General features: G+C 33.2%; 5 protein-coding genes and 1 long non-coding RNA gene across 11 annotated transcripts; 3 read left to right on the top strand and 3 right to left on the bottom strand.

The window, feature by feature from the left end:
- Positions 2192-8043, top strand: LOC18589943 (KRR1 small subunit processome component homolog). Its single transcript, XM_018127755.1, has 13 exons — positions 2192-2489; positions 2715-2927; positions 3031-3107; positions 3932-4042; positions 4254-4322; positions 5375-5431; positions 5608-5646; positions 5758-5862; positions 6026-6108; positions 6204-6285; positions 7315-7458; positions 7561-7635; positions 7722-8043. The coding sequence occupies exons 1-13, from the start codon at positions 2207-2209 to the stop codon at positions 7839-7841; spliced, it is 1458 nt and encodes a 485-aa protein (XP_017983244.1). The 5' UTR covers positions 2192-2206; the 3' UTR covers positions 7842-8043.
- On the bottom strand, positions 9463-10810 carry LOC18589942 (F-box protein At1g30200). The gene has a single exon (XM_007015145.2). The coding sequence runs from the start codon at positions 10652-10654 to the stop codon at positions 9590-9592; it is 1065 nt and encodes a 354-aa protein (XP_007015207.2). The 5' UTR covers positions 10655-10810; the 3' UTR covers positions 9463-9589.
- Positions 12931-14710, top strand: LOC108663437. Its single transcript, XR_001929417.1, has 2 exons — positions 12931-13291; positions 13943-14710. It is a non-coding gene; the product is annotated as an uncharacterized LOC108663437 (long non-coding RNA).
- LOC18589941 (serine--glyoxylate aminotransferase) lies at positions 14669-18867 on the bottom strand. 3 transcript variants are annotated; one of them, XM_018127180.1, is made up of 7 exons: positions 18753-18844; positions 17760-17856; positions 17396-17676; positions 16856-17140; positions 16159-16525; positions 15730-15940; positions 14669-14966 (listed from the first exon to the last, which is right to left on the bottom strand). In XM_018127180.1, exons 3-7 carry the CDS (start codon positions 17598-17600, stop codon positions 14829-14831), a joined length of 1206 nt encoding a protein of 401 aa, XP_017982669.1. In that variant the 5' UTR covers positions 17601-17676; positions 17760-17856; positions 18753-18844; the 3' UTR covers positions 14669-14828. The 3 variants fall into 3 exon arrangements, with proteins under 3 accessions (XP_017982669.1, XP_017982670.1, XP_017982668.1); XM_018127181.1 differs by having other exon boundaries at positions 17760-17877; positions 18753-18843; XM_018127179.1 differs by lacking the exon at positions 17760-17856 and having other exon boundaries at positions 18753-18867.
- On the bottom strand, positions 20020-39107 carry LOC18589939 (protein CHROMATIN REMODELING 5). Of its 3 annotated transcripts, none has more exons than XM_018127176.1 (31): positions 38801-39107; positions 37080-37911; positions 36858-36925; positions 34193-34618; positions 32898-33122; positions 32662-32745; positions 31757-31816; positions 31557-31660; positions 31332-31383; positions 30303-30366; positions 30030-30123; positions 29826-29913; positions 29606-29740; positions 29096-29287; positions 28899-28966; positions 27913-28006; positions 27687-27811; positions 27543-27606; positions 27090-27302; positions 25976-26218; positions 25762-25872; positions 25527-25613; positions 25156-25335; positions 24969-25049; positions 24590-24835; positions 22760-22915; positions 22468-22654; positions 22192-22373; positions 21369-21722; positions 21173-21266; positions 20020-21024 (listed from the first exon to the last, which is right to left on the bottom strand). In XM_018127176.1, the coding sequence occupies exons 2-31, from the start codon at positions 37810-37812 to the stop codon at positions 20519-20521; spliced, it is 5316 nt and encodes a 1771-aa protein (XP_017982665.1). In that variant the 5' UTR covers positions 37813-37911; positions 38801-39107; the 3' UTR covers positions 20020-20518. The 3 variants fall into 3 exon arrangements, with proteins under 3 accessions (XP_017982665.1, XP_017982667.1, XP_017982666.1); XM_018127178.1 differs by having other exon boundaries at positions 22468-22645; XM_018127177.1 differs by having other exon boundaries at positions 38709-39066.
- On the top strand, positions 45199-58084 carry LOC18589938 (phytochromobilin:ferredoxin oxidoreductase, chloroplastic). 2 transcript variants are annotated; one of them, XM_007015136.2, is made up of 8 exons: positions 45199-45506; positions 46653-46769; positions 50844-50938; positions 55886-55979; positions 56100-56231; positions 56353-56457; positions 57521-57571; positions 57684-58084. In XM_007015136.2, the coding sequence occupies exons 1-8, from the start codon at positions 45285-45287 to the stop codon at positions 57690-57692; spliced, it is 825 nt and encodes a 274-aa protein (XP_007015198.2). In that variant the 5' UTR covers positions 45199-45284; the 3' UTR covers positions 57693-58084. The 2 variants fall into 2 exon arrangements, with proteins under 2 accessions (XP_007015198.2, XP_007015197.2); XM_007015135.2 differs by having other exon boundaries at positions 57658-58084.

Here is a 72089-nt window from a genome sequence, read left to right as displayed (position 1 = left end):
TAAGATAATGCTAGGAAGATTCTTACAAAATGAATCTAGACATCTATGTTAATAAAAAGAGACTCAATGTTTGACTATCACACTTTTATTTATTATTAATTCTTTTTTAAATAAATATGGATAATAATAAAATAATAGTTATTATTCAATAAGGAGTTTTATTTTATCAAGAATTCTAAATGATAATCAAATAATTAAATTATTTATGCTCTAATTTTAATTTTGATAATTATAGAGCATGTTTGATGCTTCCATAACTCTAAATGGATTGTCAAGATCAATTCAAAGGTGTTTGATTTTGATTAAACTTTTGAAGCAAGAGTATTAATAAAAAGAAAAGAGATTGGAAGAAAAGAAATGTACATACTTTTTCTTGAAAAAGTTTCAGCCATCACTTCTTCTCCTACTCCAAACTTTGTCGTATCTTTCTTTCTCTTTCCCATTCTTGACTGAATTTTTTTAAAGTAAAGTAGCCATTAATTTTAGGAAGAAAATAGAGACAAAATCAGTTGCTATCTCCTTGTCTAGCATTCCGCACTTAAGGTTCAAGTTGAAAGCATTTTTTAAGAATAAGTGGTAAACTTGTTTGGTTGGGAAACCATTAATTAGTGTGGTGGCATCCAAAAATAATAATCTTAATATAAAAAGTATGTTTTTTTTTTACTTAATAGATTTTTATTTTTTTTTAGAATGTGATTATATTACTTGCAATAAAAATTATGTGTGTTTTCGTGTGAGCAATTGGATTGCTTGCTTCCTTTATAAAAAATTTTTTTTGAAATTCATGTTTTACACAATCACATCAATCCACTAACATCTTACTTCAGCAGGGGTGGCCATACAACCACTTCACCTTTTTACCTTGCTTGACTGGGCGTGATATTTTTGCGCTAGGCAAGGTGTCCACAGCCATTATTACTGGGCTTGGTGACAAGGCCATGCCCAACTTGCTACTGCTCATTTGCTTGTTCTTTCTTTTTCCTATTTTATTCTTTCTTTTTTCTATTTTTCTATTTTTTTTAATTTTCATAATGTTCTCAAGTCAGGTTTGTTTTAATCCTAGTCTTTTGCTTTAATCTTTGCTTGATCCGTTTATAAGCTTGATTAGTTAATTAAAACTATTTTTGGGCCTAGCTATTAGGCTTTCCTCCTTTATTGACCACAAGGTCCAAAAATGTCCTTAAAGACTAAACCCTAAGTTGGGTTGGACCAAAACGTAAATGATTAAAAATAAAATAATATAAAATAAAAACAAAATATGGAATTAAAAGTAAAATGATTCTAAAAAAAAATAGGTGTATACAATATGCTTTTACTCCATCTCAAGCCACACCGCTTCCGATCACATTTGATGACTCTCAAGAGCAACTTTCACCATTATCAAGAGAGTTATTTCCATACTCAACACCTCAAAGCTAGCAACAACCAATCATGGAGAAGAATCACCAATAAAAAAAAATACAAAACCAAGTATAAAACATTTTCAACTTAATATAATTTCATCTTCTTGCATCAAAATATATGTAATAATGAATTATTTCACTTCAATGCAAGTTGTTATTCCAAAGAACAACTTGAAAGACCTCAATTTTAGCTGCAACCTTCTTTGTAAACTTTTGTTCATAACCATATGGCTGTAAACTGAAACCTACATTCACAACTCCTTATGACTATATGACATAAATAGATTACCACTTTAAACAATTATACAACTTTTGACGACAACACCCTCGGCTACAGTTTACATTTACAACTCTTAAACAGATTACTGCTTAAATAATTGTGGAACTTTTGACCTTTTCTGTACACATTGTAGTTGACAAATAGCTTTATGAATAATTATGTATAGCAAACACCATATGATCATTGAAATGTAGATATATTTTAACAAACATTGTTTTGCCTATATTACACGAATGCATTACATGAACATACTCTAATTTTATATTACATGAGTGCGTTGCACGAACGTACTTTAATTTTATAAAAAAAAATCATCTTGAATATTGTACAATTTATTTTAGTTAATAAAATACAACATAATACATTGCTTGATTTTTTTTTTATTAAATTGTATTAGGTTCAAGTTCAACCATAGCATCATATTAAATGTGGCCATTATTTAAGCAGATGGATCGCTTTACATAATTGGGCTTCTTTTAAATTTTGAAATTTGGCAATCAATCTGAAATTTTCAAAAGCCCAAATGGGGATAATCCACAATCAAATACGACAACTAATTGCCCAAAAGCCCACGACCAAATTTTGCCCACAGAAAACAGCATTTCGGGTTCTTTTGTATAATTGTTTGTGCTTCCTTCCAGCAACCTCCAAAGGAAGTGGCAAAAGCAAAGAACAAAAACACAAACAAACCCTTCCTTCCCCAAACGGAGCCACCCCAGCCCAGCAGCCTCCAAGTGCGGCGTGGGTCGGCGAGAACTGCAGCTGTCGCTTCTTCAGTTTGGTGCCAGCTTCTTTCTCTTCTCAAGGTTTGTAGCTGCTTCCTCAGCTTCATTTTTCTGCAATTTGTTTCTTCAGTTTGTTGAACAATTTATTATTCTAGTTGTTGAGTAAAACTTGTCTTTTCTGTCACTCCATTGTTTTGTTCTAAGGATGACATTAAATAGAAATTGGAAGCAAAAATAAAAGTACAAATTTCTTAATTTGCCTCAAAAGCGAAGGTAGCCCTTAAACCCCATTCTTCTTTCTCTTAGGATTTTTGGAGGTTAAGATGGAGCAGGAGAATGTGGAAGAAGAAGTGAATCTGCAACAGAAGAAGAAGCATAAAGGAAAACACGACAAGCCCAAGCCATGGGACGAAGACCCAAATATTGACCGTTGGAAGATAGACAAGTTCGACCCTTCTTGGAACCCCGATGGGTTGCTCGAAATCAGCTCTTTCTCCACTATCTTCCCTCGCTACCGAGGTAATTAACTAACTTCCTCACCATTTTTCTGCTTTTATTACTAGCTGGAAATTGCACTTACGTTTGGTCCTTTTCTTTTTCTTTTTTTTTTGTTATAATTAAGAAAAATACTTACAAGAAGCTTGGCCAAAGGTTAAATCTGCTTTGAAAGAATATGGTATTGCGGCTGAGCTCAACTTGGTAAGCTTCTAATTCTATCAAATTTGGTCATATTTTGCTTTTTAATGATTTAATCTAGTGATCTTTTGTATTCTAGATTTGAGTTTGGTAAAAGCAAAAAGTGGTGGTTTTTATTTTGTTTGCTTTTAAAGTGGAACACTGTGTTGTTGCAACACTATGGACTGTAACACTATGGTTGGTTGAATGGATCCCTTCTTTAATGTTCTAAAAATGTGAGTGGAAATGAACTATAGGGATATAGCACTGAACTTGTTTGCTTGAGTAGTGGAAAGAAAGGAAATAGATGTAATTTACTTAATGCTTTTACAATTTTGCCTTCATTAGTAAAAAGATATGCAAACATGCAAAATAGAAGAGGTCTGGTGTCATTGCTGGTATATTAATAGAATAATTATGCATACAATTTGGTTACAAATGATTTAGAGGGACAACATCTTTCACTGCATTCTTGTTGCCTACAAGAAAAGGAACTACTCCTTTCACTTGATTTTGCTTGTTCTTCTTGATACAAAGACATTCTGGTGTCTGGAAGCCCTACCAATTGTTCCTTATCTTGAGAAAGCTGTCAGAGTGATGGATCAACTTCTGTCTCAATTATAATTTGATATAATTCTTATATATTTTCATGTGAATCAGATTGCATTCTTCAAAAGAATCAAGTGTCACCTTTCTTGAAATATTTAATAAATGCTTGACTGCGAGAGATTTTTGTTTTACTTGTTTCTTTGAAAGTCACATTACTTTGATTATTTTCAATGTACTTTTATTTTCTTCATATATGCATATGTGTTGTTTACCATGTGATGTATTTAATTGCTGTTCAGGTTGAAGGGTCCATGACAGTTTCAACAACAAGAAAAACTAGGGACCCTTATATTATTATCAAAGCCAGGGATCTCATCAAGCTTCTATCAAGAAGTGTTCCTGCACCTCAGGTGGACTTGTCAACTAGTCTTGTGTTTTCATCAATGACAACTAGTTAAATGATTGATTACTTCACATTAATTTTTCTACTGTTTCGTTGGAATAGTTTTTGCTCAGTACTTGAAACCATTTGTATGAAGGTTGTTTTTCCATAGTGCAGATTGCTAGTTTTTGAGTTTAGTAGTTTGAATATAGTTCTTATTGTTTATTTTACTGTCTTAGGCAATCAAAATACTGGATGATGAAATGCAATGTGACATAATCAAAATTGGAAGCTTGGTGCGAAATAAGGTACATATTTCTTAAATTTCTTTATCTAAAAGGTTATAACTTTAACCAATTTACTTTCCGAAATCTGGTAATGGTTTCTATTGGCATACAAGGAGATGCTTGAGAAGTGGGCTGGAATTTTCTGTCTAGCTTCGAGTGTCTCTATCATTTTCACTTACTTGAGCATCCCATGGCTGATCAATGGATCCTATATTTCTGGAACCACCTAAGTCTTAATTTTTGTAACATACATTCTTTTAGCATCATGTAGAGCCAACTATATTGACGCATTGCACTCAATAAGAAGAGTTCTTGCCTACATAATGCCCCATCAAATTAAGATCATAATATCAGAGTGCCTTAGCTTTTATTCTTGAAGCGAATTACGCACAAACATCAAGTCTATAGTTATACTACTTTAGTTTGATGCATTTTATGTATCTTCATATAAATTGATGTAAGATCATTCTTTTGTGATGTATTTATCGTTTGATGGCTGTGTGGGCAATGCAAAACGTGGTCCAACCCATAGTTGTTAAATTCCAATCTGGATCGTATAATCTTATGATTATGCTCTGAAAGATTTTCTAAGTTTTCTATTCATCTTTGTTTCAGTTATTCATTCAATTGTTGTTAGAACATACACACATGTATCTATGTAGGTATATAAGTACATGTGTATATGCCTTTTTACTGCCACCAGCATACTACATAGACACAATTACATTATCTTTGATATAGCTATTTTGAACTGTTTTGTTAGCAACATACTGAAGGCAGAAACTAGATATTAATTGTCTATGCATGCTGAACTTCTATTCATTCAATCCAGCCTTCCCCCAAATACGCTATTTAGCATTCAAAGTGAAACATTTATAACTACTTATACGTCAGTGCGAGCTAGGGATTAGTAGACTCAATTTTGTGGTTCAATGCCTGGCCCCTAATCAATCCTAAAATAGTATCCCGATTTTAACAACTTAAGTCTACTGAGAGTTTCTTGAAAAATAAGCAAATATTAGGAAAACGTTTTATATTTGTCATTATGGTGTCTAAATATTTTCTTTTAACAGGAACGGTTTGTTAAAAGAAGGCAGCGTCTTGTGGGGCCTAATTCTTCGACTTTGAAGGTGTGCATTTATTCTTAGACTGATTCCTTGACAAGCTTCTGAAATAATCCCCTGAAGGAAAGGTGTAGCTTATGTTGAGGCATGAGTATATACTATTGACTATGAGATGGTGTGTTGCAAGAAATTTTTGAAATTGTTTTCACTGCCTTACTCCTCCCTTACTTTACTGGATGCAGGCACTTGAAATATTGACAAGCTGCTACATTCTTGTTCAGGTTATTGCTAACCCTCGTATTTTTGGTTGTTGACCTGCATTTTTTTTATCTGTGTTTGAAATGGAGAACTACAAACTGAAAACGTTTTCCATCTTGCTCATGATGGAATAGGGAAACACTGTCGCTGCTATGGGTGCATTTAAAGGTTTAAAACAAGTCAGGAGGATTGTGGAAGACTGCATAGAAAATAAAATGCATCCTGTATACCATATCAAGGTGCCACAGAGTTGACTTGCAATTTTGGGTTTACTTGGTGTTGCTTGAAATTATGTCAGTATAGATGTGATTTAAAATTCTATGAGCACTCACTGACACCCATCTCCATTCATTTGCTGCCTGACCACATCTTCATTTTCTCTTACCTTCCTTTCTTGTCTAGATTCTCATGATGAAGAAAGAACTTGAGAAGGATCCAACACTTAAAAATGAAAACTGGGACAGGTTTCTTCCGAAGTTTAAGAAGTAAGATAAATCTGTTCATGTATGTTCTAACATTTTAATCATTTTCATTCTCCGTTCTGTTACATGTTCTTTTAACTACGAAATAATGTTTCCAGGAAAAATGTTCAAACGAAGAAGGTTAAGAGTAAAGAGAAGAAACCATATACACCCTTCCCTCCTCCTCAGCAACCTAGCAAGGTAAGAAAGCTGCTTGTCTCTTTTGGTTTCCTTTGGTAACTTTTTTGCCTTTTGTCTCTTTGATTGTATTAGGACCAAATTTTTCCTAGTCTTTTAAGTAAGGTTTTTCTCCAAGACATTGTTCTCCAGTTCAGTTTTTATTTTTAACTTGTGTTTGTTTTAGAATAGACAATAGTAGCTATATGTAGCATAATCCTGTTTTGCTTAGCTGAATATATTTGCTTTAAGAACTACTGATTAAAATCTTAATTATGAGTCAATCATCTAGAAGTTGATGATGCCTCCACCTGCTTTTAGTGTGAGTGGATTTCAGCATGGGAGAGTTGGAGAGAAAATCCAAAGAAATTATGTAAAACCATGGGTTGTGACGATGGCCTTTAGCTGATTCTGTTTTCAAGATGAACTGTAAAATTTTTTTCTTAGCTTGTTAGAACTTTAGTCGTAAATTATTTAGTTGTCTTAACTGTAAGGGGTTTTAGCACAGATGAGTGGGAGAGAGACTCCAAAGGTTTTGTGCAAGCCATCAGTTGCCATGAAAGCATTTAGCTGATTCTATTTTAAAAATGTATTACATCTTATCAGTAGCTTGTTGGTTGATCAACTTTTGTCGAACTTATAGGTGTATGTAAACTAATCTACATAGGACTTGGAAATTTATTCTATTTGGAAGGTTAATTTAGAGTCAACTATGAGTAGTTCTTACTTTGCTTCTAGCATTCATTTTCTGTAAGTAGTTGATTTGTCCTTTCCCTTTCTTTCTGAATAGAAAAGGAAGATAAACTATTCTTTTTCTTGGGATACGTATTTGAAGCAAGAATTCTCCCCACCCCTTTTAACCCTTTAGGCTGTCCTGATTTTCTCACTTACTGTGGCAGAACATTAGAATGCGTACAATATTGCAATTTCTTCTTTGAGCTAAATCTGTGGAATGCAGTCTTTTTCTTTGTCTTTCCTTTTTTTTTTTTTTCGGATGTTTGTGGAAAACAAACTAACATGTATTGGTATGCGACACGTGGTGATATCTTCCAGATTGATCAAGAATTGGAATCTGGGGAATATTTCTTGAGTGAGAAAAAGAAATTAGCTAAGAAGTGGCAAGAGAAGCAGGAGAAGCAGGCGCAGAAAACAGCTGAAAACAAACGAAAAAGAGAAGAATCATTTGTTCCTCCCAAGGTTCTATTTTGAAGTCCATAAGGGACAGGCACCTGTGTCCATCCATTTTTGTTTGTTTTGTTTTATTTATTTATTTCTAAAAAACCTGTTTGCCTGTTGCAGGAACCTGTAAAGCAAGATTCTAGAGAGTCAGAGAATGATAAGGAAGATGTTGCTGTCCTTACCATGTCATTGAAGGTGATTTTAATTCATAAGATCTCTTTTCATTTTTGTTAAAATCAGGAAACATATCCTAACAAATCCCTCCTTGGTTTCCGCTGCAGCAAAAGGCCAAGGAGTTTGGGAAGCAAAAATCTTTCCAAAATATCAATGCAGAAGAATATATTGCAGCACCTGCTGGGAAACAACCTTTAAAAAAGAAAAAGAAATCCAAGCATACCTAGTATAGGCCACTATGAATGTTAGGCTTGACAAGTTCATGGTAGGACAAAGTTTTGCTAAATATGTGCTGGCTTTTGCTCGATCCCATGACGCGCATGTGTGCCCTTGTTGAGAAACAGCTGATGTTGCACTCTTCAAAGTCTGCATAGACTACTTCAAAGAAACTCATATATTGAAATTTGAAATTCATTCCTCATTTTGTTCCTTTTTTCTTTTTATTTGGCGATTAAATGGAGAGAAAGCATGGCCAAAAAAGGAATATGGGATCTTATGTTAAAATACAAAATTCTGTCTGAAGTTAAAGATTGCAGTTTGACAAGTATTTTCGCACCATCGACGCCCGCACTTCTTCGCCTTCAATTCCTCATCATCTCCACTGATTTGGGTGGCCATCCAATTCTAAGTTCTGACATCTTTTCTACTGTATTTTCCTTGTAATAAAGCCACTTAAAATAGTTATTGAAACCCCTCACGTCAACAAACTGTTTTTCTGCTCCCTTGCTTATGTGCATTACAAATTACTGTCTCTGTGTTGAGCATGTAGTAACCTTTTATGGAGCTCAAAATCAGACTCAAGTATAAAACAGGAAAACAAGTATTGAGAGTTTTTAAACTATTGAAGTTGACATGAGATAATTCTGGTTTTCCAAGCTTTGGCCTCTACCAAGTACACCCCTTCCTACCTTAGAATACAAAAGTAGTGTTCTTTTAGGCAAGTTTATAATCGGATAGATATGTGCAACAATTCAATAGAAGTTTAGCACCTAAGATGATAACTACATCTCCTAATTAATACTAATTAGACAATCCAAAATGATAATGCCCAACAAAAATATTAAGATAAAAGTCAAGCTAAAGAAAGATGAGATAAATTGTTGGCAAAGACTCATCCTTAACATTAATGAATGGTCGCTGAGATTAGGTTTCTAAGTTATGGGTGTCTTTAGGTATGCATTAAACATTCATTTGCTGTACAGGTAGGTTAACAGTTCTTTTTTATTTTTTTTAACTTTCCAAAGGCATTAAGGAGAGTTATGTTACCAATTGACTGTTTGGATGGATAAGTTCTAGAATGAGTCTGGAATAGGTAGGGAGATTGATCTGCACAATATTTGGGTGGATGAACCTAACACAGAAGAGAGAACAAGAAATATGGCAATTAACTGCAAATGAACTGTGGACCGTGAGCTTGAGTAGGTCTGCTCCTCTTGCAGTGATGATTATGATGGCGTTGCTCAAGATGGGGCGTCCCTACGTGGTTGATGGGTAATGGTAGTGCTATTGGTTGGTCTCTCTTTGCTTGATTATTGTGGTGTCGGTTGATGCAGGGGACTGTTTTACTGTTAGGTGTTATCTTTTCATTCTGTTCATTGTATGAGGGTTCTTTTGTGTGCAAGTGGCTAACCAGATGTTAGTGGGGTTGGCTGTTTTCGCTGTGGATGTTTAGGGTGGTTTTCTTTCTGAAAGTGTACAGGGAATTCGACAATGAGAGAATTTTGTAATGGTATACCCTTGGTCCTGTGTTGGGGCATAACTTTGCAAAATCGTTGTAAGTTCAATTCAAATGAAATTTCAAAAAACAAAAAAAAAAAAGTTCTAGGATGAGCATAGGTGAAAAACAGGTATTAGTAACAATTTACATTCATATATTTCTGGATTATATTTGGAGAAATATAGAGAGAAGAGATGTTTGAATTTTAACTCTGTATTAAGAATGGAATCCTTAGCATTGCATATATTATTTTACATCTCAAAAGGAGCTCATTGTCATCAAGTAATTCTTCTTCACTTTGATCATCTCCCTTACAGCTTCGCTGAAAGCCTTCCCATCTCCCTCCAAGTCCAACTTCCCCACCGTTAAATCACTATTCCTCCTTTCAGTCGTCCAAGCAACAGGTCTGATAAGGACAAGTGTCGCCCCTCTCATCACATATCCTGACTCTGGCAACTCTAGCACGGGCAAGTACCATAGCTTCATGCTCAATTCTGGAACTGGGGTCCTCTCCAATGTTGATGATTCTAATGTTTCTTTTTGTGAGTTCATGGAATTCCTCAGCTGAACCAGCTCTTCTGTTCCCATATAAAGCTTCCCTTGCTTATTTGCATCAGAAATCAGCAGTCTTTGAAGGATTGGAATTGGATGGTCAGCCAAAATTTTCTTGAACCAATAATGCCTAGTTGAAGCCGCAATCAAGCAAGAGATGGTCCATATAACTCGTAGTTTCAGCTCATCATCGGTTAATGTTTGTTCCATGCATTCCTGCTCTTTTTGTTGGAAGCAAAAGCTTGATGACGAGAATTTGTTACTTCTTTCAAAAGATGTTGCTCCAAGAATAATGCAAGTCTCCAAGTTGCTGCCAAACTCTGCTTTCCATTTAAGGAAAGAAGCTCCACAATCTGACCCCAAGTCATCCCCATGTGATGGAAGCTCTAAATGCAATGATTTTATTTCCTTGAAATTCTTCAAAACTGCATTTGGCTGATGATGTGAACTATCGAATGACCTTGTGGCTGACTTCGGAGCCGTAATATGATGGAAACATTTGAGTGGTTTGAGGAACAAGCTATGGACAAGAAGTCTCAAGGTATTCATATGAGAAGCCGCTGTCCATGGTTTTGACAGGTGGTGGGGAGTTGGGATTGAGACAAAAATGGTGTCGGTGAAGGGAGTAAGGGAAAAGAAACGCTTTGAGACCAAAAGACAATTGCTAAGAGATTTGGCGTCTTGCAATTTGTTGAAGATGAAGAGAAGAAGAGCATCTGGCAGACGATCAAAGTTATCTGAATATGAATCTTCTTCTGGTTTAGAAGACATTGGTTCTGAGAAAGAAATGGAGCTTTGATGGGAGAATTTTGAAGGGAAATGATATTGGTGATTTATGTTCGGAGAAAACAAAGGGAGGGAGTACGCGTTTTGACCATGGATCTGCACACGCCTATAAAACTAGCACAAGCTGAGGAAAAGGCTGTTGACTGTGAAAGCCGTATGGGTTTTTTTCAAACTGGCAATCTTTTTAATTTTAGGAGATTATTGCTGCCCAAAGTTGGCGGCTCTATTGCGTGGCAAACTTGTCATCATACAATTTCTTTCTGATAGGACTTGTCTTCACACTTGGTCAAAAGGAAACGATAATCCTTAATACTTAATTGTTTCTCATATCTGATTCCGTTTGTTCGCTGCCATAAATTCATTCGTACATCTCATGACATTTAACCAATAGTTGACTTGGGGATGAAGTTGCATTTTGGCCTATGGCCATTAAAGTGTTGAGGTTTAGCATACGTGGGATCGAATAAGTATGAAACAGAGTCAGTGAAGATAGTTTTTTGAATAAAATGTCCTTTTATCTCTTAAATTTTTTATTAAAATTATATGAAAATTTATTAATTTTTAAAATATACACATCGTTTCAAAAAATATTTTTCATTAAACACATAAATCTTACCATTAGTCAACCATTAATATTTTCATCAACTTACTAACGTAGCAAAAGTTAAAAGATAATTTTACCCTTTATTCATTTTTAAAATTATCCCATAAAACTTCTCCTTGAGCTTATCCCATGCTTCTTTGGCTACTTCACAAGCCATAATTCTTGCCAATATATGTTCTGTTACAACAGAGTGAATATGGGATAGTGCCTTGTACTTTTTAGCTACTTCTTCACTATGTTGTTTTATTTGGTTTATGGTGGGGCTGGCCCTAAGCTCAGGGGTTTCTCTTCCATGTTGAACAACTTCCCAAAGGTCAAATGCTATGAGGAAAGCCTTCATTTTGACAATCCATGATGCATAACCCTCACCATTGAAGATTGGTGCAGAGAGACTTGTTGCATTGCCACTTGATGCCATACTTGGCTGAAAGGAAGGTTGTTTATGTGCTATGAAGGTTTTTAAAGCTTGCTAATAAGCCTCTAAGATCATTGGAGCACTGATACCATGTTGGGGTTTAGTAGATGTAGGATCGAACAGGTATGAAACAAAGCAAGTGAAGATAGTTTTTATTACAACAGTAGGCTACATGCTTTTAATATGCATGATAGTTTTTATTACAACAGTAGGCTACATGCTTTTAATATGCATTGACTTAGTATATATACATAGCAAAACTTAACAAGTAAGCTTTAAACAGTAGCCAAACACAAAAATACATACAAACCATCACATAAGTCATTCATTAGATGTATAGCTATCATAATTTGACAGAAAGCTAGCTGTCTTAATACAAAATGGTCACATATGGTCCTAAGATTAATAGCATGAATGGATGTGGTTTTGAATGCAAGTCCTAATTCAACATAAAGCAACCGTGGTAGCCCTTCGAACAGAGAGCTTAGTAGAGTATAACAGGATAAAATTCCAGACATTGAATGAGTTCATATGTATTGACAGTTTAGCAGTCGCCGGTTAGCCAATTAAAGAATAACAACTCCATTTTTATGACCAAATTATTTCATCCCATCTTTCGAAGTAGATTTCAATGAGAAAATTACAAGTATCAATACTACCAATTACACAACTTGACACTCCTTGTAGGACACAAAACATAAAACTGTGGAAGTCAATGGCTGACTTCCACTGCAGTGCTATTTTTCAGTCTAAGACTCGTGTCTTTCTGCTGAGCTATAGTCTTGGTTTACGTCCCATGCTTTTCCAATGATCTCTTGTAGTTTATTTGACATGTTTAGTTAATATTTTTTGTGTTTATCATAACTGAAAGAGACAATGTATTTAGAAGCAGTAGTTGATGACTATGAGCTGTGTCTTTTATATATATACACACTTGCAACTGATAAGAGAAATGTGTTGTTGTGGTTCCCAAGTTTCTACAGAAAACTCTCTCCCTCTTCATATCTCTCGGCAGTTTTTGGTCCCGTTTGATTGTGCGTAGTGTGTGCTCCTTGATATTGCAGAAACCCTCCCTTGTTGTGTGTAACGCTTGCTGACTTTATGCTTTTGTGGACCTTTTGACGTGTGCCTACTTATCTGTTTAACATGCGGATGTTATATCTACTACGTGCTACTTTGCATGAGAGACTCTCAATCCAATGTAACACTTGTTTAGATAATTTTAAAAAGTGTACTCTCTTGTTTATGCCTTTAATGACTCATTGTATATATTGAATGACTTCTAATGAAAAGGTTGCATGAGTCTGAACCATGAAATAGAAGCTCCCTCTTTGCCCCTGTTTCTTGCACCAAAAACAGAACTTGGTTCTTAATTATCTGTGTCATTTGACAACATCCCTCTCTTCGTTAGCTTTCTCTGAAGGTTTTGTACCTTTGCAGCTGCCATTCCAACAAAGACTAATTTAAGCTTTCATGTCCTGTTTTAGGTTGAATTTGCAGCTATAAGCTCTAACTCTGCATCCATTCATGTTCTACCCTTCACGGTACAGACCTGCTCCTCAGTTGAAGAAAATACCGTCAACAGTATTTCTTCATTTTGTAGGTAGGGAATCGCTGCATAAACTTGGTGAATGTTTGTCCCAAGAAATCATATAGTAAAGTCTTTATGAAGTTTAGGTGTTACACAATTAAAATGACATAAGGTCCCACCGGAAATGAATACACCATTGCACCAGACAATGGCCTGTGAATCAAGGTTGAACAATCACTTGACTACTTGTTTCTATTGAAGGATATTCCTTGAGTTGTGAGAAATGCATTGATGCCATGCCCTCTAAATTCTGCCTAACTTGTGATGCTAATGAAGCCTATTGCAGTAGCACATTGTTTTAACTAATGGCAAGAAACAACTTTTAAGGCATATCTACGGCCATGGTTTTCAAGCCTCTGCTCTCTACAGATCAAGGCTGATCATTTATAATACTACATTGAGTCTAGTTGGTTACTGCGAACTACTGTTGTGTCCCCATTCTGCCTAACATGTGATGCTAATGAAACCTGTTGCAGTGGCACATGGTTTTAACTAATGGCAGGAAACAATTTTTAAGGCTAATCCACGGCCATGCTTTTCAAGCCCCTGCTTTTCATTTATAGTACTACATTGAGTCAAGTAGGTTACTGCCAAGTCCTGTTGTATTCCCATTCTGCTTGTGACATTTCTTCTCTTTCATTTATATTTGCTTTATCTGCTTAGGTATGACAAATTAGAAACAAAGCGTATTATCGAAGTAAAAATTCATCAAAACCAACCATGCTCACGTCTGCAGTAGTCAATTCTACAACAACATGCATGAAGATTTGAACATTGAAGACCATTGAAGCTGGACTAAACACATTTAGGCTGTTGCTTAAAGCAATCCTATTCCTAATAGAAACTCCAGCTTCTCCCTGGTGGTGATGTATATGCAGTCGTATTACAGTGCAGCTAACAGTGACTATGCAGTGCCCAAGCACGAAATATGCAATTTTTGTAGAGGAGAAGGAAAGAAACATGAACTTTGAGACAGAGCTTTAGACTTTTGTATGAGTTTGATTGAAACCACCATGCCTACAAATTTACAGCAGCCATTCTCCTCGTATAACTATAACATCCACTTATGCATTTGCAGAAACATGATTTCTACTTTCACACAATCTCAATTCATACCTTCCAAAATATGGTTGAATTCATTGGAGTAAAAGAAGCTTAAGTGCTGAATGTTCTCTATCAAATATTTTATTAGTGAGTCTGTTATAATGTTTTATTGTTTGATTGGAAATGCTATAAAGAGAAACTAACCTTCAAAATTCCTGCCTGTGGTCTAAAGGCGTTTCTCTTACTTTTCTCTTTCCATTTTCTTATTTGCCTTTGTTTTTCTTTTGTGTGCCCTCTAAAGCACATGCAACTTCTTGTTGAGCAATTCGATGCTTAAAAAATATGGCCCAAAAATAAACATATATGAAATAGAGCATAAAACAGTAAGTAACATATCAAGTACGGGATTCGGAACGCCTGAGGAGAAGCAAAGTAGGGAAACATTTTTTACAGAGTACCCTGAAGCAGATGGTAAAGAAAAGTAATTACATGGATAGCAGGTTCATCAAATTCTGGAAGGGATCATAGGAATGGTGTTCTGCAAGTATGCACAGGCAGCGGCAACTCCACTTCCAAGCTTAACTGGATATCCCACATCTTTGAGTATCATCTCCACACCAGCTAGACAACCCAACAGTTGCAACTGAAAATAAATGAATAAAGATGAGAAATTACAGCAGCCAATGCTTCTAACAAGTTACTATTTGTTTTTAGAGTGAAAGTACATGGGAAACAAGAGACAATAAAAAAAAAACAAACAAACAAAAAGGATGGTACTACATGACAGCTTGTTTTAAAGATCATTAGAAAAAGGAGTACTTCAACAGTGTCAGGGGACTAACAAAAGTACCTGGTGTTATACGATAACGTGGCATTGTTCGAAATAAATAAAAAGAAACTAATGCACATGAAGGCCAGGATAATTCAGTCTTGTTTGAAATGTGAATTAAACTAAGAAGACACCAAAAATGTCGTGGCAGATATTTATCAGGGAAGAGTAACTATATGAGGTTAGCAGTAACTGTAGGCATCCCACTCAACCTACCTGTTCATCCCACAGTTTTCAACTCTTAATCAAATATAAACCTATTACATTCTGATTGATCAAGCTGCATATGAAGCACTCTTCTACCCCATCTGCCTCAGATCATTGTGGCCCTAGATGGATCTCAACACCCAGCTAGCTCCACTGCAGTTTTGCACCACCCACACTTGCCAAGCCAAGGTGAGAGGAACACATGCAGGTTTTTTAGTTTAAGCTACTAGATTACCAGTATTGTTAACATTAATTCACCAGTTCCCTAACAATACGCACAGAAAGTAGGCGCTTAAGGAAAAGACCACTCATCATTGATAGAAATTGAAATCTTAATTATATACATGACAAGAAGGAAGAAGGACATTACCTCATTTAGGTTTCCAAGATGTCCTATTCTGAACACTTTACCAGCCACTTTGTTAAGGCCCAGACCTAAGCTTAAATTGTATCTCTTCCATGCCCTTCTAACAATTTCTGTACTATCAATATATGGGGGAACAAGGACAGCAGTCACAGTGTCACTGTACCATTCCTCCTTTTGTGTGCAGTTCTTCAAGCCCCAAGCCTCCACGGCAAGCCTGTTTCAAGAATGTGCAACCTACCAAATCAACCACTACAAAAATCCCAACAGAATAAAGTAAAAGTGACAAAGAGGACCTCAAACAAGAAAATTGTTGGACTTTCTTAAGGCTTCAGTGAATAACAGAATCCCCAAGTTAATAGATTGAATATGTGAGACACGTCTTCGACTTGGTGAAAATTCAGACATAGAACAAGAAAGATAAACATGGCTCACCTTGTTGCTTTTCCCAAACGGCTATGCCTTGCAATCACATTGTCAAGTCCTTCCTCAAAAATAAGATCCAGAGCTGCTCTAAGCCCATACAACAGTTGGACTGAAGGGGTGTATGGCCAAAACGTTCCCAGTTTGTAGAACTTGAGGTAGTCATTCCAGTCAAAGAAAACTCTGACAGATTTTGCACTTTTGGATGCCTCTAGAGCTTTGGGGCTTGCACAGACAAGACCAATTCCTGTGGGAAGAGAAAGTGCCTTCTGAGAGCCAGTTAAAGCCACGTCGACTCCCCATTCATCCATACGGAAATCAAGGGCACAAATTGAGGACACTCCATCAACAAGAAGTAGTGCTGGGTGCCTGTAGTGATCTGAGAAGAAATATAAAGCATGGGAACTATGTAACTAGAATAGACAGTGAAAAGGAATGCAATGGAAAGATCCACTAAAAAGAGCAAGGTAAAATAACATAACTTAAAACGTTTTGTAAAGCAGAACAAAAGGTAAATACACAAAATTTGGATCCAAATGGAATGTTCCAAGGACTACATAAGAATTTGGCAGTAGATCAGCAGAACAATTTTTTCATTCATTTGAGCTTTGTATGGGCTTTCACTAGGATGGAGACAACAGATCCAAAGCAGACTTGGGAGTGCTTAGGGAAAAAGTCCAGAGCTAAAAGAACAAAAATATACACTTACCAAGTAGTTTCCGCACTGTAGCCAGGTTGTTGGTGACTCCAGTTGCAGTCTCATTGTGAACAATGCAAATAGCCTTGATTGTGTGTGTGTAATCAGATGCAAGCTTTTCTGCCAGAATTTCAAGGTTAGCACCTTGACCCCACTCACTTTCAACTACATCAACATTGAAATTAAGGCGTTGCTGCTGATCAATCCAGAGCAGACTGAATTGTCCAATAAGGAAAGATACAATTCGATCTCCAGGAGACAGGGTATTAGTAAGTGCACTCTCCCATGCACCAGTTCCTGAACCCAAACAGCAACATTAACTTCACAAACTAGCCATTACAAATAAGATACGATACTGCTTTAAAAAACATAATACTTGTCTGATTGATAATATCAATTTGAAAAACCAAAACGATTTCCACGCACCATTGACAAACAACTATTTTAATATTATTTTAAGGAACATATGTTTTAGATCTCAAGTTGGCTATTCTTAAGCATTAACGAGCTATGGATAACTGAAAACATGTCAGCAGTTGAAACCATGAGTACCCGTAGTTGGGATCATAAAAGGAGTTCCAGTAGTAGTCTTGAAAATCATCTTGACATCCTCCAGAAGAGTTTTTGTCATTGCAGGAATGGCAGGGGAACGGTAATCCTCATTGTTCCTGTTCATGGCCCGAATAACAGGTTCCGGGATGTTAACTGGCCCTGGAACAAAGAGATGGTTTCTTCCTGGTCCATACACGTAGTCCATCTTTTCTCCCTCCAAGGAATGTCGCCGATTAACCTAAATTCCACTACTTCCTACGCTTCTCAGGGTCAGAACTTCTCTGATAAAAAGAAAAAAAAAATTCACAATAAATCTCATCCTCTTAGCTTTCTGTTAAGACAACTTTAACTAAATAACTCGTACCATAATCTTAACATGTGAGTGTGAAAAGAGCTAGGTGGCATGTGAAACAATGATCGTCAACAACCAAAGTGGCTTCCAAGGAGGCTCTCAAGGCAACCTTGATACCATGTTAGAAAAACTAAGAAGGAGAATTTGAATTGTATATAAAAAGTTAATCCTCGGTAAGTAATACAGTTGCATTACAACTCTAACTAAATAACTCCTATCATAATCTTGACATTTCAAATCATAAAAAATACACGGATTCTAAGGTGCATTTACTAGGTTGATTGGATACTAAAATCACTCTCAATTTCATTAGATTACATGCAGTTTTCTGTAAAACATGCATTGTTTTTGTATAATTGAAGCCAACCAAAAAAAATCACTGCAATTACTATGCCTATTATGGAAACATACTTGCATGCAAAATCTTATGGACAAAGAGCAAAAGCAGAGTAACTTGAAAGACTTTCAAACAACTCGTTTGAGGTATTATTCAACAGTTTTAATAAAAGCTCTTAAGTCACAAAAATATAATTTACTCTCTCTCTCTCTCTCTCTCTCTCTCTCTTTATATATATATATATACACGTTTGTATGAATTCCGCAAAGACGATAAAACTTTGCTTGAAGGCATGACTTTGATGCTTTAAGAAAAAGAAAATCCTTGATGAACTGATTATTTCCCTTTCAATCAAATAGAATCATAAGAAGAAAAGGTTTTATCACCAACATGGTAGTATTTGATTGGTTAAACAACTGTGATCATTGTTTCTTCTTTCGTTTTTCCATCGTTTGCTTGTTTCCCATAATTTCCTCCATTTCTAATTATAGAAACACTTGCTCTTTTGCTATTAACATGACGTTTTCATTTTCTTGTTATATGTCTATAATCCTGAATTTGGTGAAGAAGTCAAGACATGAAAAGAAAGACTAAGAAAGCATGAAAAGGGAGAGAGTACCCAGCGCTGTAAAAATCCAAAACATATACATGTGAGTGAAGTGTCATACCTCTGAAGAGAATCTTCCGACGAAGTTGGATGAACTCTGTTTTGGCAGAGAGAAGGACCTGCAGGCTGCGGCTGCCTTGGTAATATATACATATATATAAGAAGCCAAAGACAAGTTTCATTTCTGTAAGAGCGCGGGAGAACCAATCAACATAAACGTGGGTCCTAAGTGGCTCTAACGTGGCAGATAAGAGAGAAACCAGTTGGAATCCTGCGGCTGAGAACCACTGACATGGAATACATCTACAGATTCCACTCAAAACGTTTCTTTGTAGTATTTTTTTTTTATTGTTGGTTTGTATCCTTTTTTTTGTTTTTTCTCTTTTTGCATATAGGGTCGTGTGTTTTTGAAGAATTCCCTTCCAATCCCATAAAGCTTAATCTTATTCATGTTGGCACCTATCAAGCCAAGCACCAACAGTTGGAATATTACTTGTGAAAATTGAATGAAGCCGGTGATTGAGTGGCTCCCTCGCAAGGGCACAAATGAAATGAATAAGATCAAAAGGAGGCCTACCTAGGAAAACCTAAAACTGATGGTACCCATACTTGTATTTTTAGACCAAGAAAAAAAAAATGAAATAGACATGGAACAGAAGTTTGGGGGTGGGATTATGAGGTTGAGAAAGCAATTGCAAAAGATAACGTGATAAAGTGGTGTCAACCACACTCTTGCCTGTTGCAACACTGACCACACAGCCCTCCCATTTTATTCATCTTAGTCTCTCTATTCTTAATTTGGTTTTCTTTTATCCCCTATTTTGAGGCTGCCTGTCAAACTCGTCAGCTGCAAAAGAGGCTCTTCCATTTTGTCATAAAATTGTAACCATAGAACCAAAAACCACCATGACCATGTAGATAAATCCTAATATACCTCACAAACCCAAAACAAAAGACACAGACAGATATTTAAGATTCAACAGTATAGGATAGGATAGGAGGAGACATCCGGCTACCTAAGAAACCACTTGCTGCTGAGAATAGAACACGGCAAGGCAATCCCACATTTTCACTGTCATCATCATCTTCAACCTTGATCAGACCCCATTTTCCTATCAAACAAAGAACTAAAATGTCAAACGCATTAAATTAAAAACACCATCTTACACGCTTTGTCATCGAATGCAGGAAGCACCTCAAAACTCCAATCTTGAGACCTGTTCAGTGCCTGATAGTGAATCTTGTAACACAAGTTCCAAATTCAGATTTTCCTCAAGCTTTGACACTAGACTGTCAGTGCGGTAAAAACACAAGGCCTCATAACTCTCTGAGCATGAAATTCAAATTTATGCCAATATTATTACTAACAAAATTTGCACGTTGGAAAAGCAAAAATTCAAAACTGATAATGTACACTTCTTTCTGCGCATGCTACACATCTCGTGCATGTATATTTGAAATTGAATTGCAATTTCTTTTTCTGCTATTCTTTTGCTATATACGTAAACAAATTACTGGACTCACTTCTAAAAATAAAAAGGTAAAAAAAAAAAATTTGTTGCAAGGCCCCTGCTGCACGCCCCTGCTCATGTTAGTCGATCTTTTGCTTTCTTCCTAAGCCAGTCTTTTTACATGGATGGAAATCCCATCTAATGGATACTTTCTTTGATCCGGCCACAAACCATCCAGATTGGAGCAGCAACTTTTTATTCCCATGGTGAAAAAAGAATCCCAGAGAATATTCAATGGCTGAAGCAGTAAATGCCACATGGCCAAAGCCAATCATAACTCCTTCCATCGACTATCATCCAGCACAGCACTAAAAGCTTACTTGATGCCTGAGGGAAAACCTTGCCTTTGCGGAAATCCAGTTTGACGCATCCGATATGGTCTCTCATTATTAACAAGTCGTTTATCTGGCGGCCCTGCCCCAAGAATCCCCAAGGAGTTTGGATCTATTACACGGCTACCATTGCTCATAGGTCTTTGAGTCGGGGGCTGAAGTTGGGGATGAATATCAGCTTCTGCTCTCCGTCGTCGCTTCCAAGCTTCAAACTTTGCCGTATCAATGCCTTTGTGAATTGGCTGTGATGTTTGATAGGCCATCACATTCTTGTACCCTCTTTGCTTCTCAACAGAACGTGAGAAAGGAGGGAAGTAATTAGAATCACCATCCCTATCAACATGACCAGTCACAGAGCCGTCGACATGGGATGGTCCAACCCCTCCGTCCTCTTCCTGCTCCTGCTTAAGCTTGGAATAAATCTGATGCAGCCTCTCACCAGAAAGATTTGAAAATGTAGAGACATAGTTCCATAAACGCATGGTCATCCCTGCAATGAGAATTGAAATTACATAAAAGATATTATCAAACATCCAGACTCTTGAAACTTCTAAAACATAAATGTGTACATGAGAGTCCATAAAAAATGGTGATTAAACAAGGAAAAAATAAACTATAAAGCATGAAGAATCACGTACTATCTTGTCTATAGAGCTCATCCTCATGATCTAAGACAATTTGATCTATCCGCCTGCCAAGAAGCTGCAAATAATTCCGAATTTTTGAAAGCACCTGGAAGAAAATAGAACTTTTGAACACAACTCTGGCTCACAAAACAATTAAAATGACAAATCAACTGTAAAACGAGGGATTGCGAACAAAAATAGCCCATACCTTGTCCTTAGGAAGATCTGCACTGGTAGTCTGCAATCTTTGGAGACGACGAAGGGTTTTTATTTCATCAATCATAACATCTTCACACCACTCCATCCACTTCACTTCCTTGAACTGCTCATATACTTCCTCGTTGTCCGACATTTCACCCTCCTCTTTAACTAAAGGTTCAACTTTCTGAGGTCTTTGAGGTCTGTCCCTACCCATTTTAAAACTGACCTTAGGAGAACCAGGTTTTCCTTTCTTGTCTCTGCCACGAGATGTTGATACATTTAGAGAATTCTCCTTTTCCTTCTTTGCAGCCTTACGACCAGCTTTGATACCAGTATTCTTACCACCAACTGCCACAACTTCCTGTAAAGAAAGGCCCCAGTCAGTTTAAATTATAAATGAAGAGGATAAATATGAAGCCTAGGTCAAGCATGAAGCTTATAGCCTAGAACACAAGCGCGCAAAAAACAAAAAGATGTCTATGTGGAAAAACCATCAGAGAAACATCAACAAGAGACTTCAGATACTTTAACAACGAATAGATTCAGACCTTTCCAATCATTTAATTCACAGGTAACAAAACCAATTATGAGGTCAAAGAAGAAAACAGTTTGTCAATTCTAAACCAAGAAAAAGAAGTTTTCATAAAAATAAACATAGCAAGAATTTTCCAACTGAACAAAAACTGTAACAAACCCAATTGATTTACTATTTGTTTTATCCAAAAAAATGTAAACACTTTTGTTGAAAGTCAAAAAGGATTATTTAATGTTTTATTAAACAGTAAGAATAACTCTCCATATTATATTGACATTCCAAGTACTAGCAATACCATTTCCAAGAGTGCATTAGCACGCTCCTTCAAATTAGGGGCACGTGGCAGAAAGGTTTCATGATGTTGAAGTTCCACGGGAGCAATCTTCTTTGTGAGGCCAAGCCTTTCATCTAACCTTATCTTTTCCCAATTTCCAAATCCATGGTAGTGTATTCCCAGAAGCAATCTTGCATCATCAACTAACGGCAATAACAGGATAAAATACAATAAGTCCAAAGCAATTTTGCTTTAATTACCTTCCTAGAAAAGAGAACATAAAGGGGTTATACATACTCTGATTCCACCCACACCCTTTAGACCAATTAGACGGTTTAAGGTACATTAACACACGAAACTGTTTTATGGGATCCTCATATCGATTTATTCGCTTTGCTAAGAGCTGAAGTTCTTGGACACGATTGATCAGATCATTCGCCTTAACAGGCACACCAAAGAAGTCCAACAATGGTCCCTGCAGGTACTTTGCACAAAATATGAGAATTCCATAAGGCTCTACAATTCCAATGGATGAAAGATGCCAACGTAGAATTGAGAAAGAATACAATTTATAACTCATTGAACAAACCTTAGGTTCTGCATTTCCTACTTCAACTGCTTCTCTGCATCCTTCAACTAAAGCTTTAAAAAGCTCAATCTGTGCATCAGCTGGAGCTGCTGCAACAGCACCACCAACTTCCTCTGCTATCAAAGTGACTTGGCTCTCATTCCCAAATTTCATGACCTAATATACAGAGCAATAAGGAAATTGCCAGAACCAACGCACACAAAATTAGATCAACACTACCTACAATTATTCAAGAGGCAAATGCTACAAATTAAAGAGACACCATAGAGAAGATATGCAGAAGGATAGAAAAGATGCCATTTCTAAATGGGAGGAATGGACTGATGAAGGGAGGATGTCCACATGAGGCTCAAAAGGAAGATTAAGTGGTTAGAAGGACATTAATCCCTCATTAATTACATTTCAGCGCTTCTAAAAAGCCCACTTCCTTTGTTGCTAAATTAAATTAAAAAATGGAAACATCTAACAGTGGTCCATTAAAACAGATAGATATATTATTAGATACTCAAAAAAAGCTTGAAATGCTGAATAGAATCAATTTTTCTAAATAGAACAATTAATGATTTCCTGTAAATTCAGTATTTGGCTTATTTGAGTACTAAAATTGTAGAAGGTCAGGTAATTAATCTAATCTAACTGATTTAAAATCCTTCTAGCTAAAACCTAGGACCTTTCTAAGCCTCCAATAAGCTCACAGCTGAAGCAAAAGTAAGCAAGATATTGATCAGCTATCCAGAATTGTCCTCCAGTGCAGCCAAAGTTATTAGAAAGCAAAATAAAGGATGAAAAATTACTTTGACATAAGCTCACAAACAAAAAGAGACAACCAGTTTCCAGGATCAGAATAATAGGACAGATATGAATTAATACAAAGAATAAAAACTAGAATGAGTAACTTCCATTCAGTAGCAAGTGGCACCATTTGAGAACAATTCAGGCTAAGACATAGACCACAAGATGTGCAAGTTCTAAAATAATAAACCCAGAAATGTAAACCACACGTAACCATACTAGATATAATTTAGTAAACTTATGCAATTAAATAGTAACACTCACGAATCATACTGGTGTAAAGAAAGCAAATAAGACTTAGTGTGATAATTAATAAATGATTACAGTTCGTTGGTGGAAATAGGTTAAAAACTGGTGAGGTTGGTCCTTGCTGGAGTAAATTAAGACTCACTCAGGAAAGCACTTGACAATGGCAAGTTATCTTCCAGAATTGAATCTTAATGCCCTTTTCACCATGAAAATAATTTCCATATAGTAATTATCTCATATTGCAACCAGCAAAAAAATGCAGAAAATGTGTTCCCATAAGTAATTCGAAGAAACAAATGAACAGTTTATAGGTCTTTGCGTTACAACTTCTGCAAGCCTCAATGACCCAAGGACCTAAAGAACACAATAAAATTAAACAAAAGATGGGAAAGAGACCAGAACATAATTGCAACAGAGGAATGACTATCCACAAGGAGAGATGGTCTCAATGCTTAAAAATGTCTTAACAACCTGTAACTAAAAAAAATCTAAAATATAAAATGTAAAGCTGTGCTTCAATTATAGCTCAATTAACTAATACATTAAGTTACCACCTACTGCTTTTTTAAAAAAAAAAAGAAAAGAAAAAGGCGTGGGGTGGGGAGGTATATATAAAAATTCAATTGACTTAGAGAACTTTCAAAGTGCAAGGGCTGCACTTAAAAGAGAAAATGTGTTGCAGAAATTGTTTTAAGTAGCAACAACAATTACATGTTAGATTGCTTAGAAAATATAAATGAGGAATATATTTGTATATGCTACACAAATTCCAGAAGACAAGAACTTTACCGCTCGAGAAAAACGCAAAGCATCTCTCTTAGGCAGATTCCCATAAGACCATCCTCTCACTTGAGCAGTTGCTCCCTCAATCATTGGTGCCAAGGGGGCAGAGTATTCTGCTTTACGACGCTTTTGTACTCTCTCCTGAAACTCCTGAGGATCAGAGCCTTTCTTCTTTCTTTTGTTACTTCTCTCAGGTTGACTTGTCTCTGCATAACTCTTGGTGTTTCTCGCAGCACGAGGAGCTAAAGCTTCCTAATGTGAGAAGAGTAACTTAAGCAGATGGCCCCAACTAATTGTCTAATATGAACATAGAACTTAAAAATGTACAGGCAACATTCAAGAAACTTTGGGTAGAATAAAATTGATGAAAATATCTGGAACATACTTCAGCTTGGGCTATGGCATCTGGTTTTATCCAACGACTCCAGAAAGTCCCATCATCTTCAGCATTACAGAAATTCGCAACCTGAGCATGATGAAAGAAATAGAAACCAGTTATATAAGACTTGAATGAATCTATAAACTAGAGTATGACGAATCTCCACCACTATAACAAAGTATTAATTGCTTGCCTTAAAAGCACTCAACAATTCATTCTCTTGCTCTTCACCCTGCTTCTCCTCAACCTTCTCTGCCCTTTCAAGAATTTCATCTATATCCATACTTAACAGCCTTTTTTTGCTTTCTTCATCACTTCTCTCCTCCTTGAACAATTCTTCAGCCCCAAATCTCAAAATTGCTGATAACTCATTCTGGAATGGTAAAAGAATGTTAAAAAGTGCTAAAAGACCAAAACAAAAAATTTTAAAAAAAATACATAGTAACACCATACTGTTTTGGCATCAAGCTGAGTCAGTCACAATGGTCAATCCAACAATTAAATGACAAATATACAACATACTAAGACTGCATACAAAAATAATTACTTCCAGCATGTCCTTACCTTGTCAAAATAACTCCCCTTCTTTGTTTCTTTCCTCTCCAGTCTACCCTCTGCATTTAATTTTTGGATCACCAAATGGTCAAGCACCTATAAAAAGCACCATGCAAAATTATTGGCTTTATATTGCAGAACAGGACAAATAAATTAGGCTCTGTTCACATACATACATAATTTACATTTAAATATGCATTTATGTATGTATATGAACACATTCATGCAGGTTAAGGTGAATGACCATCTTCTTCTTAGCTCGCTCCAGGATGTCTTCCTCAACACTTTTGCTTGTCACAAATCTGTAAATGTTGACAACTTCTTGTTGCCCAATTCTGTGAGCTCTACTCATTGCCTGAAGCAAAATAAAATAGTAAGCATAAATAAAGAGACTGCTAGATTTTCACTAGAAAAATAGAAAATGATGCTGCGTAAAAACACAATGTCCACTTTTAAACCTGTAAGTCATTCTGGGGATTCCAGTCAGAATCAAAAATTATAACAGTGTCAGCAGTTGCAAGGTTGATACCAAGGCCACCGGCCCGAGTAGAAAGAAGGAAGCAGAAATCATCACTTCCAGGTGCATTGAAATGATCCATAGCCTGCTGTCGCAACTCTGCTTTTGTACTCCCATCAAGCCTCTGGAATTGGAATCCTCTGAGCGACATATACTCAGCTAGTATATCCAACATTCTAACCATCTGCAAATTTTTACCATTTTAGCAGAAAATGAACATTTCAAACACCAGATTGCATAACTTTATCAGACTTATCCTCCTTTAAAAACAGAAGCACCGGTTAGCACATAGTCTAATATCCACAAGAAAACTTTCCAACACCCCATCCACGATGAGATTAGAAATATATTATAAACAAAAAACGTAATACGACTTGAAAATAATTAAACTATAAAACATACAGACACCACTTTTTTATTCAGTTTTCCATGTTCTCAAGAATTTAGATTGGAAAATGGCCGTAAACCTAATGACCTAGCTGACCTACATCACAAATACAAAAATATTATTTCTTACCACAAAAGTGTGTGTGTAAGTATCTACACTCAGACACAGACATATATAACATCAATATTTAAGCTTTGTTTAAATTAAGAGGAGGGAAGGGAAAGTGAAGGGGATGCAGGGAGAGTGGTTCCATTTCCCTTAATTGTGATTAGTGAAGCAGAAGGGATTAGGAGATAAACCTGTTCATCAAAACCATCATGTCTTGCAATTCCTCCTAATTGAGAGGGTTTGGAGGGGGGTTATTACCTTATAAAAGTTTTTGCTAGAGCAAAATAAAGTAACCTCAAATTTATTTTCTTTTAATAACTCACAGAAGGATGTGACTAAAAGTTTATTAAAAAGTTATCATCTTTTTAAAACATTAACCCTTCTTTCTCTTTCCTTCCATTATTTTCAACAAGCCGAACAAGGAGAACCATACCCTCTCATCATCTCTCGACTCCTCCCCCTTGAATTTCCTTCCTTTTCCCTCTAAGTTCCTAAGCATAGCATAGAAGCTTCCAGTGAACAAGTGGCTGAGAAGTATGTAAAAGATTCTAATACAAACCTGGGAGAAGATTAGAACTCGATGCTTCGTTTCATGCAACCTGACAAGCAATTTGTCAAGTATAACTAGTTTCCCACTGCTTAATATAATTCTCTCCAGTTTACTTATATCATTCATGCTAATGTCCCCACCATAACCATGATCTGCGCTTTCAAACAGAAAAGGATGATTGCAGCATTTCTTCAACTCTACTACTATATTTAAAAGTGAGACCTGCAATTTAAAAGAACGGACCTGATTCAATTTTCTACAGTTGATAGCACTGCTTGACAATAATAGAAAGGGAAGAAAAACTTTGTAAACAGTTTTTATTGAAATAAATACTTTATCTATAAACTGCATATTTTTATCAGTAATAAAATGAAGTAAAATCATACAGAGGAAAAAAAGAAAAACACAAAAAGGGCTGCACAGATAAAATCTTCAAGCTGCAAAATGACAAGAGATACTAACCTGATTGCCACGAACACCCTTGTTCAAGTCATGGAAGTTGCGTTCCAAAATCCACTTATAGTACCTGCATTAGTACAATTGGTAACACACGTTTATGTGATAGAAAGAAATACCACTTCTTCACAAACAAGTTATAACTCTTACTGTTTCTGAAGTGGAGACATCTCAACCCTAAGGATACGCTCAATTTTCGGAGGCAAAGACTTTTCCACATCCTTGATAACCCTTCGAAGAATGTGAGGCCTCAATTCCATGTGAAGATTAGCAAGCTATGTGCAAATTCAATACAGATTTTGGTTTTAGATCAAGTTATAAATCATTTAACCAACTCAGACACATGATAAAAGGTGTTCTGATTGTAATGGCATACCTCAATTTCATTAAACGAGCTAAGGTTCTTGTAATTTTGAACAAAATCATCTTTACTTTTGAACTTGTCAGGATCAAGGAAATGAAGCAGAGCCCTGTCAAAATATTTTTCAGGGTTGTCAACAATAAAATACACTAGCTGAAGAAGCATGCAAGTTTTATTCATCAATGAGTAAAAGAGGAATCGTAAGTCTGTTCACCATGAGAGCTTCCAAGTTTAAACAAATTTGAAACGAATAGAACTATGGATTCTGGCAAGTTGGAGAGTGATGTATCATTTAATGATTTAGTCAACAAATTCAGTTACCCATGTAACATTTCATGAGAGAGACAAAAGACACGTTTAAAAGCATATCATGTGGTCAACAAGAAATAGTGGAAAAAGAAGGTTCAAAAAAGCAGTTATGGTGAAAGCAATTAGCTTGCATCAACTTCAATATCATTAGAGTTGCTAATAGATGAACCAAGAAGATATTCTCAAAAGGTTCATGTACAAAGATAGAGCAGGTTATTGAAAAAAGAAACTTAACACAATAACTTCTTAATACCATACTTCTCCATTTGTTTAAAAAAAATCCAAAGCCAAATTATTCAAGCAGCAAGAAGACACTTCATTTAACTATTGGCAATATAGAGTTAAGCCCTCTTGCACTGAAGAATGAGATATATTATAATAATCACTTGCAGTCTTTAAATAGAGGCATGTGTATATACATCTGGACAAATAAGAGTACCAATAATAATAAATTAAATAATTGAGAAAAATTTTATCCTCAATACACTCACTATTGTTATAAAATATAAATGCAGGCAAAGTAACTTAGTCATGTCTGAATATAGCATATTGTTGATATCAGAAATAATTTTCAGCTTTGATAAACCCTTTTCTTTTAGCAGGTATCAAAAAAACTTGGAAGATAAATATCTGCTCCTGAAGTGAACAAAACCTGCAACAATCATACTAGTACAAGGAAGAGAAACTAATACCAAAGCTCCTCAACGCTGTTTTGTAATGGAGTTCCAGTAATTAGCAACTTGTTCTTAGTGCTAAATTCCTGTGCAAACAGAATGGCATCAACCAACATTAATCAAATTAAGAGAACCAATACAATTATACAACACAGAAAGTAAGTTGACTGTAAGTTGATCGGAAAAAAATAAGTTGATTGGAAAATATGGCATACCGAAAGTGTAGTGTACAACTGCGCCTCGCTATTCTTCAACCTATGAGCTTCATCAACCATCAAATAGTTCCACCTTATCTTAGACAGTACTGCCTTATCCTTCAGAACTACTTCATACGTAGTCAGCAGGGTATTAAATTTTATAGGTCTGCCAATTTTCTTGTCATTGTAAAATTCATATTGCTGACAAACCTGCCAACAAAAGAAGAAAAGAAAACAGTAACAACAATAACGTTAGGGCTGGGAAGGGATAAAATTATTTGGACTACCACTCACCATATGTAAGTTTACACAAATGACCACTATCACAAGTTGTAACGGCAAATTATAACTTCAGCGGGCAGACTAAGATAAAAAAAAAAAAAAGAAAAAACGGCCTATACAACAAAGCAAATATTTGGGTGGAGACCAACTGGTAACAAATAAAAAATTATACTAAAGCAACAGCAAAAATCATACCTATTTAGATTTAGATAACAGAAGCACACATAACAGAAAAACATGACTCACCTCTCGGCTTGCACGAGTACCAACATATACAATAACATTCATATCTGGAAGCCACTTCCTGAATTCTTTGGCCCAGTTTGATAAGGTGGATAATGGTACAACCACAAGAAATGGACCAGGTATCTGTTGAGCATTCTGAAAAATAAAAATATCAATGAAAAACCCTTAAACTTCAACATATTGATAAATGACAGCTATCCTTAAAAGACCAGTGGTGTACCTGTAAGAAACCAAGCATAGATACTGACTGAACAGTTTTACCAAGACCCATTTCATCAGCTAAGATGACATTAGTATCATTTCTCCAACTGTTAGTGAATATGAAAAACATGCATTAATAGATATATCAGAATGCTCAGGATTAACACACCCATTTTTTGTAAAATAAAATGTCTAATCTAAGGCAACAGAGATAAGCATATACCTGTTAACGAGAAAATTCAAACCCTCCAGTTGATAATCACGAAGTTTTCCTCCCCTTAACCACTCTGGCTGTTCATCAAGTTTCCGCAAACTTGCTAAACATGAAAAACGTAACCCAATTAAATGATCAATTTATATGATAAATTGTGAAACTATAACAATAAAACTAAGAGAAACTAAGAGTGAGTTCAATATGGGGCTTAGATGGTCAGGGATTGTATGATGCAAACTTTAATTATACACACATACAGAGTACAATGTTAGTAGTGCAGACCTTTGCCCTTCTTACGCTGGTGATCTACCATTTTACCCTGCACAGCCATTGCAGCTTCACGAGCCTGTTCACAAAATGAGAAAAAAATAAGTTGAATTCTTATGACAGTATGAGAAAATATTATACGTATTGATGTGTGCATTTAGGCAAGCATATTCAACAATAATTTAACAAAATGAAAAGAACAGGAAACTCCAAAGACTGGACAAAGTAATAACAGATAATGTGTTAAAATGGACATTATCAACTTCAATTTATCATGCACAGATTCAGTTTCAATTGCTGATGCCAACTCACGGTTTATACAGGTTTGACTCCAGCTTGAAATGTGATCAGATATAAAACCTAATGCTCATTTCTCCATTTGCCTCAACTAATTCAGCCCCAACTAATCGCTTAGAACATCTAACGAATTATTGACTGCTTAAAAATTTCTTGCAAAAAAGACAGATCTAAATAAAGTAGGCTGCAAACATAAAAAAAATAAACCTTTTTCCCATTTTCTTGGGATATTTAAAAGAGAAAATAAGGCCTGTACACTTCATGGATCAAATTAGAGTTTGAATTGTAATTTAATTAGTATACTAATACCTATATTTCAAATTCTGAAGTTAGGTATCAAGAACCCATTTTAACATCTAATGACAAGGAGACCAATTATTCTGCACAATAAACACACTCTCTATTCCATACCACCAGTTTGCTTCATTTGCTTTAACCTCCTTAAAGATCAAATCAAATACATTACTGCAATATGTCTAAGATGGCAACATGGGGCCATGCCAGTAACGCCTGCCATAATAACATTTTATGCAGAAAGGCCCTTTTGGTGCAAAAATGCTGAAGGATATGTCATAACCACATCACTCTTAATAATTTGCCTTATTTGCCTACAGTCATAGTGTCCACAAATGCACACACGCAGACAGACAACATTATGAACACTGTTATGGTACCCATTACAGAAAAAAGTAAATAATAATAATACTAATAATAAAAAGCACACATACAATTTGCAGGACATGTTACCTTATACTCATCAATAGCATCTTGAGCAAATGCAATATCTATATCCTTTTCCCTGATACAACAAATAAGCAACCACAATCATAAATGCTGAAGCTTTCTGTTAAGCAGGGCATCAAGAAAGAGAAACAGTAGACAATAGCACCACAAGATAATAGACACTTTGTTAGCTGGAGATATAAAGACACTAATTCTACATTTTATAGAACTGTCAATCTAGATAATTACCAAGTTGCTTCTGCATAAGACAATCCCTGCCACTTGACTAAGTACTCTGCCATCACACTCCCAGAGGCATCTTTACTGATTCGATCAACAATTACTCTCTCCACCTGAAAACAAATATGGTGAACCAATTGCAATTAAGGATTACAACCAAAAAATCCAAACATAGCGACTAAAGAAACAAGGAATTTATTGAAACCAACCTGACTATTTTGCTTGATTAGATCCAAGTCCATTTCCTTACTTACATCGTTGACCTCAATCTAATAGGTAACAGAGACAACAAACAGAATTAGAGATGAACTACTTCCAAAAAAAGTTTTATCTTACAATCTGTTTAATGCAAGTGTATTTATCTTTTTTTCATTTTTACTCTCTCTGCCAAGGCAGGAATCACTTGTTTCAAATATTCCAGGCTCCCGAAGGAATGCGCAACTCACCTTAAGATAAATAACCTCTATGATATACCTCAAGAAGTGAGGAGAATAATTTTGAAAATGTTATAAAAAGAGAACAGTATTGATAAAAGCATATACTGCTGCTATCCACCATATGCTCGATAGCCAAATGTTGAATATATGCAACAAGTCCAGTCTCCCAACAGGAAAAAAGGCCCCTCAGAAGAATGTAGAGAATGACCTCAACTCAACCAAGACTCAATAGGTTAGCTCTCATCTAGGGAATGTGCAAATTGTCAATTTACAAAAAATATAAACAAAATTTAAAATAATGGACTAGCTTAAAACATTTAAAATACTGGACTAGCTTAAAACATCTTGGTAAAAAAGTGACAGTTTGCCCTCAAGAAGGCATCAACAGAATCCCAAATTATCCCACCAAGTTTTTCCCATTTTCCCAACAAGGCTTAAATTCTTTCGAATAGTTAAGCCTCAAGGAACTTTATATGGTGTTATACCTATTGTCACACTCATTTCCTTTTCATTTTCCATGACAACAATATACATAGGGCTTGAATTTTTGTTCACAAGAATTTAGAAAATTTCTGTAATTCAAAATAAGTAATATTTTCCAAAGTGTTGGGAATGGTCCTCAAAGAAAACTTTAAATGAGAATTTCAGAAACAAAAGTTTATAGATTCAAAAAGTACCTCCTCACGTGAAAGGGCCTTCCTGTATCTCACATCCTCCATCACCTTTTTTGAGTAATTTAGAACCTTCTTAAAACCACTAAGCTGCAAACTCACGTATGAATCACACAGAATATGTCAACAGAGGAAAGAAAAGAATGAAAACCTTAGTACTAGAAATAAACTTCCACAAAGTAATGCTTCTTAAAAGACAAATGCACTGATGCACAAAATCTATATAAAGAATAAAATCATACATTTTGTAACTCAAAAAACGATTTCCACTGACAATGAAGATGTGACTGGCCCTTCCATTTTATCAGGAATTCCATCTCATTCCAATCAGGTTCAGAGTCAAACAAGTGGCTTAGCAGAACAGGCTCTGTTGATCTATTGTTTCTAATTGCATCTTCAGCCATGCCCTTCGGTTGATGCCATAACACCTTTTCAATTGAGTCACCATCTTCCTCTTCAGCCTCATCCTGAACAAATAATATAAAATTTTTAAAAAAGACAAAATAATGATATTACTCAAAGAGCAGCATAAAATTTAGATGTTTCAACATAGTGGATTGAAATTCACAAAAGAGATGCACAGTTACGTGAACTGACCACATTCACTACATGTCAAAAAATTAACAGGGTTTACAAGGCTGCCTGCCTCAAATCTACCATTCAGGTATGCAAATTCCATGCACCTCCCATCCCATTATGCATGTACAAAGTTCAAGGTTTATCCCATATAACCAAAATAAAGGAAAAAATATGCACAAAAAACAAACAGGGGTAGAGCCAACCGCAATGATTGAATTGGAAAGTCAACACACTTTAGACAAGGAATCTCTCACAGCAGTAATTTGAATTAAGATAAAAGAACAGAGCCACATAAGAAACTTGGAGAGTAAAGGAATGCCATTGTACTACTCCCACCCATTTTAAATTATTAATCACCTAGAGTTCAAAGACAATTTGGAAATGTAATGATCCTAGCCATGCAACTGTTAATCAAGAATAAACAATACAGGATCAAGCAAAAATGGATAGAGACAAAAGGAATGCAACTCAAGTGCTGATCACAGCATCAATATTACATTTTATCTTCCAAATACAACAATACGAACTTGAATAATTTAGATCTTATAAAGTCCATTTTACAATCAAACAGTTACATCAATATGAAATATCAAACTAATCTTCTACAAATATAACATAGGAAGTAATAACTAACAATTTAAGGTAACAAAAATGTTATGATCCTAGCCATGCAACCGTTAAGCAAGAACACATAATACAGCTACAAGTACCCAAAAAAAATACAGATTCAGACAATATGGATATTAAGAAAGGTTATGCAACTGAGATGCTGATTACAGAGTCAATAATACATTTTATCAGCAAAAAACATAAATACCAACTTCCATAATCTACATCAAGAAAGTCCAATTTAAAAGCATACAATTACATCATATATGAAAGATCAAACACACCTAGTAAATATATATAGTAGGAACAAAAATGATAAATTAAAGGTAACAAGATAAGCAGACTTCACCTTAAGTGTCTTTTTCTTCTTGCCTTCGTCAATTTCTTCACTTTCTTCACTCTCAACATATGATACTTTCCGAACGGACCTACTAGAAGTACGAACCTCATTGTTTCTTCCCATGCTTGTCAACATATTAGAACGGGCATTATGTTTGCGGAGATTTCCACCTCTCCTTGCCATGCTTTTGAAATTGCCATCACTTTCACTGTCAGAATCCTCAGCTGAGTATTCATCCTCTTCAAATGAAGATCTCCCTCTTCTTTGTCGATTTGAGGATTTACGTTCTTTATTGGGTTTCACATTACGTCCAACTTTAACCTGTTGCCTACCCTTAGGCTTTTTTTTGTAATAAGAATCATCTTCATCTGAGACGTCTACATCGCCATCGCTATTGTCTTCTTCCTCAGAATCTTCACCATCCCAATCTTTATCCTGCTGAGTAAGAACTAAATTAGTTGGGAATAGTATCAAGCTGATGATAAGGCATAAGCAACAAGCCTTCATGGGTCAAGCTCCATGACCACCACCAAATATATTTTTAACCAAAGAACACGTGTACTCCAATATTCTCCCAAGAAACTAGTAAACAGGTAAATTTGAAACTAATTTTACCAATCCGAAGTAAAAATTGAATGGACATCACGCCATGGAATACACACACGTTAAAGAAGGTTATAAGTTACACAAAAAGAATAAAAATAAAAACCACAGAAATGCTCAAAATTTTTCAATCGATTATTGTAAACCCATTTAGTCTCATTCTTAAAATTTTGATGCCATTATGAAATTATGTTCAAGGCTTGACTTTATCTTTACTAAACACATCCACAACACAAGCAGGCTCAAACTGTTGGAAACTACCATTCTTAATGTTTTAATTTTTCACTCCATGCCTAGCCTCCGCATTTTCAATTTTCAGCCAAAAATCAGTCATCAGTAAAATTGAAAGCGCATAACATAATTAAATTGGACATAACTTTGGTTGGACATGCAAGGGAATAGAACATTGAATTAAGAAGAAAAAGAGCAATTACCAACAATCTACCCCAATATAAAAGGTTCATACTCAACTCTGCAAAAACTAGTCCTTCAAAGTACATAAATAGGAAGAAGCTAAGTTGACCTTAACAATCAGAATTATGTTCAAGCCATAATTTCCATTGAAGCCGTGCAATGAGACCTTAAATATTTAATTTAAATAATCTATATACATAAGCATGGATTTTGCCTTCATCAAAGAGATAACTTCAAATGCAATCCCACAAAATTACCAACTTCAGTGTAAACATCACCCCTCAGATATAATAGAACCGTGATAGAATCTTTTTTCCTCATGCTAAATTTGCTCTAAAACTCATCCATTGTCTCAGCATTTATCCAGCAAATAATCTCCTATATCACAGCCATTCCCTTACATAGTTGAGGCCCAAAGCCTAAAGCATTCCCATTCCAACCCTATAAAAAAGAAATCCACAGACTTCCATGCTAACATCCCCACTTTCAAAGCCACCAAACAAATTTGTCCTACATCACCTCTGGTTACATCATGGCAATTATTCATCATTTAGAGATCAAGGTACAAGAAAATTCTTTCATAAAACACCAGCAAGAGAGAGAGAGAGTGAGGCAGAAGAAGGAGAAAGAGGAGGAGGAGGAACCTTCTCTCTTGATGAGGACAAAAAGCCTTTTCAGGGGACTAGATATATTTTTCAAAAACCAATAGCAATAATAATCTAGGCTAATTGCTCATCCAACCAAGTGACTCCTCTCAAGTCCATAAGAGACTCCAATTCATCTCATATATGCCAGGGTAGGCGTCTGAAGTGGCATTCATTAAGATGGACTGGTCTTTCCAATGCAATAAAGAGGATTAAATCTTTCCAACCCAATGTACCATATATGGCTTTACTTCTGCCATACAGACCACAGCCCAAGCCCTGCCCAACAAGAAAATCAAACATTTGCAAGCAGTTACTGACTAACTTAAACCAAAATGCCCTACATATCATACAAACTTAGGCCCTTCCATTACCTATCCCAAACTGCCACCATCATCTAAACACTGTAACAGCAAAGGCTTAACGAATTTCTTCCACTAGTTAATCTTGGATTCTCCTAATTCTGTCCCTATGATTCAATATTATAGTATAAAAATCTTACTACAATTTCTAGGTTAGCTTGACAGATTAAAACCACGTAAGTTTTAGTGTTCATCACCATTTCCATCGGAGCAAGAAGAAACACTTGTGAAACTCTTATCTTTCTACATTCTAAAAGCGGTATAAGTTTGGTAACATCCCTCCCCAGCATAATGATGAAGTTTCTCATCCCATATGCAGTGAGATGCACTTCATGCTTCAAATATTTAGAATAGTTTCTCTTTTTTTACCAGAAGGTCCAGGGTGGCTTAAATTCTAATGCAAATTTTACTCCTGAGCCAACCATCTTTTAAACAACAGAGAAATAGATGGACAGGAATCTACATGCTTCAAGTCATACAATTAAATTGAGCAGCTTATCACATTCTCCTTTCTTCCTGGTTGTCTCTTTACTTGGGACAAAGAAAAGATAGGATATGATGTGCTTTTAGAAAACTACAAAGGTGAAGGTGTACAATATAAAAATAATAAAGTTAACAAAATTAAGTGAGAAGTTAAACCAATTTAATAACCTTATTCCCCGCATGACCACTAGCAACACCATAGTCAGGCTCAAAATCTGCATCATCAGGGTCATCGTCTGCAAACAAGCTCAAAATGGAGAGTACTTAGAAGGTGTTGTATAGCTAGAAGAATAGGAGTATATACCATCCATCATCTATCAAATTCAATGCACTGTTTATTTAACCTTAGTGACTTGATGTGAAACGCTGTAATAAGAAATAATAACTTACCATCTTCCTCTTCCTCCTCTTCATAGTCTGCATCAGCATCATCATTGTTGACATCATCATCCTCATCGTCATAGTTACGGGTATTTAAAGCTCTTGAACCCCTGGACACAGTTGTACTGACACAAACAGGCTTTGACTGTGGCCTAGTATTTAACCCAACAGAATTGCTAAAGCCTCTGTAATGCATTGTATCACTTTGCTCTTCCCCATCCTGCTCGTAGTATTCATCAGATAACATCTCATCTGCAGGGACATCAGAATGACCCCTTTGAGCCTTGCCCACTTCTTTCTGGGCCTCATCATCGTCTGATTCTAATCTATCATCCCTGTCATCTGACGAATTATATTCCAAAACTTCCAAATTCTTATGGTCGGATTTTGAATCCTGCCCAGAATCAGATCCCCCCTGGCGATCCATGGGCTGGCAGTCCTTCCAAAAAGTTGAACCCCATTTCCCAGGAGCTATTCTTCTTCCTGCTGGCTGAAAATTTGAATTTGAAACACCAGCAACATTATCAGCAGGCACCTCATTATGCAGCCTAACAGCATCATCCGGCTCCCCATCACTTTGATACTGTGCATCCATGTTAATATCAAATTCTCTTTCATAAGTTCCATCTACGTCCTCATTTCCTACTGTGCTGTGAATCCTACCGATGCTTTGTCCCTGGCTTTTCTCCTCCAAGACACTGTGTGAGACTGTGTCACTCGAATAGTTCCTAAAAAATGCCATTCTCTCACATGGAAATCCTATGCAAATAACACCACTCTTTAACAACTACACAAAATGATTGTGGGAATACAAAGCGGCTTCACAATCTTTGCTGAGGACCTGGATAATGAATCAGCCAAAACCTTTAGTCTTTCTGAGATAAATACGGCCCATACAGCTGACAAGGAGGAATACAAAAAGAAGGAACAAAAAGGCATGGCTCACAAAGAACCGCAAACCAAAAGAATATAACCTTCATTAAAGAATACACTCTACTAAAAGAAGGACAACAACCACCTAGCTAAAAAATCAGTATCCAACGTTAAAACTCTTTCAGTTTTGCTACATTTGCTAAGCAAGCAAAGAGTTCAAAGAGAAGACACAGCTAAATGCAAATTCAAGTCATTATTGAAGTTGAAAGGAGTGAAACACCATATGGAAACTTCAAATATTTATACATAAAACCGTAAAATCGACATAACAGTTACTTTCCTCGATCAAATACGATTCTAAAGAACTAAGAAACACGAAAATGAGAACAAGAAAGGGCTGAAGTCAAGCTTAAAACCAAAAATATTCAAATTCACACACTTGTCAAGTGAATTCGAGCACAAAAACGATCAAGATCCTAGCTAAATCAATCTAAACAATCGAGAAACCCTAACCCGAAAAAGCAGAAGAAAATCGTGAATCGAACATAGAAACAATAGATCCATCACTCCAAACACGAAGACTAAAAAAATCAAACACTAGAAACTCTGATTAAGAAACCCTAAAATTTAAAACACAAAGCGACAATTCACAATCCAAAACCCTAAATTCATAAACACACGGACAAAGATTGGTAAAAAAATTAAAAACAAAAATCGACCGCCAAAAAGAAGAAGCCGATTATTGTTCAAAATAAAGAGGCTGACCTTTATGAAAAAAAATGAGAGTTTTTTGGGTCTAAAGATAAGTTTTTTTGTGTATAAATGGAAAGGATGCGCAGGTTAATAATCGTGCGCACCTTTTAAATCGCACCGGAAACTGAAACTCAACCGGCCGCGAAATTTTTGAAAAGAAAAAACGATGTATTTTTATTCGGGTCTCTCCCGGGTTTACGGGTTCGGAGTGTTTCGGGTCTATTTAATCGGCGCCGGTGGCTAGATGCGACGAGTGGAGGGTGAAAGGTCCCGATTCGAAAGGAGGAAGACGATGCGTTTTTTTGGATTAATCGTCCGATTGGGAAAAAGAGGGAAGAAAAAAATATAGAGAGAGAGAGAGTTTTTTCCTAGAGAGAGAAAGATAATCAAATGGAAAAAAAAGAAAAAAAAATTAAGATGCGATATAAGAGGGGGGATTTTAATTTCGTTTGGAGAAACGTGTTTATAGAAACTCCCTCTCTCTCTCTAATCTTTATATCTAAAATAACATTTCCCTAGTTTTGTCTTTTTATTTTTATTTCTTCTCTGTTTCTTTTTTTATTTACGTGCAGCGAACGGGATGCAGCCACGTGGCGATGGTATGTGTCGGGAGACTTTGGACGATTAATCGTACGTGCACAGGGTTATGGTGGTGGGTTTGGAAAACATTGATGAGGGTTTCTTCGTCCGGTCCTTTTTTGATAGTGGAGGAGGATAAAATAGCGAAATGGCATGAAGGCCCTTGAAAGGAGGGGGAATGTAACTTGTAAGGGGCACGGGCGGATCAAAAATCGGGGAGCAGGCCCTAGCAGAGGGTGAATTAGGATGTTCCCGTTTTAGCATTTTATGGCAAACTTCTGCATTTTCATGTAAAGCTGTCTTTGTCTTCATTTTTTTAAATAGAAATATATAGAATTAATATTTATGTATTATATAGTAAAATTTATAAATTAAATTAATTAACTGATAAATTTAATCTATTATTATATAATACTAATAAATTAACAAATATTTAATTAAATACTTCAAACTCAACATATAATATATTATATTATTACATAATATAATAATGATTAATTAAAAAATATTTAATTAAATACTTCAAAATCAACATATAATAATTAAATTACAATATAAAAAGTTTGACAAATATATAAAATAATAAATATAAATTAACTAAAATAAAATATAATTATCTATTATTACGATACTTTTTTAATTTTAAAATTATATAATAATATAATTATTATTATTATTTCATAAATTAGATATATTTCAAATAATGTTATATGTTATAATTTGAATATTATAATACAAAATATTAATATCAAAGATAAAATACACTAACATCTTCAACTTTTAACCATAATTATCCACTAGTTTTCAAAGTAGACATTTTATTCAAAATGTGTAAATGGTATTAATGCCTAAATATGAAATATCTAAAATATTATTTTTCTTTTTTCCACATTTTCCTTTCTCTCATGTCTGTGCATTCCTTACACCAGCCGCCCACCCTTCTCCCTCGGCTCCCTTGGGGAGTGTCGCTGACTGCGGGTGGCTAGAAAGAATTTAAAAAAGAAATTAAAAATTATAATTTATATAATGATAATTTTTAAAATTAATAAAAAGTAAAATTATCTTAAAAATATTATCGTGTCGTTAAACTAATAGAAACATTGATTGTTGATTAATGGTAAAACTTATGTGTCTAGTGAAAATATTTTTTTAGATGAAATGTTCACTTTCAAAACTAGTGGACTCGCTTGTAATTATGGTTAAAAATTTAAAATATTAGTGTATTTTACCTAAAACATAATATAAAGGGTAAAATATACCCACCTCTTAACTTTTAGACATAATTTCACACATGTCTATTAATATTAAAAATGAACAGTCCACCCAAAAAATGTAAACATCGTTAACAAAAAATATAAAAATACTAAAATACCCTTTCTTTTTTATTAATTTTTAAAAAATTATCATTATATAATTTTTTTAAAAAATTAAAAAATTCAAGGAGGATGATGGTGCTCCCTTTGATTTTTTTTTCTATTTTTTTTGACAAAAAAATTATATTTTTTGTAAAAAAATTATATAATAGTAATTTTTTAAATTAATAAAAAATAAAATTATCTTTTAAATATTATCACATCATCAAACTAATAAAAAACACTAACGTTTGACTATGAGCTAGATTTATGTATCCAACGAAATATTTTTTTGAGATAAAGTATCCATTTTGAAAATTATTGAATCCGTTTGAAATTTCAATTAAAACTTAAGAAAATGAAATATTTTACCCATATTAATTATTATTTATTAAAATAAAATATGATATGTTTTAGAGTGATACATGTCATGTAGCAAAAAATTAATTCACCTCATCAAGTCATCAATAAATATCACATCATCAAAGTTAAAAACAAAATCTTATCATCGTTGTTGCTTGTCCTTAAATCATTAAAATTGGATTAAAAGACTAAAATTTTTCAGAATTGATTTTGTAAAAGAATCAAATTCAACCTCTAATAATTTATTTATGTATACAAAAAAATGCCCCGATAAGCTTTAGAGTGTGGGTTCCTCTTCATTTTGGACCTCCATCAACTAGTTATGGGTGACATTTAAGAAGAATATTCAATGGGCATTAGGAGATGGACTCACAACACGGTTTTTGATGGATACTTGGGTGGCCGAGTGTCCTCTTGTTGAAGCTATGAGATCAATGGGATTCTTATTCGAAGACCATAGCTGTGTTTGTATTAGAGGATGGTGAATGGGATTTCAACAGCTTGTCGACTTACCTTGCACTTAACTAAATTACATTGCTCTTCGAGACCTTTGCACCTTATCATGTTATTCACCTTGACAGACCATATTGGGCTTTATCATTTTTGGGATATTTTACAGTGGCTTCAACATATCATTTTTGAGGGATCTTACTGATTCAGATTCAACCTATAGCTCAGGAAGGTAGCAATTAGCATGGAAGTAGGAAGGGCCTGAGAGAATCAGGATGTTTATTCTTCAATACTTACATAATCGGCTTCTAACAAATTAAAAAAGATGCTACAGTGTTGAAATTCCTATTGCATGACTATATATACAATATGGTCTTGGCTTTGAAAAAATGTTGAGGTGGCAAACACTGAGAATGGGGGACACTTATCCAGTTCTTGAAAAGAAATTCTGGTCAATTGGAAAGTTCCTTCATTTAGTTGGATTTCATTAAATTCAGACGGTCCTTATCGAAAGTCAACTGAGCAAGAGGCAGCTAGTGGTGTTTTAAGATATCCAACTAGTCAATGGAAGGTTGGATATGTAATGAGACTTCGTAAATGTTCAGCTTACAAAGCTAAGCTTTAGGGAGAACACAGAGAGCTTAAATATGCATGGGACCTTGGCTTTCAAAAAATAGACTTACAGGTAGACAATAAGCTAGTTGTTCAAGCATTTTCTTCTCAAATAAATCATTCATGTGCAAATTCAGATTTGATTCAAGTTATTCAAAGCTGGATTCAAAGACATTGGAAGGTTCAAATTTGTCATGGGTTTCAAGAAGAAAATATAGTAGCAGACTAATGGCTAATGAGGGATTCTCTATTATTGAAAACTTCCTAGTTTTTTCTAATCCTCCAAAGAAGGTTAGAAGTTTATTATTAAATGATGTAATAAGAGTTTTATTTCCTAGATTGATCAGGCAATAAAAATTTATTCTTTCTCTAAAACAAATGTACTAATTGATTTTAAAATACTTAAATATAATCTCTTATTTAGTTTGCTTTTACTCTATATAAGATGATGAAAAAATGATTCCTTAATTTCTTTTCTCTTCGCTTATTGGTTTAACAACTTTTATTCATATAAGATTATGTTACAGAAATAATTCAAATTAGACCCAACTTTTGTTACAAATCTTGGAAAAAACATTTGTTACCTATAAACTTTTACCAAAGTTTCAATTTTCTCCTTTTACTTTGAAGGGCTAGGGATGGCAATAGACACATTATTATAGAGTGCCCGCAGGTACTCGACTTGGTTATATTAGGTTATGGTACCTTATAATCGGATTTGGGTACCATCCCTTGGGTACCTGTTACTCGAACCCCGATTATGTTAATATTCGGATTCCATGAGTACCCACCTCAAACTATATTTCAATACCTGTTTATATATATTTTATTGTTATTTAAACAATTAAATTAAAAATACACACTTTTACTGATGTTTAGATTCGAACTTATGTAAAAAGAAAAAATATTCAAAACTTTTACCATGTTTACAAACAATTTCTTTTATTAAATGTTGACAAATATATTAAAAAGTATGGTTACTTCAAATTATTAATGTGATGACATTAATGTATTTATATTAAAAAATTATTAGATTATTAATGATGTTTAAAATAATATAAATATCATATTATATTATAAGGGAATATAATTACCATTATATATATAGTTTTAATATAATTATATTTACTTTTTATTTTGTATTAACATTACAAAAATTATAACTTATAATATATATATTTAAAGAGAGTCTTTGAGATTAGAATAGTTTTGGAATTTAATTTTTTTTAATTTCATATAATTAAAGACAAACCTATATTGTTAATAAAATTAATTCATGAAATTATGATTATTAATTAACTTGTAATGTTTTTTTAATATATATACATTATATATATTGGGTTCATTTATAAGAAATATAATTACTATATTATATAAATTAATACTTTTAGCATATATATACTTTTAATATAAATATATTTATTTTCTATTTTATGTTAATATTATAAAAATTATAACTTATAAAATTATTAATTATAATATATACTCCTTTGTTTTTATAAACTTATAATATACAAACCTTAAGAGAAATTATGAAATTATAATAGTTTTGAAATCTAGTTATTTTTTTTAATTTGATGTAATTAAGGACAAACCCATATAATTAATTAAATTAATTCATAAAATTATGATTATTAATTACCTTGTAATGTCTTTTAATATATTTACTGTATATATATTGGGTTCATTTATAAAGAATATACTTATTATTATATATATACTAAAATATTTTTAATTTGTGTATATATATATACACACTTTAAATATAAACATATTTACTTTCTATTGTTGTTAACATTATAAAAATTATAACTTATAAATTATAATATATATATGTTTTTTTATATAAACTTATAATAAACAAACTTAATTATTTAAAAAGAAGTTATGAGATTATAATAGTTTTGAAACTTAACTATTTTTTTTAATTTCATTTAATTAAGGACAAACTCATAAAATTAATTAAATTAATTCATGAAACTATGATTACTAATTACCTTGTAATGTCTTTTAATATATTTACTTTATATATATTAGGTTCATTTATAAGGAATATAATTATTATTATATATATACACTAAATGCTTTTAATATATATACTTTAAATATAAATATATTTACTTTTTATTTTGTGTTAACATTATAAAAATTATAACTTATAAAATTTTTAAGTATATATTATATACACACACTTTCTAGTATATAACTTATAATGTCTTTTAATACATACACTTTGTATTATATATTATATTTATTTATAAAAATATAATTATTATTATTTAAATTAATAATTTTTAAATAATAAAATAATATTGATTTTTATTCTAAAAAATAATAATATTGATTTTTGTAATTTAATAATAATAATAATAATATATTAAAGGTAACAACCATAGTCACTCTTTTCTTTTCTTCCCCCCGCTAGTTGCTCCTTTTTTCTTGTTTTCTTCCTCGCTACTAAGTGGTAGTTCTTCTTTTATTCGTTCTTCTTCTTTCCTTCCTTCTTCTTTTCTTCCCCTAACCAACCTTTCCGATCCTCCATCATTGTCGCTCCATTTTTTGTCCTTCATTGTTGGTAACCATAAATATTTTAATATTTTTTTATTTTAATTGAGTTTTTAAATAAGTTTAGGTAATTATAAGTTAGTGAAAATGTATTAAGAATAAGATTAAAATAATAATTTTTAAAATTATTTAAAATAATTAATAGAGTTTAAATATTTAATTTTTTATAAAATTAAAATTTAAATATCTTAAAATTAATAAATACTTTATCCGTTGACAACCCTACGAAAAGCTACAACTACAAAGATTTTCTCTTAAACTTCTTAATATGCGCAAAAAGAAAAAGAATTAGGTGATTTTTTTTCTCATTTAAATTTAAATGTCAAATCATCAAAAAGAAAAAGAAAAACCTTTCATGGCCCAGAATCAGCATGCGTTCCATGGGGCTTGTGTTGCATAGCATATTGCTCGATAATAATTGTTGGCTGAGAAGATGGGTTCTTTATCAGGTTTCTGTCCACGTGGCTCAAACCCAAAGAATTGCTCTAGAATAATTGTGGGCTGAGAAGATGGGTTTTCTATCAGGTTTCTGTGCACGTGGCTAAAACCCAAAGAACAACCATAAAAGTCAAAAAGGAAACAACATTTGCAGTTACAGAAAATAACATAAAAAATCATCAACTCAACTCAAAATGAGTTGCAGTTTCACTTGAATAAATTCAAAAATATGGAGCATTCGTCTTCTTCATCAGTGTCAAGCTTAAGCTTAAAGTTAAAACCTCCTCCTTCATTAATGACCAGTAACCTTAATGCTAACTCTTACTGGAGGAAGAGGAAGAAGGGAAGGAATTGCTTGCTTCAAGCCTCTGCAATTTCTTACCAGAAATTCATTCACTTTGCTCTCATTGAAACCAAACGCCATTCTCTTTTGCTCCCCTCTCCCCTCCAGGTAATGGGTTCCTTCTTTCTTCTTTTTGTACCTTTTAATGAGAATTTTTGGGTTCTTTTTGGTTATTCTGATTTAATTATTCTTGGGTTTAGTGTTGTTTGTAATATTTTTTCCCCATGTATCCTGGTTCTTTTCTATATTGGTTTTGAGCTTTTTGTTTAGATCTCTGAGATTTTTAGATTAGAGTTACCGCTACTGTGTGGATGAATCCTAGTGTTACGTTTATCTATTTCTAGGTTGAGGTAAATTTCACGTAAAAAATAATTAAAGAACAAAGTTTGTGTCTATTTTGATGGTTTGATTATGGAAAATTCTGAGGTAGACTTGTTTATGGGGCATAATTTTTGGCAATATCTTCACAAATTATTACTCTTTTTAGTTGAAAGAAACTCTTAGGCTCAAGTTGGTTGATGCTTTTGCTATTTGCTTTTTGCAAAAAATGAATAGAAAGAAAAAAAAATAAAAAATGAAAAATGAATAGACACAAAAATTATTATCTTATAGTTAATTTATTCATGTAAAGGATTGATCTTTTCCATATGGAAAACAATTATAAATTAATTATTTTAGTTTAGACTGGCCATTTATTTTCATGCAAATTGGACCAAGACAATGTCTTTAGGAATGTTCTTTGTTTATTTACCATTCTGTAATTTGAGTTCATTTTGAAAAGCAGAAATATTTTAGGATCTACTGAAATCGCATAAGGAGCATCAAGAATGTTGCTACTTGCAATCCACCATGCCTCTTCATTGATGAAAATGGGGGGATTATCTGTTCATAAGACATGAAGGGCACACTTCTTTAGGGTGTTTGTTTGAAGCATGGTGCAGTTATTGGCAGTAGAGCTTATCATTTGATTAGCCCAAATCCAGCGAAAGAGCTTGTCAAGTTCAACTTTTAGGGGTTTCTCATGGGTAACAAGGGTTATTAGGTGTCGGAGCCAGACTAGACAAAGAAGGATTTTGGGCTAATCCATCATTTCTTGCTGCCACTACCATTATTGTTTTTGTTGTTTTGGTTGATGCCGTGATGAACATTGCAACAATTGACATACTGATGTGTAAAAATTTTTGGTGTGCTATGAATTCATGATTTACTGTTGATTTTCCTGCTGTAATTGCAATATAATTTTTTCCCCTTTAGGAAAGATATGGTTCTATGATTGCATTGGATGGCAAAACGAGGCTTGAAATGCTATCATTTGAGGCTCCTAGAATCAGACTACTTCGAAGTATAAGCATTGAGGGTGAAGCTATGCAGGTATGATCTTGTAATTTGTTACCTTTAATGTTTTGAGTTCTTAAATTAGAAAAATCATCAAGTTAGTCTTGGGTTTTATAACTTGACAAACTTCCGAGTTTTCTTCTTAAACTATTTGTAATTGTTAGAACTTGTCATTACACTCATGAAAATTGTAGTAAGTTCTTTATATGGCTCATAGATCATTAGAAGCTGTGATCTAGCTCTAATCCAAATATCTAATGCATCTTCTTCTCTTGATAAAAGCCTTATTGTTTTTTTTTTTTAACTAACTTGGTCTTGCCATGCTTTATTTTGTTTTGTTCTTGATGTGGGAGTCTATAGAAATGTCACAGTTCAATTGTTAACTAAGAGTTACTAAAAGCTAGATTTAAAGTTTGAAGGCGTTAATACATTATTGCGGAAACTATATCAGTGTGTAAGTATTCACGCTTGTCACAAGGGTGACCTGGGTTCGATCTCCGGTAACGGTGTCAAAAACTTATCAGTTAAAATTTTACCTACGCAAGTATAAGCAGAGTATCTATACTATAAAGAATTAATTTAAAATTTTACTAGGTACTAAAATTAGAACAATTTAACCTTATCCAAACAAGCAAAATTAAACAACTAAATCAATTACTAAAACTAATTAACCAAAATTTAAACTAAAAAAAAATCAAAGTAAAAGTCAAATCAAACAAGTTTAGGATTACAATATCCTTCATACTTCATCTAAATCTTACCTCTTTTCCTTAACTTATTTCAATGGGTTGAATTGCTAACCTAGAGTCCTCAATTATTTATAAAAGTTTCCCGACTCGTCTTATAAAAATATCTATTTTAATCAAAACACTATATCTTATGTGAATTGAAATTAAATCAAACTCATTAAGTTTAGGCTCTAATTCTAGCTACATACGACATATATGTATATTCTCATCCTATACACAAATCAATTAATATGATCATATGCTATTTTAATTTTAGTCTACACTAAACTCCCTTTCTCAAATTTGTTTAGGTTCCTAGATCAATTTAATTGGTGGCCAATCAATTAAAAAACATTAAGAATAAATTGGAATAAATAATTCAAATCCAATTGAAGCAAGCAAGAAAGAGATTTAAAAATTTAAATTACATGTGAGTTCAACTGCAATCCTAGAAAAATAAAATTAGTGACTCAGAATTGCATAGAGAAATAACAATATATAAATTTCTACTCATAATTGCAAAGATAAAAAACAATATATAAATTTCAATCATTGAGAGTAACAAGAAAAATAAAAACTAAGAAAGAAAACAAAACAATTATTTACAGCCTTGCTTTTTGAGTTTCTGTCTCGACTTTCAGTTTCTTGAATCTTTAAGGGTTCTCTCTTTGATTTCTCCTAAAACATCCTATTTATATTAACAATTTTAATCTAAAATTCCCTAAGTTAACCTACTCACTCTAACTTTTGGGCTTAAAAGTGTAATGAAGCCCAAATATCAAATATCATCTTTAAAATTTTCATTCTCACAGCATTATACCCAGTCATCTTCCAATGTGATTTTCTCTATCTTTGAGGTAGAATTGGGCAAAGTGATATGTATGAAAGTTGTAGTGTTGTCTCTTAGCTTTTCAATGGCGCAAGAATCGCATCATTTGGACATCTGGAGTAGGGGTGTGTAAACAGTTATTTCGGTTAGTTCAGTTTTGGATATCTAATAACCAAACTAACTGAACTCATAGTTAAAAATAATCGAAACCAAATCGAATTCTACAAATAACCGAACTAACCGAAACCGAACTAAGTCGATTAGTTCTGTTTGATTTCCGAAAATCGAACTTGGGAAATTTTTGATTTTTTTTGTTTGTATAGATTTATTTATGTTGTATTTTTTTTTTATAAATCAATACGACAAAGATATTAAAAATGATAATAAAACATTATAATAAATAAGATAGATACTCATACAAACAACAAGAAGTAATTAAAAACATAAATAAAAACAACAATAAATAGTCTTGAGCAAATAACAACAAATCATTAACAATATTCAACAATGGATAAAAAAAACAACAAATAGTCTTCAACAAATAATAGCAAATCATTAACAGTCTTCAACAATGGATAAAAACAACAAATAGTCTTGAATGCAAATAATCTTCAAAGATTACTTCCTCACCAATTGCCTCTTGATGCCATTAGCAACTTAGCATAAACACAGGTTATACCTTAAAAGTTGAAAAAAGTTAAAAAAAAATCATTAGTTTCAAATAGACTAAAAAAAGGTAAGTTAGAACATATTAAATATTTTATAAATTCAAATAGACATTAGATAACATTAGTACATTACTTGATTACCTCAAAAATTATCAAGTACATTGTCCATTGCAATCTTAGAAGTAAATGTCTATGGCCTTTGGGAATGCTTGGTAGTCATGAATCTTTGTTAATAAAATATGTAAAGCAACAGAGGAAACACTTTCTAACACCTAAAGCAAACCCTTATTTATGGCTGATTGATTGAACCTACGCTGAATTTTGGAGCTAAAACTACTTTACAATGAGCTCAAGTAAAGTTAGACAACATAGACTTGGTTTGAAGAAATACTTTACAGCTATTTGGTCAATACCCAAAACCTGAAGCACTGCATGTAATTTATTCCTCTTGAAAAGCTCTTTCCTTCGTAGTTTGTCCTAGGAATCAAGCAAGGAATCGCAAAAAGTTTTATCCTTATTGTCCCAACTCCAAGGGCTTAGTTCCTGCTGACATACCCTTTATAAAGCTTCAGTTTGTGCAACATTTTTCTCATCTCTCCTCCTTTGATCGACCAGTTGAAAGTCCAAACAAGGAGGAGAAAGAAACATCTTTCTATGTTCTTTTAAGACTTACAAACAAAGCAATATAAAAACAGAATAAAAGCAGAGCATTTTATAGGGTATTGATCTAGGTTCAAACAAAGCCTACTGATTCTTCCTTTCATGCATTCTCAACCTAGTTGGTGTATTACATATCACTAACTTTCTTTCTGTCATATTTCCATGAACCAAACAAACTCACCCACCCTGAACAAGCGATAACCAAAATTTTAACCAAAAAAAACTTACTCATGCTCAAAATTTGAACCAAAATTTGAACCCACCCTTGAACATTGAACAAAAGGAACCGAAATGAGAACCAAAAAAAAAATAAAAAACTTACTTGATGTGGGAAGGGTGGAGGATGGCAGCAAGCAAGAGTCAAGAGGAACCGAAGTGATGAACTAAAGAGGAGAGAAGAGGGTGGAGACGGCAGATAGAGTAATAGCTGAAGAGAAGAGATTAGGTTTAGGATTTATTTTTCATGTAAAATCCCCATAATACCCTTACTCAAGTTCAGTTAGTTCAGTTAGGAAAATACCAAATAAAACTGAACCAAATTAATTCTAATAACCGAACTATCCTAATCGAATTATCCGAAGAACTAAACTAATGGAATTGAAAAAACTGAACTCACTTCGGTTTGGTTTGCGTTTGCACACCCCTAATCTGGAATGTGAGTTATGGTCAAAACAATGAAACATATGCAAGCAGAATTTTAGATCTTTTAAACACCGTACTTTCCAAAATTAAGCCCTGTTCCCTTAAATCCTACAAAAGCATACAAACTAATAAATGATAGCCAAATTAAAGTAAATAAATATAAAATTAAAATAACTTAATGAAAATAAAGTAATTATAAAAACAACTAAAAATAACTAGATTCTAATTAAAAATTAAGGACTTAGCTAATATTTAATAACAAAATTGGACAAAAATAATTCCATAAAATAGAATTATCATATAGCCTTCTAGTTTCATGAGAAATTTGTCCCAAAAACTGGTTGAGGTCCAGTATAGAAAGGTAGAAGAAGAAACTACTCACAGAACAAGTGGATGTAGGGTTTTAAACAAACAGAGAGAGATGCTCTTTCTATGTCTTGGCTATTTAGGTCTTTGCTTTCACCTTAGTTAGTGCAAGTGATTATTGCATTAGTAAAAGCCATGCCGTTTGTCTATTATTTTGTATATACTATGGTTTGTGCTTTTCTTGATACAACCTCTGTTTGGTCTTTCTCTTGGGTAGGTATTGGATTTTGCTGCCTTTCCAAAACCAGAATTTGATCTACCCATATTCTGTGGCAACTTCTTCACTGCTGCCAATACAAACATAGTCGTGCTGTAAGTTTTCTTTATTTTCTTTCATTATTTGTGGAACATGATGTTTACTCAATTAGAATGAATAACACAAAAGTCGAAAGGTGTTTGCATAGGCTTGTCACCTTGGAATTCATTCCTCTAGAAAAATCATTGAATAGAGGGGATCGATCCCTTTAATAATGGGATTGATCCTTCTTTAAAAGCTTTACAGATTTTGCTTATGGAAAGGAGGAGATTGATCCTTTGAGCTAGTGTAGCTAATATCAGTTAAAAATTGCTGGTTTTATGCTGCCAAATTCGGGATTTTTGAATTTTAACCAAATTTGAAATTTCAAACATGTTAAAAAATCACTGTTAACTTGTGGGAATCAAAAGTTTGGGTCAAAAACAATTTTTGAACCATTTTGGCATTGTTTTTTCAGATATCCCAACCATGCCTTTTTTGCATTCAAGAGTGATTAATGGTATAGACATGATTTATGCATTTGAAACATTTGAAATAATGTTAAGCAACTAAGGTACAAGCAAGCGTGACCAGCAAATCCATATTTCAAGCTTTCAAGGGTGCAAACTCAAGATTATACAACAAAAAAAACCTTAAATACCCTTGTAGCATTAAAGCATGGTATCATTCACTTAAAAGGTACAAAACAAGTTCATAAGAATTTTAGTACACAACAAACTTGTTTAAGTCATTCAAGGTACTTTCAACATGTTCAACATGAGTGAATTTTTTTTCAATCAAGGACTTTAGGCCTTGACCAAGTCAAATTGTTCCACATATCACTTAAAAGGCATAAAGTTCATTAAAACCATAATTGTAGCACCAAATTCACTCAAACAAGTTTAAATATGGTAAACTAAATAGTATAAACCATTTAAAGCTTAATATACTCCAGGTTTTGAGTTTTTAGTACGGTAAACCCTATTTTTGCTTGGAAATGCCATGTAAAATAGTCAAAACTTGTCAAGCTCATTTTTGACCGTTTTGAACTATTTCAACAAGTTCCAGATGATAAAAAAAAGTTGTTCAAGTGGTCATTTGACCTTATAACCAAGGAAATAAAGATATTAACTCTGGGAACTTCGCTTTTCAAAAAAAAAAAAAACTCCGGGAACTTCATATTTCCTTGAAAAGGTTACAAGAATGGGCAAATATATTTGGAATGCATTTTAAGCTCTTTAAACCATTTAGAAAAGTTTGAATCAACAACATTAAATTGTTCAAATTCATGCCCATGTTTGTTTAAAAGTAGGATTTGTACTTGTAAGCTTGAAAAAGCCTTGAAAACTTGCATTTTAGCACTTAAAGAATTAAAATCATTTCAAGTTAATCAAGTTTCTTTGTTTGAACAAGTTTAAATAATTGAACTCAAGATTTTAAAAAGTATTTTCTCTTTGAAAAATTGTTGAAACGAAGTGTCACATTTTAAGGCTTTATTTTGCGAAAATGATTTTCAAAGTGTAAATCTTGAAATCTCAAAATTATTAAGCTTTTTATGGTCCCACTAAGTTTGTGCATAAATACAATTCAATCAAATATTAAGCACAAAACTCAATTGCACCAAGCATGTCAAACATATACCATAATATCAAGCATTTAAGTACAAGGATGTGCTTATGTTCATTCTCCCTTAAATTGAAATATAAATATGTCTCAAGAATATAAGTACAAAAATCAATTTCACTAAGCACGAGAATATATTTATAGCAAGATTATCAAGCATTCAAGATTTAGAACAAGTGGATACTCAATTTTAGGTTTATACCTCCTTCAAGATTATGCAACTTATAACATGTATCACAATAAATGAATTTTGCATAATCAAGACATATCAGTAAATCTCAAAGGAGAGTTGTCAATAAAAATTTATGCACCTAATGTTCAAATAAGAATGGGTAACCGAATTTTTCATTCAAATGAACGAATAGCTTTTGGCATAGAGATTGCCCGTTCTCCATTTTATGTGTTTAGAGAGCATCCAATCTTCAAGAAAATATTTGTTTCTCCTTGCTCTAACGCACCTACAAGAGACATTTATCACTTGGTTCTTGGTACCCAAATTGCTTTGAGTCCTTGAGGGTTGGTGACCATATCTCTTGTCCCTTGAGGAACCCATACTTGTCTAATCTTAAAAGGAGCATGTCTTCTATTAGGACAAGTGATTGAAGAATGACCATGAAAAATTACAATGATTGCTATAGCTCATTTTGGCACATAAGTTTTTCTTGAAAAGCTCTTGTTTTCATTTATTAATTCTTCATATTTCTGTTCAAAAATCTCATTTTTCTTTTGCCATGCTTCAAAATCCATTTTCAATTTCTCATTTGTCTTTCTAAATCAAATTTTGTTTTCATCAATAATTCATTTTCAACATTGAACTTCGAAATCATTTTCTTATATTTCAAATTCATTTTTCATATTCAATTGCGAATTCTTCAAAAGCTTCTTGCAATTCTCCAAATGAATATGAATTAGGTTCTCAAGGTGAAAAATTTACCTTGGGTTCTTCAAGAGCCATGAGGCATGATTTGATTTGCTTTGAGGATTGACTTTCATGTGATTCCTCATCTTTATTTGTCTTGTGTCACTTGTTGAACATTGACTTTCACAAAGCTTTTCTTCCATTTCCTCTTCCTTTTTTGTTATCCATACAATTCTTCTATCTTTTCCCATATTTCTTTGGCAACGGAGCACTTTGAGATCAAGTTGAAGTTGTTGAAGTCTAATGCCTTATAAATTACATTCATGGCGCTTCCATTAACTTGCATAAGCTCTTTGTGTTTCTCAATCCACTCTTCACAACTTGGATTCTGGAAGAGCTTCAAAGCCTTCAACTATAACTTTCCATAGTTGCATGTCTTGTGCCATTATAAACACTTTCAATCTTGCCTTCCATTAAGTAAAGTTAAAATTGTCAAGCATCGGAGGTATGTTGATGGAATCTCTCTGAACATATTCATTTGAGCCATAAAATCACTCTAGGTTGCTAGATCTACAAAATAGAATCCAAGCTCTGTTACCAATTGTTAGCTTAATTAGAATGAATGATATAAGAGGAAGTGAATTGGATTTCTAAAAATCTTCTTTACAAAATAAACTTTCAAAAGAAATATAACAAATATTAAGATAGTTAACAATTCAATAATTTTTTAATTGAAAGTAGATGCAATAAAGATAAAGAGTGAAGTGTAGAGAGTATTGCAAACTTGATTTATAGAGGTTCGGCCCTTCCTCTTGGATTTTGCGTTCTCTCCTTTAGCTTGCTAAGGAGTTGAATCCACCATTAATTTCAATCAATACAAATACCCTTTCAAAGGTTTAGGTATAACCTCTCTATCTTTTAAGGCTTAGATAGAACCTCTACACAATACTTTTTAAAGGCTAAGGTGTAACTTGCTTATCTTTTAAAGCTTAGCTGGAACCTCCAAAGATTTGAGTGTTTGAGAAAACATACAAGGAAGCAGACCTCTAATAAGTGGATATTGCTTAGTGAGTACAAGTTTACAAGGAGACAATATTGAAGATGATTATGAAGAGTAGAAATGAAAACTCAAATGGATTGAAGATCAGTTGAAGGCTTTGAAAAACTTGGAAAAACATGAAAGCTTGCTTTCAACTTGTTTCTTGTTTCTTATCTTACTCTTCTACATAGATGACCAAAGGTAGTGTATTTATGCGTGCAAATCTTGTTGGAGCCAATGCTTAGCGTTGAATATAAAAAGAGTTGTGGCTTTGCTGAAATTCTACTTTCATTACTACCAATGCATACCTTTGGGATTGATCCTGCACTTGAAATTTAGAAATCTATGAGTGGGGGATTGAACCCTCAAATGGTGGGATTGATCCCTAACAAGCAGCAAGGGATCTTTTTGCTTCTGTCCAAAATGGATTGATCCCTTAACTCTTGGGATCAATCCTTGTAGCTTTGGCTGGGGTGCTTTTTACTTCTACGGGATTGATCCTCTAACCCTTGGGATTGATCCTTGTGGCTGTTATATTAAAAAATCCTCTTAATTTGAACCTTCTTCATTCAAGAATCATTATTCCTATTTAGTATGACTTTAAATACTTGATAAATACATGAATTGAATTTCATTAAGTTTTTAAGATTTTTGTATGTTTCTTAAGCCTACAAGGAATCATTTATTTTGATGAATTCAAAATAAAACTTATTATAGCAATTTGTTTATTTGCTTTTGTCATTTCAAAATAGGACTAAATTTAAAGCTAATACATGATAAGGAGACAACTTCTCTTAAGTGCACAGTACTCAAGTCTCTTTCCTTGTCATTCTTTTGTAGCAGACATATCTAGTGTTGTGGAATGAGATTTTCTGTTGCATTGCCCATGGTGGCTAAATAATTTCTTGTGTTGGCTTCCATTTCTGCACTTGTTCGTGGGTCAGTGCTCCTCATCACTTGACATTCTAACGACACACATGGCAAACCAAAGAGTGATGAAGTCAGTTTGAATAGAATTTGAATTAACTTCTTAAATTTGTTTAGCTCTAGAGTTATACCATGTGAGCCCTAAGGAGACACATTAAGGAGCCATGGTGGAAGTAGAAACAGTTTATAGGCATGCAAGATGTTGCAAATTACCAGTGAAACCACCAATTGTATATGTCTGCATTTTATTACTTCTTTGGGTATTTCTGATACTTTGAGCAGCCATCTGCCTCCTTCTGTCCTACAAAGAGAGAAAGAGATGACAAGAGAAAGAGCCAGATTGACATCCTTATGATACAAGATTAATTCGCACTAAGTATAGCTTTTTCTGTTTTGTTGTGTATATTAGTTTTATATTTCCAAGACTCTATGCAAAGTTTGTATGTCTAGTGATTCTGCTCATGGTTGACATCAAATGTTTGAAAAATAATTCATGGAGGCCTTAAGAAATTTGCTTTGTTAGATTGAAAGGAGAACTCACAGCTTTGGAACTTATCCTTGATTGATCATTTATAGGGACCTGAACCCTTTGCATGATGTCAGTAGTCGAAGAGGCTATAAGGAAAGGTACTATGACAGCTTAATGCCTTTAGGTCTCAAGTATACTGAGGTAAATGAGATGTTTGGAACCAGCACATTATGTAAATCCCGATTTTGATAATTATTTTAATCAGTTTACTGATCGTCTCTAAAATTTATGCGATGGTGACTGAACACAGATTTCATGCAGCTTTTACCTTGGGGGGGAAAGCTTACAAGTGAATCTATAAAGTTTTTCTCACCAATAGTGATATGGACCAAGTTTTCTTCAAGCAAATCCAAACATGAAGTTCTATATTCTGCATTCATGGAATACTACAAGGTAGATGTATTCTTCTGGAAAATGTTGTCATTGCTGGACGTAAATTGGGAATGATAATTGGCGTTGTTGTTTGTCTCTTGGAAACTGTGCTTAATTTTCCTACTTCATGATGCTCTATTAGACATGGATGGAGCTAACGGAGCAAGCAGTGGAGGATACTGATCCATCTCAAATTAGGTGCAATCGTGAAGCACAGCATAGATATCTAACATGGAGAGCAGAAAAGGTGATTATTCCATGTTTTCCCTTTCCCTTACGGTCTTTTTGTTTTTATGAGCCTATCATGTCTGTTAGCTTCAGATGGGGCCTTTGGAGTTGATTTTTTCATTGCAGTTCAACGAAGATAAAATAATTGATTATAGTTGCAAATGGATTTTTTAAGTTTTTGAATAGGGAAAGAGCAGATAAAACTATCTACCTAGAATTGTTTGTCATCCCCATGATATTATGTAAAGAAGTAACTAAATGCATGTCACTCTTGCTTCTTTAATCAACTCAGCATCGTCCTTGGTTTCAGTTGCTGAAATTTCCTACTTATTAAATTATAGAAAAGCTTGCGTTATAACTTATTGGACCATACCCTATTTATCTGTTTGGCGTATCCATATTGAGGATGGAAACATGTCATTGACTCATTTTTAATCAACTAAAGCTTTTGCTATACTCTTTTTTCTAATGTGGTACTATAGGTAACCAAACAATCCTGTGTTCAATTCTTGGGACTTTTCATTCTAGTTATTTCAAATTTCAGGGTAGCATGAGACTTAGCCTACAGGTACAATTGAATTGGGTCCACAGGTAAAGTGCAAATGGGCTTGGAATTGATTCCTAGGAATAACATATTGTAGACTTCTACATGTATTCATTGCTTGCATCAGACCAAGATAAAAGCTTATTTTTTTCATGGATATCCCAGGACAGTGTAGTGTCCCTGATAAACAGGTGGCATACAAAACCTTATCATGAATATTTTCTTGTGTTGGAAGTTGCATGGTCAGCTGTTAAGCCTAAAAATTAAGTGTGGTTACATCTGAAAAATAATCAAGTAAACCATGAAGATAAGACCATATTCTTGCTTTGTGCAAAAAGCAATGGTTAGATGAGGGGCACTTTGTATCAGATAATATTTTCTTCCTGACTATTGACACTTATGATTCAATATCATTGGATAAAGGATCAAGAATAGAGTGTAAGTTGACTGGTTTATTTTCTTAGATGATATTTAATCTTAAACATTTGCAGGTGCTATTGTTTTATTTTGTTGATGTTTTTGGTTCATATGAAAGCAGGATCCTGGTCATGGAGTTCTAAAAAGGTTAATTGGTGAGAAGCTTGCCAAGGTATATTTTATGAATCAGTGAATTTAACGATTCTGTGCCAATTTGCCCTTATAGTTGCTTACTAACATTTGACACTTAATCCTTAGGATTTATTGAGAAACTTCCTTTTCAGTGGCATTGATGAGCTAGGAAGCAAAACATTCCTTGATTACTTTCCTGAGTACCGGAGTGAGGATGGGGCTATAAATGAGAGGCGAAGCATCATTGGGAAGTCCTTTGAAACTCGCCCTTGGGATGCTAAAGGAGAATTTGTTGGTAATGACTTGAGAAAATAACTTGTTACTGTGGATTTCTTTCAGCTCCTAGTTTTCCTGTTTCTATCTTCTCTTGCGTGCTTGTCTTTTGTATTGTTTTAATGTTCCAATCATTTTGTCTTAAGAGTTGTTTCAACCTTTCTAAGGAATTGTTCTATGTTATAGTCATTTTCAGAGTATTTAAAAGAGAATGGCTGTATTCAGCCTAATTATTTTTGTAAAATGGTTATCAAAGTTTTGTTTTGTATTCATAATTTTACAGACTGATTTGTACCTTGGTATGACATTATTACTGAGGTTCCCTTTGGGTAGCTGATCCACATAGCCCATAGGCATAGCTACCTGATGGGAGGGTTTCATGAGTTAGCATTAAAGAGAAGACCAAGATGCAACAAGGTAATTGATTGAGATTGCAATAACAAATTAGATGTGGCAGTTAATGTTATAATATTATGGAACTTGATTTAGGAGAAAAGGGTGTTATTATAGGTAAGCCAAGTGTTATTTCTTCCTTTAAACTTAGGTTCTTAGATTGATTTTCATTAATTCTCACCTATTTAAGTTTTGCTTATTTAAAAGGGAGCCATTAATAATTTAATCAATAATAACCAATAATCAATGCATTAATATTTTGAGGGGAGGCGGTGTTAAAAGAAAGTTCATATTTGTTAAATTGTGAGTATTTTGAACGTATAAATATAATAAAAGTCATATTACTATTGTCACTTGATTAGTTCAAAGTTGGATATTTGTTTCAAAATTTTAACATAGTATCAGAGTAAGTGCTATCCCTTCTATTGGTCTCATCGTGTGTCTCTTTTTGTGATTCATGTCACGTGATAGATTAGTAATCTTTGCTCAAGAGAGAGAATATTGGAAGTACTGATAAAAAATAAAATCTCACATTTGTTAATTTAAAAGTATTCTGGATATATAAAATTAACAAAAATTTCTCTACTTATTGTTAATTAGTTTTAGATTGGATGTTTGTCTTCATTTAATATTAAGTATATGTATATATTAATTGTTCAATAATTTTGGTTTGATTTTGTTTTCTCTAGAATTAACAAAAAATATTTACAAGAGGAGGCATATCGCTAAATAAGATATTATCACTGTATCTTCTTTGATTTGGTTTGATTTTTTTATTGTTAAGATGAATAAAAAGGAAAATAAAAAGTATATAATATGTTGGGTCATTGAATTGGAAAAAATCGAAATGCTTCAAGGCATGTATTAGTGTCATTGTCTTTAAGGTTTTATTCGTCTTCACTAATTATGTGTAGAAGGGTTACAGGTGATAAGTCTCAAGAATATAATGAAGCCTAATGATTAATTGCGTTTTGCGTTGACAAAATCAATCTATTGAGTATCCACTGATGCAAGACTATTTGGAATTTTATATGATATTCTGCAGTAAAAACCATATAGAAGTAAATTTGGAAGAAATTGAAAAGAAAGGAAAAGAAAGGAGGGAATGTTCTTCCTTGTTGTTTTTGTATTTTTTTTCTTCAGAAGAGGGTCTTATTTCTAGGCAATGAAACAGTTTTCCAACAAATACAATTGTTTGTTTTAAACAGAAATAGATTTTGTCTGTTTCCAGCAATTATGTTTGTTGGTAACCAATAGACATAATTATTTTCAAATACATTTTCAAATTAGACATAATTGTTGTGTCTATTTCTAACATTTACAATTCTCTATCTGTTTCCAAAAGTTAATAGTTATAGTTTATTGATCGATTTTTTTTCTTTTTGAAAAAAATAATTTTTCCAATGACTTTCAAAAATAATTCTACCAATTGCCTGCATCTACATTGCTAGGTGTCCAAGAGCCAAGTGCCAAGTGCCATTGTAAATAATTAAATATTAAATTTAATTAATTTCAAGCTCACCCAAGCTCAAAAAACTCATTGACCGTCCATTGCCTACTAAAGTCCAATAATAACGGACTTATATTCCTTTTTATTTAAATGACTTGTTTTCCTTTTATTTTTTCAATGGTGGATTTTATCCCACATTCATTATTGTTGAAAATATCCAATAATTCCTCACTATTTTCAAAATAATCGAACTTTTTGATAATCTTGAAAATCGATTGTATAAATGAAAGTGTCTTTTAATTGAACCTTCACTTAGTGAAAATGAGTTAAAGTTAATAGAAATTGCATGATAGACTATGCTTTGAACTAGCTATTCTATTTAGTTAATCGAACACATCTAACATAATGACTTTAATACCAGTAAATGCATAGTATTCGATGACGTTTTTATGGCCATACATCAACATCCTTTTTTCATGAGTGCTATTACAGTTAAGCTCATGAGCTCTTTAGAAGTAGCCATACTTCACACTCACATAGGTAGATCTTATCAAGAATGCCCCCATAACTAAAACATTCTAATAAAATTTATGTTATAGGTATATTAAAAATATATAACTCATTATTCCCTTACTATTATGGATACCTAACACTTTATTTAGGATGGAATATAATATATCATATTATAATGCTAGTAGCCACATACAGGTTGTGTATTTTGTCTCATTGAACTCAAGATTTGACGTTATACCGAGCACTAAGTCGAGTTTCTATCATGGTTGATAACTCTATTATATAGAGTTCTTTTGTCATATTTTGAGGGTTTAAGTAGTTAAGTTTTTGAACTTTCAGATTCAAAATTAAGTATTTTAGTTGTTTTTCTTAATTAAGTTTAATGCATGTTAAGTAGTTTAGTTTAAGTTATTTTAGTTAAATTTTATATCATATTGCTTTAATTTACTTTAAGTTTAGTTATTGCTAATCTCTTTTATTGCTTTTGTAAGAAATTTTACGCAAAAGCCTTATTTGGTGATAACCTGTGCAAGTATGGTGATAGCTTTGTTTATATATGCTTTAGTATTTTGAGAATAACTTTCGCTATAGAAGTTCAATTGACGTGATTCGTAAACTATTGGAAAGCTAAAAGATTGGGTTACGACGTTCATGTTTATCACTTTGCCTATTTCAACCCAAAAAAAAAAAGAGAAAATGACGTCACAAGATGAAGTAGTGCAGTATAGACAGCATAAGAAAGGACATCCCATACATTGACCCGATGAAGTAGTGCAGTAGAGATAGCATAAGAAAGGACATCCCATACATTGACCCAAGCCTAAGGTGTCATGGTGCTTAAGGAGGAAGGCTGTGGCACCCATACGTGTTTCCAAAAGTTTGTTTTTATTGGATTTTTAATACTAGGATTTTTTAGGAGTATTTAAAGAGCTTTTTTCAGAGGTTTCAAAGGGGAGATAGAGAGCAACTATTCTGGAGAAAAAAAGGATGAAAACAAAGTAAGAAAGCAAGAGAATTTAAAGAAGATTAGAGATTCAAAAACTTTAATTCTTAGTTTCTCTCTCTACTTTTGTTTTTCTCGTACTTCAATTGACTTGGATTAATGGTTAATTATCTTTGGATGACGTTTTCAATAGATATTATGAACTAATTTACTTTTCTTAGGATTATGATTGAACTCAACATGTAATTTGAATATTTTATCTCTCTTTTGTTTATTTTCAATGGGTATGAGTTGTTTATTTCAATTTTGTATTTAATACTTCTAATTGCTTGATCACTAATTAGATTGATTTAGATAACTAAATATAACTTGACGAAGGGAGTTTAGATTAGGCCATGAATGGAATAGCATGTGTTTATAATCACTTAGTTGATTAGGTGATTTGAATTGAATATAAGATAGACTTATACCTATGTGTCACATGTAGCCAAGATTAGAGCACAAATTTAATGAATTTGTCTTCAATTGAATTTATGTAGACGTATAGTAAATTAATTGGGAGAGAGATTTTTATGAGCACCTTGACAGGGACTTATAAATAACTTGGGACTCTAAGTTAACAACTTAGTCCATTAAAGTAAGTCTACAAAGAGAAAGAGTATTCAAATGAAGTGTTGAGAGATATCATAATCCTAGGCTTTTAATAAATCGTTTTTCTAGTAAACTTTGTCATTCAATTATTAGTTTTAGTTTGTTAGTTCAATTTTGTTTTTAATTAATTTTTTAATTTTGTTTACTTTCATAAAATTAGTTTACCACAATTTTAGTACTTAGCTTAAGTTGGTGTAATTCCTTGTGGGATTTGATACTCTACTTACTTCTATATTATTTGTTGCATTATGTATGCTTGCATGGAGAAATCAAATAACAATGGGTGACTTTCAATTTATGAGCTTGAGCCCCATCTCTTTTGAGGTCTTACTTACAAGATCTCTAGTAAGATTTTTTGTTAAAAGATTTCCTAAGTTTTCACTAGACCTCACAAAAGTTATAGTGATCACTTCATCAGAAATTAATTGTTGGACATAGCTATGTCTTAATCTGATATACTTTCCATTATACATTGGGCTATATGCTTTTACTATAGTTGCTTCACTATCATAACAGATAGAAATTGGTGAAATTGGTTAGGTCACAAAGGTATACATTAGGGTAAATTTCTTTGCCATTTGGCTTTTTTGGTGGCAGCAACCAATGCAATAAATTCGACTGTCATGGTAGAATCTATTATACATGTTTGTTTCTTAGACCTTTAAGAAATGGCATCCCCCCAAACATGAAGATCTATCTGCTTAAGGAAGCATGATCTTTTAAACTTGTAATCCAACTAGCATCTAAATATCCTTTCAATACTGATGGATATCCATTATAGCAAAAACCATAGTTGATTGTTTTCTTTAAGTACCTAGTACTTAATTTATGGCTTGTTAATGCAAAATACTTGAATTACTTGTATACCTGTTTAACTTTCCAACAACAAATGTTATATTTGGCCTTATACATGTAATTATATGCATTAAGTAATTAATCATTCTTGCATATTGTAATTGATTAACAATCCTACCAACATTATGTACTAATTTAATTTGAGGATCAATGGGTGTAGATGCTGGTACACAATCATTAAGATCAAACTTTTTGAGCACTTTTTCAATGTAGTGAGATTGTGATAAAGTTATATTATTTTCATCTCGATATATTTTAATTCTTAAGATGATATCCGTTACACTCATATCTTTCATTATAAAGTTATTTGACAACAATCTTTTTGCTTCCTCGACTTGTTCCTAATTTGTGCCAAAAATTAGAATGTCATCCATATATAAGCAAATTATGACACCTTTTCCACTTTGGAATTTGTTATATATGCGCTTATCAGATTCATTTATAATGTAGCCATTGGCTAAACAACTTTATCAAATTTTTGATGCCATTGTTTTGGTGTTTGTTTAAGCCCATACAATAACTTGATAAGCTTACAAATTTTATTCTCTTGTCTTGGAACAATATAACGGTGTTTCATATAGACTTTCGTTTCTAGTTCACCATTTAAGAATGTTGTCTTGACATCCATTGTGTGAATTACCAACTTATAAATCGATTCAAATGAGATTAGAAGTTTAACTGTAGCTAGTCTTGCTATAGGAGCATAAATATCAAAATAGTCAATCCCTTACTTTTGCGTAAAGCCTTTGGCTACTAATCTTGCTTTGAACTTGTTAAGGTTCCATATACCTTCATTTTCTTTTTGAAAATCCATTTACAACCTATTGGTTTGGAACTTGGAGAGAGATCAACCAAAATTCAAGTTTTATTTCCCATTATTGAGTCCATTTCATCATATATTGCTTCCTTCCAAAATGCAAAATCTTGAAATCTTGAGACTTTATTGCCTAGTCATATGTAATAGGGTCCGATTCCAAATTAAAGCAATAAAAGTTTTTATTGTCAATCTTTTCTTATGTTCCTTCTACAATAAACATATAAAAGTCTAGACCAAAATCTTTTACTTTTCTAACCTTTTTGCTTTTCCTTATTTCTGGACTAGATTTATCATTATTTCCATTTTGTTCCAATGGAATGTCATTTGATGAAATTGATTGTAGAGGCTATAGTTTTCTTGAAACAGATTTGAATATATTTTAATCAAATATTGCATCTCTTGATTCAATAACTGTGTTAATTGGAATTGAATAATTTGGTTTAATTACCACGAACCTATATGCTTTACTATGTTTTGCATATCTTGTGAATAGACATTCTATTCCTCTTTCACCCAATTTTTTTCTTTTCGGTTTCAGAACTTTAATTATAGCTCTACCCTCCCAAACCTTCAAATAAATAAGGTTTGGTCTCATTTTCTTCCATTGCTCATATGGGGTTATTTTAGTTTCCTTTATAATTTTTTTAAATATGTGACACGCTATTAATAAAGCTTTTCTCCAAAAACATTTTCCAAGACCTGAATATGATAACATAACATTTACCATTTCTATCAAAATCTTATTTTTCCTTTCTGCCACACCATTATGTTGTGGTGTGTAAGGTAATGAAACATGATGGACTATCCCGGTGGAGGTAAAATAACTTGAACTATAATATTCTTCACCTTTATTCGATCTTAAGCACTTGATAAGACTCACATTGTAATTTAACTTCTGATTTATATACTTTAAATTTATCTAGCACTTTATCTTTAGAATGTGGCAAATATACATAGCAATATTTAGGGAAATCATCAATGAATGTGACAAAATATTTCTTTCTGGTTAATGTTGGTGTACTATGAATATATCACACATTACTATGTATTTCAATTAGTTTAGTATTTCTTTTAACTTTAGGAAAAACATTTCTTGTTATTTTTGTTAGTATGCATTGCATTTATCTATATTTTTATTGAATTCTGAAATTAAGTCCATTTTATACATATTTATTGGTCCCGTTGGTGTGCTAAAGGGGGGTAAATAACATTAAAAATTTTAAGGTTACCATTTTTTAGCTTGTAGAGCTTCTAATCAATTAGAGAAAGGAAGATTTAAAACTTGTAATAGTTAAAAGACACCAAGTAAGAAAGGGAAGAGAGAAGTGGATAATGCACAAGTATTTGTAGTGGTTTGGTCCCCTTGACCTATATTACATAGATCTCTTAATCAAAGATTTTCAACCCAACTTCACTATACCAGTGGAATTAATAGCTTTTATCATGTTTTTACGAGGTGAGTTTCTAATCCAAGCTCGAATCCCTTACAATAAGTTTTGGAGTGCTTCCCATACTCTAATTTTCCAAAAAAAGAAGAAAAAGAAGTACAACTAAGTATCTTTACGAATCTGGAAAGATTACAATCAAGCTTAAACATTTTTTATAGAATAAAAGTGAAGAACAAGTGTTTTTGGTGAAGGTTCTTTGGCTGTTTGCTCAAAATGGCTTATTGATGCTTCAATCTACCTTCTTTGACAGTTAGAGCTTCAATTTATATTTAGGGAGATAGATTTTACTGTTCAAGACAAATTCTAGCCGTTAGGAACAACTCTGATGCCATTCTAGCCATTATTTTGTCCTATAGTGTTTAAATTCAAATGGGTAGACAGAGTTCGACTAATTGGTTACAAGCAACTCTGACTAATTATAGCCTTTTTGCCTTGCATTGTCTTACAGTTGGGTACACCGTGTTAATTGATTACAGGAGACTCTAATCGATTAAGAGACCTCTATCTTCATGGTTCTCTACTTTAACAAACTTCCTTTAATTAGTTAACTTTCCCCTTAATTGATTGGAGCTTTACTTCCTTCAGCCTTAACTGATTAACACAAGCTCTAATCAGTTAGAAAATTTTTGAATTTGAATTTCTCAAGTTTGGCTCCCTTCAATAGTCAACCTTATTTCCAATTTGATTTTGGCACTTTGAAGTTATTTACTCTTTGTGCTCTGATCGATTAACCAATTAGCATGACTTTGTCTTCAGCCTCCAATACCTCCTTAATCAGTTAAGCCTAGTGTTAGTTGATTAAGGCTCCTCTGTCTTGCTTTAGCTTGTCATCCAATCATGCCTTAACTGATTAAAGCTACTTGTTAATCAATTATAAAAGCTCTATTTTCACTACCCTTTTCATCTTTCTCACTTTAAGTGATTACTTATTTATTATATGATCTTGCCTTTAAACACTAATTTTATTGAAGGAATTAACTTTATCTTGCACACTTAAATAGTGAAGTTAGACATTGATGAATGAGGAATGCTTTGTTATCATCAAAAACATATGGAGTCAAGAATATCATCTAATTTTCTATAATTTAAATATCTTAATCTATATTGCCATAAATAAAAAGATTTAACCATATAAGCAGAAACAACAATCTTATTCTTATTATTAATAATAATATTTAGTTTGAACATTCTCTCGCACATATAACCCTTCCCAACAAATATTCCTCCCCCAGACAGTATAAATCTATCTACCTCAAATACAAGCTTGAAACCGGACTTATTTAATAGACTTCCAAACATTAAAATTTTCCTAACTTCTGGAATATAGTATACATCTTTAAAAATTAAAGATTTTCTAGAAGTGAATTCTAGTTCAATAGTCCCTTTGCCTTTAACAGTTGCTATAGAAGAATTTCCCATGTACAGGAAATTCCCATGGTTACTTAGTGCAAAATTCTTGAACAGACTACTGTTATTGCACACACGTTTTGTTTCTCCTAAATCAATCCACCAAGCATCATTTTTCTCAAGCACTTTGATTTTAGAAATCATTGCTACTAAATTTTCAAAAGTAGCACCATTTTCAGAAGTAATTTTCTTATTCAATAAATGACATTATTTCTTGAAGTGTCTTGGTTTCCCACAATGGAAGCATGTCTTTTTGTTCTTTTTCTTGAATTTTGGACCATTAGCAATTTGTTTAAACTTCTTTTTGATAAGTTTAGTGGTCTGTCCTTCTTCTACAACGTGTACTTTGGCTTCACCGGAAACAACTTATTCTTGTTTCTTATATTCCTTTTCTATTCGAAGATGATTTGATAAAACCTAAAGAGGTATTTCCTTTTCTTGTGCTTCAAACTTCTTTTAAAGTTTTTCTATGATGGAGGAAGTTTGTTTATAATGGAGGACACAACTATAGTTTTATCCATATTCATTTTATATTTTTTAAACTGATTAAGCATCCTTTCAATTTCCCACAATTGTTCAATAACAGAACGTCCATCGACCATTTGATAATTCTTTAAACGTTTGACAAGAAATTTCTTACTTGTTGCATCTTATGTCATGTACTTGGTTTCTAGTTTGTCCCATAATTTTTTTGCCACAACCTCATTCTGGTATGTGTCAAATAGCCGGACCATTTAAAATGCGACCCTTGCACATATAATCTATATTGTCCCATTTTTACCTTTCTCCGATTGTAGCAATATATTCATTTTCACCTTTTTTTGGTCTAGGCATTGTCAAGACCTAGACAACCTTCAATGTTGATAGTAGGAAATGCATTTTCTTTGCCATCTTAGAAAGTTGCCACTATTAAACTAGTCCAATTTCATAAAGTTAGAAGCTAATTTTCTTAGTGTTCCACTTGTCGCAACCATTGTTGAAACAAAATAAAGCCTTAAGATTGTTGGATTTTCGAATTGGAAAAAAATCGAAATGGCTTCAAGGCGTGTAGCAGCGTCATTGTCCTTAAAGTTTTATTCTCCCCCTTGATTGTGTGCAAAAGGGTTACAGGAAATAAATCTCGAGGATACAATGAAGGCCAAAGATTGATTGCATTTTGCATTGACGAAATCAATCTACTGAGCATCCACTAATAAGGCAAGACTATTTGGATTTCTACGTGATATTCTATAATAAAACCATACATAAGCAAATTTAGAAAAAAATGAAAAGAAAGGAGAAAATGTTCTTTCTTGTTGTTTCTGTAATTTTTTTCTTCAAATGAGGGTTTTATTTATAAGCAGTGGAGATAGTTTTTCCAACATACACAATTGTGCTTGTTTTAGACAAAAATAAATTCTATCTATTTCTAGCAATTATGTCTATTGGTAACAAACAACTCTATGATATAGAGTTCATGGGCTTAATTTTGATAGTAATTTAGCTTATTTCTTATAGGAATGCATAGAAATAAGTAAGTTTTATTTAATTATTTTAAATTAGTTAATTTAGGTGAGTCAATCTAATTTTAGTTACTTTTATACCTAATTTAGTGTTAATGTGGTTAAGATAGGTTGTTATTGATTTATTTGTGCTTTCGTAAGTGTTTGATGAAAGAAGAATTTTACTGGAAGAAGAAGAGTAATTTTAAGGTGTAGACTTTTACTGTACATATTTCGGTATTTGGGCCATAACTCTTTCTACAGACCTCAAAATGAAATGATTCTTGAACTATTGGAAATATAAGAGAAAAAGATACAACTTTTATGTTTAACACTTCACCCAGTTCGGCTTGGAAGATAGTCAAAAATCTTGTTGAATTTAACATATTATAGTAGTCCTAGAGCAATTACGATTTCTAATTGGTCAAGGCTGCGGCCCATATAGTTTGATGAGGAAATCCCAGCTAAAATTGACTTCTTTCTTTACCCAACTTAGCCTAACTTCAAAGCCTTATAAAAACATCTTTTTAGAGGAATTTTAGAAGTAAATGAAACACTAGATTGACAGTTGAGAGTCAAGCCGCAAAATCATTGAAGCTGAGAAGAATTTGAAGGATTAAAGGAGATTGTAGATCAAGAATACAATTCTTGAGTTTTTCTATCCATTTTATTCTCTTATTTTTTTGGTTTATTTTTAATGTTTAAATTTTATTCAATGATGACATGTGACTTGATGAGGAACTAATTCATTAATCTAAGATTATGATTGAACTCAATATGTAGTCTGATTTATTTATCTCTCATTTGCTTATGTTTGATGGATTTAAGTTGTTATTTTATTATGCTCTTAATGCTTCTAGTTGCTTGATCACCAATTAGATTGAATTGGAAACTTAGGTTAAACCTTGACGAAGGAGATTTAGGTAGACCTTGAATATAATAGTGTATGATCGAATGCACTTAGTTGATCAGGAGGTTTGATTTGCATATAGGGTAGACATACAACTATAAGCCATACATAGCCAAAATTAGAGCATGAACTTAATGAATCTTTCTTCATTTTATTGAGATCTTTTCATTTTCAATGATTTCAAGTACTTGAATTTCTTCTAAAATTTTATCAATTATATCAGGGGTTTCTTCTGGAGTTTTTATTTCCTCTTTCTGAGCATATTTAATATTTGTTCCTTTCTTTTTTAAGGATTTTATCTTTGAAATAGATTGATTTCCCATGTTTCTAGTGTGCCTTGTTATGCAGGGACAACAATTCTAATAAGAGCATTTGCAGCTAGTATATGAAATTTATTTATTCTCTTTAGGTCAGTTAATACGTTTGAAAATTGATTTGCTATATTTTGTAAATAAATTATACTCTTAACTTCAACTTTACATTGATTTGTATGAGGATCAAAACTAGATTATGATAATGCATTTCAATAAATTTCTTTTTCCAGCTGTTTATTTTCTCTCCCTTATGTTGGAAAAACTGTTTCATCAAAATGACAATTAACAAACCTTTCCGTAAATAAATCTCTTTTTAATAGTTTTGGATATTTAATTATCAATGGAGATTCATATGCAACACACATTCTTAACCTCCTTACCCATCTTTATGCATTGTGGTGGAGCAATTGGGACATATACTGCACATAAAAAAAATTTTAAATGGGAAATACTTGGTTTCCAATCATAAACCAATTGTATAAGGGAGAATTTATAATAACTTGTTGGCATGTGTCCAAATGTTGTTGCATGCAAAATGGCATGCCCCCAAGTAGAAATGGAGAGTTTAATTTTCATAAGCAATGGCCTTGCAATCAGTTGGAGGCCTATAATAAAAGATTATGTTAGATCATTTTTATGTATGAACATGAGCAACAAGCTGTTCAACAGTTGTTCCAACTGACATGCAATATTCATTAAAAGGCTAATGCGTAAATTTACAAGCATTGTCAAGACGAATAGCCTTGATTGCATGATAAAAAAAATGTGCTCACAAACGAATGATTTAGTTTAGTAATCTTGCAAATGCCAAATTGCAAGTTGATAAGGAGCACACATGTGACCATTTAGTCGATACATAGATTAAAATCATAAAATATCTAAATGGTCCACATAGTGCATGTATGGATCTACATATATAACCCTAAATACGTTTAAAAAATGTAAAAGATTCAGTCTCAATTTTAACTAGTGATGGTCTTATAATTAATTTGCTTTAAAAGTAAGTAGCACATGAGTATTTATAAAATTAAAAAATCTTTTGGTTTTTCAATGAACGATCACTTTATTTTTCAATAATTTTTCGTATCATTATTGATTCGAGATGGCCCAACCAGTCATGTCAAACATTAAAATAATTAGTAAACTTATGGTTTAGTATAGCATGAATTTCAATCATTGTAATATTTTGTTGTGTAATCCAGATAAATATTTATATTTTTCTTCAATAAAATAAGTTACAATAACTTGCAAGTTAACATAAAATAACATTAGATATATAATTGACTAATTAAAACACATAATACAAACATATCATTTAAATAAAATGAGAACATATACAAACATCTTCATGATAAAATTATACCAAAACATATCAATAAATTTGTTAAGAAATTTAATTTTTTGGATATTTTAACCCGTTTGGGTCCATGCACCGGTCATGTCCCACCATAAAATGGGATGTGACAAAGTTGGTATCATAAAGTTGATTTATGATAAGGTAGGTACCTTGTGTTCAAGACATGGTGAGAAGATTTTAAATTCGAAGGTCCTAAAGGTATAGGACTAGTCTCGGTTGATGAGATTTCAACAGATATTACTATGGATAAATTGATGACTCATGGGATTCTAAGCATGAGATGTCAGGGATTCGTGGCATTAGTTAAGGACACCCATATGGGGCTCGGTGAAGTTGTCAACATGCCAATCTTGAGGTAGTTTATTGATGTGTTTCCCAAGGAGTTGCCAAGGTTGGCTCGAGATAGAGCTATAAAGTTTTGCATTGACTTGGTACAAGGTACAAGTCTTATCTTTATCCCATTTTATTGGATGGTACCAACAGAGCTTAGAAAATTCAAAGATCAGTTGGAGGACTTATTGAACAAGGGCTTTATTCACCTTAGCATGTCACCAAGGGGTACACCGGTGTTATTCGTGAAGAAGAAAGATGGTATAATGAGATTTTGTATAGATTATAGACAGTTGAACGAGGTAACTGTAAATAACAAGTATCTTTTATAGTGCATTGATGATTTGTTTCAAGGAGCACAATGCTTTTCTAAGATCGACTTAAGGTTAAGCTACCATTAGTTGAGGATTAGGTATAAAGATGTGCGTAAGAGCCCCTTTCGTACTAGGTATGAGCATTATGAGTTTCTAGTGTTGTCATTCGGGCTGACAAGTGCCCTAGCTGCTTTTATGGACATAATGAGCCAAGTGTTTAAGCCATACTTGGATAAGTTTGTGGTAGTATTTATTGATGATATATTTATATACTCAAGGATTTGAGAGAAGCATGAACAGAATTTAAGGATGGTGCTCCAAACTTTTAAAGAGTGTGAGCTAAATGCCAAGTTCTCCAAGTGTGAGTTTTGACTTGATAATGTTAGTTTCTTGGACCACAAAGTATCTAAGAATGGTGTAATGGTGGACTTGAAAAAGATTGAGACCATAAGAAATGGTCAAGGCCTACCTTAGTGACAAAGATACGAAGTTTCTTAGAACTGGTCAAATACTATAAGAGATTTGTTAAAGATTTCTCCTAGATTGCTTCTATTGTGACTAAGTTCAAAAACTTGTTATTGATTTCTTATGCAAGTGCACGTATCGTTAACAAGTAATATAGAAGAAAGTAGAATTGGTTCCCACAGAGAATTGAATTAATTCTTAATGTTAATTACTAAAATTAACACACTCTAATCTTATTTAAACAACCTAATTTTAAAATTATTAAAAAAAAATTAAAACTAATAAACTAAAACTAATTCTAAAATCAATAAGCAAAATTACTTTATATTCGAGTGACTACCAAATCAAGATTATGATGTCCCTCAATACTTCATTTAAATATTATCTCTCTCTCTCTCTTAACTTAGTTTAATGGATTAAGTTGCTAACCTAGAATCTTAATTTATTTACAATTCTCTGTCGAGTTTCTCATAAAAATATCTCTCCCAATTAATTTACTATATGTATATGTAAATTAATTTGAAGAAAGATTCATGAAGTTCATACTCTAATCTTGGCTACGTATGGCTTATTGGTGTATATCTACCCTATATGCAAATCAAACTACCTAATCAACTAGGTACATTCGATCATACGT

The sequence above is a fragment of the Theobroma cacao genome, chromosome 9 (genome assembly GCF_000208745.1).
Source record: "Theobroma cacao cultivar B97-61/B2 chromosome 9, Criollo_cocoa_genome_V2, whole genome shotgun sequence".
Taxonomy (NCBI): domain Eukaryota; kingdom Viridiplantae; phylum Streptophyta; class Magnoliopsida; order Malvales; family Malvaceae; genus Theobroma; species Theobroma cacao.
This window is presented reverse-complemented; position numbering and strand designations above follow the sequence as displayed.

Coding starts and splice junctions, on each gene's coding strand:
- LOC18589943 (XM_018127755.1), top strand. CDS start 2,207: ATGGGGATAATCCACAATCAAATACGACAACTAATTGCCCAAAAGCCC. Junction 5,647..5,757: donor GCTGCTACATTCTTGTTCAG/GTTATTGCTAAC, acceptor ATGATGGAATAG/GGAAACACTGTCGCTGCTAT. Junction 5,863..6,025: donor ATCCTGTATACCATATCAAG/GTGCCACAGAGT, acceptor TTTCTTGTCTAG/ATTCTCATGATGAAGAAAGA.
- LOC18589942 (XM_007015145.2), bottom strand. CDS start 10,654: ATGTCTTCTAAACCAGAAGAAGATTCATATTCAGATAACTTTGATCGT.
- LOC18589941 (XM_018127179.1), bottom strand. CDS start 17,600: ATGGACTACGTGTATGGACCAGGAAGAAACCATCTCTTTGTTCCAGGG. Junction 17,141..17,395: donor TTTTATGATCCCAACTACGG/GTACTCATGGTT, acceptor GTTTGGGTTCAG/GAACTGGTGCATGGGAGAGT. Junction 15,941..16,158: donor CGTTTGGGAAAAGCAACAAG/GTGAGCCATGTT, acceptor TTCTTGAAACAG/GCTTGCCGTGGAGGCTTGGG.
- LOC18589939 (XM_018127176.1), bottom strand. CDS start 37,812: ATGGCATTTTTTAGGAACTATTCGAGTGACACAGTCTCACACAGTGTC. Junction 33,123..34,192: donor AGAAGAAAAAGACACTTAAG/GTGAAGTCTGCT, acceptor TTATTTGTTCAG/GATGAGGCTGAAGAGGAAGA. Junction 22,655..22,759: donor TAGGAAATGCAGAACCTAAG/GTTTGTTCAATG, acceptor TTTTGTGCAAAG/TACCTGCAGGGACCATTGTT.
- LOC18589938 (XM_007015135.2), top strand. CDS start 45,285: ATGGAGCATTCGTCTTCTTCATCAGTGTCAAGCTTAAGCTTAAAGTTA. Junction 56,232..56,352: donor CATTCATGGAATACTACAAG/GTAGATGTATTC, acceptor ATGCTCTATTAG/ACATGGATGGAGCTAACGGA. Junction 57,572..57,657: donor TTGGTGAGAAGCTTGCCAAG/GTATATTTTATG, acceptor CTTAATCCTTAG/GATTTATTGAGAAACTTCCT.